Source organism: Triturus cristatus, chromosome 6 (genome assembly GCF_964204655.1).
Source record: "Triturus cristatus chromosome 6, aTriCri1.1, whole genome shotgun sequence".
NCBI classification, from domain to species: Eukaryota; Metazoa; Chordata; class Amphibia; order Caudata; family Salamandridae; genus Triturus; species Triturus cristatus.
Window position 1 is genome coordinate 1,561,038,252 of NC_140589.1, and position 72,089 is coordinate 1,561,110,340.

The window sequence follows — 72,089 nt, forward strand, 5'->3', positions numbered from 1 at the left end:
ACTTACTTAAGATTAATCCTGACACAACTGAGGTCCTAGCCATGAAGGATGACCACAACCCCTGGAACTCCCTCTACTGGCTTCAGGAGCTGGGCGACACTCCAGTCCCGGTCCCAGTGGTTAAAAGTCTGGGAATCAAAGTGGATGCCAAACTTACATTGGCCAATCAAGTTTCCACAGTATTTGGTACCTGTGTGGGCCTACTCAGGCTACTAAGGAGACTCTCCCCTATCCACTCTTTCTCCACCATGAGAACTGTTGTGTCTGCCATGGTCCTGACCCGCCTTGACTATGCCAATTCACTTTACATTGGACTACCTGACTCCCTAGTGGGAAAACTCCAGATAGCTATGAATGACGCCGCCAGGCTCATCTTTACACTACCTAGGCACACGCGAGCCTCGCCTCTCCTGCAACGCCTCCATTGGCTGCCCATAAAACAAAGGGCCAAATTTAAAGGCCTATGTATCGTTCATAAAGCAATCTACGGCCAAGCCCCTACATACATCAAACAACGACTTGCGAAATACATGCCAGGGCGCTTATTTAGGTCCTCCACAGGGAGCCGCCTACATTGCCCACGCTTCAACTATGTCACCAAAGGAGGGAGAGCTTTCTCCTCCCTCCTTCCCACTCTTTGGAACGGGCTGCCAAGCCAACTCCACGCGGAAAGCCACCTTCTTCCCTTCAGAAAACAACTAAAAACCATTCTGTTCACAGAAGCCTGTGTGTAACTGTCACTGTACTGCCTGGATCCATCGCTACTCTTCTTGCAGTGCTTAGAGACCTTCCGGTATTAAGCGCTCAACAAATCCAAATTAACATAACATAACATAACAGTGATGTCACTGACCATGTCATGAATGATGTAATATGTGACATCATCAGCAGTGCATTGCTGGGGCGCAAGTTATAGTTAGCTGAACTAACTATAACAGTGGAATTTCACTGGTTTTGAATGAGTGAAATGTCCAACTAACTATAACGTCCCTGAAACCTATGGTTTTTTCAGTGAATTTATATATAAATATATATAAATCTAAATATATATATAAAATTATAATATATTTAACAATAATATTTTATTTCAAACATTTAAATAATTATATAAACTAAAAGGAATGACTTAGTTAAAAATATTTAAACATTACATTTAATAAATTAATTAACGTTCATTTTTCGAATGTTAATTTTAAAATGTTTGTGGAAAAAACTTTAAATTGTTTTACTTAGAAAATTATGTCACTGTAAATATATATGTTTAATAATTTTTTTGAAATTGGTTTTATATTTTTTATTGTTCATTGTTTATTATGATTTTATTTTTCATTTTATGGTTCAAAGCTTAAGAATGTTAGTAAATATTTTTTTTTAATTATTAACTATTTATATTGATAACAACATTCTTTCATATGTTAACGTTTAAATATGAAGATTCAGGTTGTAGTTTTGGTAAGTGTATTTTTTAGGTAAATTTGAGGGTTTTTTTATAGATGAAAAATTATGTGTGTATGGCGTAATGACTGTGTATACAACATTTTTAGCTTGTAGCACCTTGCATAACTTTATTTAGGGTTGTAGTGTAAATAGTCATTTTCATCCCCTTTGTGTTCAACACCATACCAAGATTGGCTTAGATTAGTGTGGGAATAGTAAATGTCACACCTTTACTGTCCAACACCTTCTCCAAATTGGTATAGATTAGGGGTGGGCGGAATTTGCGAAATTCACTTTCGCAAACTTTCGCGAAAATGTTGAAAATCTCCGAAAACACGCCGGAAATATCGCAAAGACGCAGAAGTTTTTTTCCCGCCTGTTCGCTGTATTTTTTGCATGATCGCCGCTCGCCAACTTACCCATGCGGTTGCTCACGGGCGCGGCCATTTTGTTTTCACTTGTCCCGCCCGCTCGCGTTCGATATGACGTGCCCGCGTCCTCACGCTCTCGCTCGCGGTGGAGAATTACGTGTTCGAGATCTCAATCATCTCATACTCTCGCGGTGCATGATCGCGAGAAGAAAGACGTGATCGCGCGACAAATGACATGATAGCACGACAAATGACGTTAATGCGGGAGCGAACTGTCACGAGACAGCGCAAATGGCTACCAACAATCCAACATCTCGTGGAGAACGCGACCGGATCGGGAAAACTTGTCGGCGAACGCGGGGATTCAGGTAAGGCGATCGCGCGCATGCGAGAATGTATTTTTTTACAGCGCGAGCAAGAAAAAAATTACCGGTAAGATGCGGATTGTGGAAATTTTGACATTTTCGCGCTTACCGCGGAACGCGAAAATGTCAAATTATCGCAATTTCCACGAGCGGAACGGAAATTTAGCCCAGGCCTAGTATAGATTAGAGCGGCACTAGTAAATGTCATCCCTTCAGCATCCAACACCTTTACCAAAACAATTTGGGGTCTATCAGGACGGCAGGCGGTGGGACCACTGCAGTGCTGCTGTGTGGAAAAATGCATTTTACCGCCCGCGAGCAGCGGAACCCACGCCTGCCATATTAGTATGGGCAAAAATAGCCTATTTCCTATCCGCCGTGGTGCGACGCGAACCACCATCAAAGTGCGCCTGTCACCGCGGCGGTGGGAGCCAATGGAGACTCGCCGCCGTGCGGAATGACGTCCGCCCCGCTCCACAAATTAGGATGCCCCAAACAACCAGCTGCACCGCATGCGGAGCAACCGCCCAACCAGAGACGGCGTAAGCTCGACAGCGGAGTGCGAAACCAGAGTCCCAGTCCACACCACCCGGTCCCGACCGCCATGGATCCAGCTCCACATGTTTTTCCGGTGCTGCACCTGCTACATCACCAGCAACTCATGGACCGCCGCGGACGCCGCTGCAGGTACGCAATAACACAACCACAACACACAACACATGGGCTGACACAGGGTCCAAATCCACTTCAGACACCTTGGTGGGGACACGAACACATCCACAAGTGCACCCAAACATGACCCACCTGCCACCAAGTCACCCCTCCACATCCTGGACACACATCTTCCACGACCATGCAGCATTGTCCCGGTCACGTCACCGCAGTGGTGAAGACAAGGGAATACATGTGCACAATGGAGAAGGCAGGGCCAGTGCCAGGCATGGGCAGGGCACAAAGAGCACAGGGCCACACCTCCACCCACCACACACTAGCACAACCCAGAAGGCACATGCCATGTGCCCCTCCTGTGCACTCCCATGCACAACAACAAGCCAGGTGAATCTACACCCTGCACTACACAACAAACAACCAGGAAGACAACCACTGCAGGAGTGGCTGCAGAGGAACACACAGCACAGTAGCACAGGGCCAGGGAAACACACACACCACAACCCCATCACACTCAGGGCAATAAAAATGAGTACAAGCACCAAACGAACAAACACACATACAAGGAACAAACATCCTACTGGACACACAGCCTGCCAAGTCACACAGACATACCCCTTACTAACATACAGACACATACACACACCACATGCCAACAACAATGGAGCACAACAAATAGGAAAGCCAAAGTGGGGTGCACCCTCAGACCATCAAAGCACATATGGCTGGTACAGTTAGTGAAATCAAACCACAGACATCTCAGTGCAACACTACAGGGAGGTAGCAAGGCAAACCAGGTATAGGCACAAGGATGAAAGGAAGGCCCTGAAGTCAAACTGTAAACAGCCACACATGTATACAACTACTTCACAGGAGTACACCAGCAGCACAACACACAGGGCCCATTGACACACTCCATGACTGCCAAACACCAGTAGGAATCTACACACATATCCCCCTCACACCAGCGGCACACAACACCAGTGTCAAACACACTGAAGGCTGGCAATACTTGCCAGCCAATACACAGACAAACAATCACACACCCTGGGGGTAGCAACAAACATCACACACACACACAGGGATGCCAGAACAAATGTCTGCACAAAAACAACAGACAAACACATAACCCAACAGAAACACACACAGAACTACAACAAGAAGCAACATGCCCTGTGCAGCTAAACTGTGAAAAGGCAATGGGAGCACAGACACAACAGGAGTCCACAACCACATCACTCAGGAACAATGCACAGACAACATACCACAACACAGACAAGAAGTGCACCATCACAGAACAACACAGCCACATCAAACAAACAACAGATGCACAGGCAAAAATATCACATAGCAAACACAGCAGGACATCAGGGAATGCACACTAGGCAATGACAAGGCAACATACACACACATCACTGCATGCACAACAAGCAGTGTGTGCACACCAAGCATACCAGCCACACACAGACATGAGTGACATAACATGAACCCACAGAACACCAATCAGCACAGCACAAAGACAACAGCACACCCAGGAAGTGAAGCAGTACCACGGCCAACACACATACATCCAACACAACACCAACAGATGCACAAGTCCGGGACAGAAAGGTGGAAACAACTTGACCAGAGGACTGGGCAGCACACACAGTTGAACTGCATATGAGCAACCAGGACTGCCAAACAGCACAGGAACATCACATATAACCCATTGGGCCAAAGAACTGCACCACAAAGCACAGTGTCACAAATGAAGTGATGGGGAGGCACACACACATGTAAAGCAAGGGGACAGCTGACAGCAAAGTGAAGTGTACTGCATGTCAGTAGGGGACATGGCAGGATTGTACCATACACAAATAGAGGTAGTGCAGACTCGCAATGGGTAGGCATCTGAAGCTCAGATAAGGGATGGTATGACAACACACACAATATGCCTTACTGGGGGCAAAAAGGTACCATGTGACAGCAATGCATGAGAAAACACAACCACGATGGCAGTGTGGAGCAGCAGGTCTGCACAGTCTCCACAAACAGTAACAAGACACATAGATGATCAACAAAACACAACACTGACTTGCCAGTCACACACTCTGCATACTCACAAGTGACAAAAACAGCAAGTAGGAGTCAGCCAGAACTGAAAGGACACACCAACACACTGCACAGTGCACAACATACAACTCACACATGTGCATACAACCACATCCACAGGGCTGAACAAGCAAAACAACAGGCATACAACTCCTGGGTGACACATGTGTGTAGTTGACAATGCAGGGGCATGCACACATAAACACTCCAGACAAACTCACCCCTTTCACACTGCACACTTCTTGACCACCCAACTGCACACATTGACAGTAACCCATGGGACAAGGATGACTGGCCATCACAAGATGACCACACACATACACCACTGGGCACACATAAAGGAAGAATATACATACATGATGACCCTGGCCAGCCTACCTGCAATCCTGTGTATAGAATCCCTGTTAGAAATGGGGGTCTCTGGTTGGCAGTGGATGGCCACTGTCCAAGCAGGGACCCTTCTTTCTAAGTCAGAGTGAAGGGCTGCACCCCTTTGACAACCCCTGCTCCACCCTGTGGTAACGTAGCATGAGCAGTTAGGCTAATCTCAGAGGCAGTGTGTTAAGCTTCTATGACCATACACAGTAATATAGTGAGGAACACTACAAAGGGACACAAAACAGGTAGTTATCAAAAATAGTTATCTTTATATATAGGCTTATCACAAGACCAAATAACGAGGAAGCCACAATGCTGTACCAAAAATAATACTCTCTTGATGCTGCAAAAATAGTTCAAATGGGGAATGGAAAGTTCAGTTCAAGGCAGTGGTCTCTGCGACCCTTTTACTCACAGTTCCTGGATGTTGGTGTCAATAATCCACAAAATGCTGCTACGGCGTGATAGTGATGTTTTTCCTCACGCTCTTGGTCGCGGCGGCTCACAAACGGACCTTAGCGATGGTTTCGAGGCCCGCAAACGTGCGGGGCGATGATCAGGTCAGCGAGCACTCAGCGGCAGCAGCGTGATGGATTTTTGAGCACTCTTCGGCTGCGGCGGCTTGCAAACATGCGGTAGCAATGATTTCGAGGCCCGCGAACATGCAGGGCGATGATGTGGTCAGCGAGCACTCAGCGGCAGCCGTGCGGTGGATTTCTTGACGCTCATCGGCTGCGGCGGCTCGCAAACGGGCGATAGCGATGATTTCGACAACTACTACAGGCCAATCCAGGGAACAGCACACAGCACAAGGACAGTCCTCTCCTGCAGTTTTCCTTCTGTTCCACGGACAGAGGTTGGTCTTGAGATCCAGAGGCAATACCCATTGTAGGGGTTTCAGCCCAGCCCTGGAGCACTTTGTTTACCAGCCTGCATCCTTCCTTTCAGAAAGAGGGGGTCTGCCATCAGACGCACAGTGGGAGGTGGGGCCAGCATTCACCTTGCCAGGCACAGCCCTATTCAGGTCTAGGAGCTACCCCTCCCCATACTCCAATGCAGATCTCTCTATTCAACCCAGGTCTGACTCAGCCTGCCCTGACCCTCCAAAACCAGACAGCCAATACACATAACAGCAGAACACACTGGAAGGCTTAGGCAAGAAAATACCTTCTTTCTAAAAGTGGTATTTTCAAACACAGAATATACAAATAAACTTCACTAAAAGATGTGTTTTAATATTCTGAGCTCAGGCATACTACAATTGTTTTTCTACCATGTTCTATGGGTCAGTTAGGATTATAGAATGTAATAGCCAAACCTCCCATTCTGGCCTATGGAGAACAGGTAGCCTTACAGTAGTGAAAAACGAAATTGGGTGTAATTCACTACCAGGACATGCTACACACATCAGAGCATGTCCTACCTTACACATACAATGCACCCTACCATAGGGGTGGCTTACATGATGCCAAGGGAAGGTTCAGGGGCTGGGAAGTGGGTGCACTTCACAGCCAAGATGGCAGTTCTAGGCTGCACACAGACACTGCAGTGGCAGGTCTGAGACACACTTTACAAGCTGCTTCTGTGGGTGGCGCAATCCAGCGCTGCAGGCCCACCAGCAGCATTTGGTTTACCAGCCCTGGGCACACACAGGCCACATTACTAGGGACTAACAGGTAGACCAAAAAGTGCCAATCAGGGATACATCAAGTCATCTTTACGCAGGGAGCATCCGCACTGCGGCACTGAATGGCAGTGGTGCAGCACCCAGAGCATCTATCACCAGAAAAAACAGAGGAGGCACAGAGAAAAAATGAAAGGGAGACTCACGCCAATGGTGTTAGGTCTAACAATCCCACTCTGTGCCAGCAGTGCCCCCCAACCTGGCATGTGTACAATATAGCCAACATGAACAAATTAAGAAAATGACAATTGCTTTCCATTTAAAATGGATACCATTGCCCCCAGAAGTATCTGGGTCAGGAAGAACTGAAGTCCCTGTCACCCCTGTAACAAATAGAGTAAGTGAGCCAAGACATTGGCCATGTTGAAGTGGCAGACAGACCACGCGGCACAGTAAACCATAATTACACAGCAAAATAATTGTATTCAATAAGGACACTGACAAAACAGACAACAGGAGCAACTGTCTTTATTCACATATTGCACAGATAGGCACCATGAGAAGAGAAGAGCAAGGCACAACATGCAGAGTATGTCCATGAGAAGCTGCACAGGCAAGGGCAAAATAGCAGTGAACAACAAGGCCAGTGGCCAGGGCAAAGTGCAGAGTATGTCCATGAGAAGCTGCATAGGCAAGGGCAAAACAGCAGTGAACAACAAGGCCAGTGGGCAGGGCAAAGTGCAGAGTATGTCCATGAGAAGCTGCACAGGGAATACTTGAACACAGCAAAGAGCAACAAGGCCAGTAGGCAGGACAAAGTGCAGAGTATGTCCATGAGAAGCTGCACAGGCAAGGGCAAAACAGGAAGGCCAGTGGGCAGTCCAGGGTGCAGAATATGTCCATGAGAAGCTGCACAGGTAAGGGGCACACACAGTGAACAACAAGGCCAGTGGCCAGGGCAAAGTGCGGAGTAGGTCCATGAAAAGCCGCACAGGGAATACTTGAACACAGCAAAGAGCAACAAGGCCAATGGGCAGGGCAAAGTGCAGAGTATGTCCATGAGAAGCTGCACAGACAAAGCCAAAACAGCAAGGGCAGTGGCCAGTCCAGAATGCAGAGTATGTCCATGAGAAGCTGCACAGGCAAGGGCAAAACAGCAGTGAACAACAAGGCCAGTGGCCAGGGCAAAGTGCAGCGTATGTCCATGAGAAGCTGCACAGGGAATACTTGAACACAGCAAAGAGCAACAAGGCCAGTGGCAAAAAAGAAGTGCAGAGTATGTCCACGAGAGGCTGCACAGGGAATGTGTGCGACTGTCCCTTTCCATGCTCAGCGTCACAGTCGGGGGTAACAATGTGCAGTACAGGCCCACCTGTGTGAGAGACAGGTGTGTGAGGATGACTACCACTCAGACTTGGCTGTCAGGTGGACTGGGAGCTGTATGTGTCTTGGGGACTGTCGGGGAACTTGACTGGGGAGAGAGCGACCCAACTGAGGTAGAGCTATCAGTGGCTTGGCAAGCCAGAGGGCTGCTTGGACCAGGTGGTGTAGTGGCACGTGGAGGCGGAGTCATGCAGACCTGAGACACAGTGTGGGTGGGAGATTGTGGAGGGGTGCCTTTTCACTTCTTGGGGTTTCTAAATGGCTTGCCTGACTTTGGATCAATGGGAAGTGGTGTGGACACAACAGGCACACTCAACACCAAGGCTGCAGCAGGTGCAGACGCTGGCACTCCCTCTGGGGACGTGCTGGATCCAGCGGAACGCTTCGCCTAGCTTCGCCTTTGCCCCTCCATCCCCTGTTTACCAGTTGTTACCCCTACAGTGCCCTCCTCCCCCTGCTTCACTGGGCTTGGAATGGGAGTCGAGGTGGTGGGTAAATCTGCCTTGGAGCCCTTCTTAGGTGTACCTTTGCCGTGCACCACCTTCTCAGTGGGCACAGAAACTGTATGCTTCTCTTTGCGAGATGCTTTAAAGAGGACTCTTTTCTCGAAAGGCAGCCAGTGTAGAGAGTCCAGGGCTTTTGTCATAGAAGCATGGCTAGGAAGATTGAGGACAAGGCGTGCCGCTGCTTTTTGGATGCGTTGGAGGTGCAACATGCAGGCATTTGGCACCCCTAGATAGAGCACATTCCTGTAGTCAAGTTGTGAGGTTACCAGAGTGTGAACTAATGTTTTCCTGGCAGCTACAGGGAGAAAGTCAAGGTTTTTTTTCAGCATCTTCAAGGTGCTAAAACATCTCCCTGACACTTTCCTGGCTTGGGATTTCAAAGAGAGTTTGGGGTCGAGCCATACTCCCAGGTTTTTGACCTCGGCTTTGGGCTCAGGGATAGGCCCTAGTGTTTGAGGCCACCAGGCTGTATCCCAGATGGAAGGTGATTTCCCAATAACCATGACCTCCGTCTTGCTACCATTCAATTTAAGGCAGTTGTTGGACATCCAGGAGGCCAAGTCATTGAGACAGAAAGAGAATTGTAGCTCAGATTCACCCGAATCTTGTGCCAGGGTCACCACAAGCTGAGTGTTGTCAGCGTACGACACCATGGAGATCTAGTAGTTGTCCATGATCCTGGCCAGGGGTCCAATATATAGATTAAAAAGGGTGGGACTCAGAACAGATCACTGTGGGACCCTTGGTGAAGTGGTAGGGTTTTGGAGCGGTGGGGGTTTTGTACAATTTGGAAACTGAGATCTTCAAGGAAGGACCGCATCCTCTGTAGCGCTACCCCCTTCAGACCGCACACCTTTAAGCGTTGGATGAGGAGCTTGTGGGATACCGTGTCGAAGGCAGCACTTAGGTCTAGCAGAACCAAGGCCACTGTCTGACCAGCATCCGCTCATCTCCGTAGGGTCTCTCTTGCAAAAAGGGAAGCGGATTCGGTTGAGAAGGATGCTCTAAAGCCAGACTGTGTCGGATGAAAGAGGTTGAGGGTATTAATATGCTCCACCAATTGCTTGTTCACAACCTTTTCAGTGAGTTTAGATATGTAGGGGAACAGAGAAATGGGACGTAGGGTCTCCAGTAGCTCGGGGTAGGCTGAGGGCTTTTTCTTTATATGTATAACAATCGCGTTTCCATGCCATCGGAACCTCTCCACATGTAAAGGATTTGTCTATTAGTTCATGTATTTTGGGCATTATAAGTTCAATGCCCTCCTTTAATCTGTTTGGTGCCGCTTGGTCATCAGGAGAGCTTGATTTGATTTGTAGAGCCATTTCCTTGAGCACCAGTGCGGGTGGGGTGAGGAACTCGTGCAGGGGTGTCAAGACAATCTCATTAGATTCCTCATTAGAGTCACTGAGGCCTTTGCAGGCATCCTCAGAGAAGGAGTTATATGTAGTGGATACTTTTTGGAGAAAGCAGTCTGCAATTACGTTGCACTGCTCTTCAGAGCTACTAGGTGTCATGAGTGTTCTTTCCAGGGACGAGAGTTCTTTCGGCGTGGCGTACAGTTTCTTAGAGGAATTCTCTGCCATGTACATGGAGCGCCTCTTTTTGAGGAGGGAGTGGTATTTGTTCTTTGCTGCTTTGTAAGCTTCTTTTGAGTCTTTGTAGAAAGCTATTCTCCAAGTTCGTTCTAGGCACTTGCATCCCTGTTTGGCTATTCTGAGCTCATCGTTAAACCAAGGTGCGGATTTAGACCCACGATTAGGGGGCTTGTAGTCCAGGGAGCTGCTCCGTCTAGTGCCTCTGTTATCCACTTATTTATTGACGTGTTCACCAGATTGACATCGTTGTTCAGCAGAGGAGTTTTTTTTAAGCGCATTAGAAAAACTCTCATGGTTGAACTTGAGCCAGTTTCTGCGCGGACGGGTCAATGTTTTTCACCAAGGGTTGTTTGGGTGGAGGTACACAAAATTAGGTGATGATCGGACCACGGAACAGGACTGTTTCACCGTCAGCCCGAGTGATTAGAGAATATGGGGTCTAGCAGGTAGCCTGCACGGTGTGTTGGTGCCAGGGACTTAAGAACAAGCTGTATACCGGCAAGTTCTTTGCATAGAAATTGTGCCTCAGTTTTGAGGTGGTCTTCCACATTGAGATTAACATCTCCCAGGACTATGAGATTGCTATATTTAAGAGTCAGCTGGGTCGCTAGATCCATCAGAATCGCTATGAAGTCATTGAGTGGCTCAGGCGGGCAATAGATTAGGAGACCATGTGTTTTGGTCTCATTACCTTTTCTTAGGCTAAACAAAGCTGCCTCAGAATTACCAATTTGAGCTTTTTCGAGCGTACAATTGAGGGATAAGTGGAAAATTATAGCTATTCCCCCTCCAGGTTTTTTTGTACGGTCTTGTCTGAGCATAGCGTAGTTGTTAGGGAGCGCCTCAAGTATATCAGGGGCTGAGTCTTCACTGAGCCAGGTTTCTGTGAGGAACATGGCCACAGGTTGGTAGTCAGTGAGGTCATCGTGAATTTCTGTTTTATGTTTAACCAGGGATCTGCAGTTTATAAGGGAGAGTTTTATCTGGGCTTGCTGGGGTGTAGTATTGAGTGGGTTGAAACTGAAACTGAAAGGGCAGCTGGAACAGTGTGTGGTCCCTACCCCTGTCTGTAATTGATGGAAGCAGGCTTCAGCCGGTGGCTTATCCAAAGACTGTAGGACGCTGCTAGAATAAAGCAGGTGCTGTGCCGGTTCGAAACGGGCATAGTGGTTGGCCCCAGGCCCCGAACGGCCATGGACAAGGGCAGACGGGCTAGGTGCGCCGGCGGCGTGCAGGCTGCACACGTCCGCTCACACATGCCACTTAAGTAATGTGGCTCTGTCAGCTGATCACGCAGGCCGAGAGAGTCGCGTCCCTCTGCTCAATCGGTATTCACCGTGGCGGACCGGGGATCATAAAAGCACAGCAGGTGAGGATACTGAGAGTAAAAAGTTAAGAAAGCCTGGGAAAGCGTAGCAGCAATAGTTTAAAAAAAATATTTCTAAAAGCACACAAAGTGCAGCTAGTTTAAAAGCAGGTAAAAACACAGTTTATGAGCAGAAATTACAGGAGTTAAAAACCGGCTAAAACAAACTAATTCAGAGCGCACAAAGATTTCTTACATTCGTTTAGAGGCTTCTGGTTGGGGGCTCCTGAGAGCTAGTGCTTGCCTTACTTATATTCTGCAACATCTCCACTATATTTATTTCTGTCACATTTGGAGGACTGGTTGTGTTCTCATACATGAATTACAACATCAATTTTTGGAGTGACCCTCCCACAGCAAGCATTAGAATAATATTTGTTACATTTCCAATTCACATTTTAAGTCAATGCACTTTCTAGGTTGTAGGTGTAATCCATGTAAGTAAGTAAGTTAAATATTTTTAAAGCACACATATCTCGAGGAATCTTAGCGCTGAAAGAAATGCTGCCACTATTCAGGAAAAAAGAGTTAGATGGTCTTAGGAGTAAAAAGCCAAGTTTTGAGCGATCTCCTTAAAAAGAGAGCCTATTCCGTTGAGAACTGAGGGAGGAATGCAGGGTATTCCAAAGTTTGCCCACCAAGTTAGAGAGGCTTCTGCCACCTCACTTAGCCTTTTTCACCCTCAAAATAATGACCAGCTGAGCGTTAGAAGATCTCAAATCACGTTGAGGGACAGACCAGACAAAAGATTTCTGGAAGCCCTGATTCCCGAGTCTGTGTAATGCCTTAAATACCATACACAATGCCTTAAATTTGATCCTCTCTTTGAACGGGCAACCAATGAAAGTCCTTGATGCTGTTTGATATGGAGCTGAATGTGGGGATTTTCGACAGCAATCGAGCTGCAGCCTTCTACAGAGACTGACGTTTTGATTGTAGTCGCTCATCTATTCCTAGATAGAGAGCATTGCAGTAATCTATATTGGAAAGAATCGAAGCAACTATTACCAGTTTTTGCACAGCCCTTTGAATGAAAGGGAACTTCTTTTTTAAGATCTTTAAAAAATAAAAACATGAATATGTGATATCGTTGATCTGCTCAGAAAGACAGAGCTGGTTATCGAACAAAGTACCAAGATTTTTCACTTTAATGACTGGAGCTTGACATAGTCTGGAATCGTCAGGATACCAAGAGTAGTTCAAGAACGACATAGATGTTGAATAATGTAGGGGATAAAGAAGATCCTTAAGGCACCATACATGGGAGGGAAAACGAATTAGAGGTGTACCCTCTGAAAAAAAGAGAGTAAAGTTAGGGCAACACCTTTTATTCCTACCGTCTCTATCCAGTTGACTAACATCTAATGATTAACCGTCTCAAACTCAGCCGAGGAGTCAAGTAGGTTAAGAGTGGCTCTCCCTCCATTATCTGCCTGCATGCAAGTCTCCTCAGTGGCCATGACCAATGCAGATTATGTGGAGTGCTGTGGTTGAAAGGCATGTTGGGATGGATCGAAAAGATCGTTAGACTCCAGAAACGCCATCAGATCTTCATTCATGGTGATGTCATCAGTGATGTCATTTGAGATGTCATCAGTGTGAGAAGTTGGCCTGGTATATGCTGTTCACTAGTTAAAGTGGACACCTTGCACCAGTACAATTCAACTCTTATGGTAGTAGGTTTAAGACAACCTTTAAAGAAAGCTATCCTAGTGGTAGCTGTGGAGAGCAGCCTTCAGGCTAAGTCTTTAGAGGAATGTAAAGCAGCTTGTTTTACCTTATAATCTCTTGAAATACCAAATGAAAGGACACCACACAGGTACATATATCAAATATATATATGTATTTATTACTAAACAACTCTCTTCTAATCTCTTTATGAGATTAGAAGTCAGGAACATATGCACAAATCAACGTTTCACAATAAGTTAAGCACAAATATGGCTGAGGCCCTAGGGGCATACCAGACCATATACTAAAAAAGAGACTTAGGAACAACGACCTGCACAGGGACAAGGCCTAGGGCCTTCAGAAGCGCTGGGGCCTCACGAAACCACCCAAGTTAAGTAAGTAAAGGACCCACAGGAGACGCATGCAGTGTGTTAACTCAACCGCAAATCCCTATTGACTTCAATGGAGCAAGTCGCGATTGGAAATTAAGAGTTTAAGGATACTTCGGGAGAGTCTACAAGCAAGTCACTTACAGGGTAAGTAGTTCTAGAGCCAACACCCATGGGAGCACCGTAGTGCTGGAGTTACCTCACCCAGGGAAGCCGGGTGCATAGCTGTCTTTTGGTGTCGGTCGCAGCATTGTTTTCAATGTGAGCCAATGAAGACTTGCTGCTTGTGAAGACAGAAGAAGTGTCCGGTGGAATCCAAAGCTGGATTCAGAAGAAGGAAGACCTGAAAGCAGAGGGGACAGTGTTCAAAGTCACTGGGCAGTGACTCAGGGCAAGGAAGATGGATGCCCACAGTTGTCGGGTGATTTCAGGTGATCCATGGGTGTCTTGACTCTTCAGCCACGAGGTCCAGGAGGCGTCGACGATAACCAGGAGCTGGATTCGATGTGTCCCACAAAGTCTGCAGCTTACTGCGGTGTCGGTGACCATATTGGAGCCAACAAGCTTTGGTAACAGCAAGTCCCGTGGAAAGGACAACAAGTCAGCGCTACAGACCAGCAAGGTCTGAGGGACGCACCCAGCAAGGGTAAGTCAGGGCAGGCCGGGAGCAACCAGGGGAGCCCATTGAAACTGTAGAAAAGTCTCCAGGGGACCCACAAGCCAACAGGCAAGGGATTGCGAAGACGCCTCAGGAGGATCCACTCAACAGGGGCCCACGGTCACTCGGGACGGGGTAGGCCTCTGATCTTTGGAGGGATTCCTGCTAGAGGCTTGGACCATACATGGCCCAAAGCACAGGTTCATAGAACGTCGTGAAGGGGTTGCACTCAAAAATAGTTCACGGTACCCAGGGATTGCGGTTCCTCGTCACTCGTGGGGTCCACTTGCCTCAGCGTCGCTGGGGACTCACGATGGCCTTGGAGAAGTCAGGAAATCCTCTTCCTGGGCTGCAGGGACTTCGGGCTCCGGCGGGAGCGATGGAGTTTGCGACCATAGTTTGTAGTTTTTGGTGCCTGCCAAGCAGGGGAGTCACTCCTTGACTCCAAGGGAGATTCTTGCGTCTTACAGAGGTAGTGAAACATCGAAGATCCGGGATTCGGCTTCAGAGCATCGTCCAGGGGTATCTAGTTTGCAATGGCAAGGGTTCCCTAACTTATACTGAAAGGAAGGGAGGGACTAGCTCTATGATCCCACCTATGGGAGGGTCTGGGGAGTGGGTGGCTACATCCACTTCCCTTTGTCCAGTTTCGTGCCAGAGCAGCGGCAGGTAGCCCCTGAGCTTGTTTGAACTGGTGTATGCACAGAGGAGGCTACTGCTCCCCCAGTGCAGGACTTCAAAGCATTCTAGGAGTGCACCCACCCAGCCCCAATACACTAAACCCTGTCTGGGAGGTGGTCACACCTCCCTGTGACAGGATACCTATTGTTGGGCCTCCTCCACTGCGAGTTTTGGTCATCAGAAGGAGGGCAGCCCAGTGTCTGTTACTGGTGGCATCCATTTTGTGATGCCAGGGCTCTTCAGGATTCTACCGTGTTTCCACAGTAGGTACATGCCTATCCCTCTAGAAGGGTGGGAGCATACTCCCACACCAGTTACTGGTATGGGGGCATGATTCCAAAGCGTTTGACACCAAAGACAACTTTTTTTGATGCAGCCATTCCAAAGTTAGCATTTACCACGAGGTTATAATGCACTTAAGAGTATATGGTTTGACCACTTTCACAAACAGCCCCAGTGAATGGATTCTGAGAGCTACAGAGGGGCTCTGATCAAGCATAGGCACCCCCTCACATGGAAACCAAGCACCCTGCTCTCAGGATTGATAGGGCCTGCCTTAGGGGTGACTGATAGGTTTAAATGTGTGTGCAGGAGAGATATAGTGAGCCTATATCTCAGTGAGGAGTGCTAGCACCACCTCACCCAGGCTGCAGTAGCAGGCCTGTGGTGTCAGATTTAGTCTGCTTCCCAGGGGTGGAATAATACATACTTCAGCCCCTGGTAGGCCTGTGAAGTCCCTATGCCCTTGGTACCTAAGGTACCATATACTAGGGACTCATAAGGCACCACAGTATCCAATCACTAGTGCACCTAATATGCACTCCATGTTATTAGAGAGAACAGAGAAGCTGGGGCCCTGATTAGCAGGGTCCCAGCCAGACTATAGCCAGAAACCAGTGTAAAAATCAGAAAAAAAGTAGGGGCAACATAAGAGGCAGATCCTACTCTCCTTCCATCAGTGGTGTCATGAGTGATGTCACTGACCATGTCATGAGTGATGTAATGTGTGACATCATCAGCAGTGCCTTATGGGGGCGTGAGTTATAGTTACCTCAACTTACTATAACGGCCAAATTTCTCTGGTTTTGTACGAGTAAAATGTCAAACTAACTATAACGTCCCTGAAACCTGTGTTTTTTTCAGTGAATTTCTAAGGTTTTTAAAATGCTTATTTCTAACTATAACGTACCTGAAACCTATAGTTTTGTCATAAATTTCAAAGGTTTTTTAAATGCTAATTTCTAACTATAACTTCCATGAAACCTATGGTTTTTTCAGTGAATTTCAAAGGTTTTTTAAATGCTAATTTCAACCTATAACATCCCTGAAACCTATGATTTTTTCAGTGAATTTCTATGTTTTTTTAAAATGCTAATTTCTAACTATGACTACATAGGTAGGACATAAGCAGAAAGAGGAAGAAAGACGCAGAAAGAAGCAAGAGAAATGCGAAAAGAAGCAATAGAAGTCCAGAAAGATGAAGAAAGGTACAGAAAGAAGTAAGATATATGCAGGAAGATCCAACAGAGGTGCAGAAAGAGGCCTTGCTGCAAAGTCATCCTGTGCCCCTGAAGTACCGGGTTTTTAGAACCCAGCGGTGCAGGGGAACACACCCTAAGACTTCGGATTCTTCCTGTTTCAGACCCACAGAAACACAGAGTCTTCTAGGTGAATTCAAAGAACGTCTTTATTGGCTGCAGACCAATCACAGATATCCGAGAAGTACAACACGATGTATGTTCTCAGGAGACTGCTCCTGAACCAAAAACCAGTCTTTACTTATATACACAAAATTACGCTTTGGGGGCAACACCGCCCCTGTTTTACAAGTGGTCATTCACATATTTTAGTTTCAAAGGAACAGCAGAGTCATAATGACAATCCCACATTTCAGTTCATTAAGCATGCAGTTATTGCACCCAGCGAGGCTCAGAACCCTCATCAGATAACAGCAGACCTCAATAAAAAGGGCACGTCCTGCTCGTAAAACAAGCCATAAAGTAGGAAACAGAGTCAGGTGTGAAAACAGCTTAGTCAGGGATCGTGTGCGAACAGGGGCTTTATGATGGGTCGAGCCCTGATGCTAATCACATTAGTCCGCGAGAAAGGAACCGGCCGGACAGGATTGACCTCGGGCAGCGGAGTCGGCTTGCACAGGTCAGAGAGAAGTCAAAGAAGGTGTACGTGTCCGTTAGGCCTAGGCATGGCCTTAGTGTGCAGCCTATGTGAGGGCAACCACAAAATGGTTACTACTGTAAAATGGAACCCATGGATACAATATGTAGTATCATATACACGGAGAATCCATCAGTGGAACATGACAAAAACACTCATACATATCGCGTTGCTCATTTGCGGTTCGCTGATACCAAACTTGGCATGGTGGGACCATTCCACCTACACGGTTCCGATTTTTACAGTACCACAGACCCTCCTTTTGCCCTTACATAGGCAAGAACTATACTAATCTGAGTACAAGTCTACATTCATGAAGTCATGGAAATGTTGCTGTAGCATCATCCTATTGCTTAGCCCGTCCTTCGATATAGGTTTCCTTACACATGATGTAACACAGAGGCTACACATTACAGGGGCACACTGTATACATAAACAGAACAGGAAAAGAATGGCTAAGATCATTCCAATGACTATTAAAATCTTCCATCCCCAAGCTGATATCAGTCCCCAGAACCACCCCATCAGTGACCAATCTCCTTTATCTACGTGAATGGATTCGGAAATCTTATGTAGTTTGAAAATGGCCTGGTAGACTGTCGGAGCGTTATCCGGTATGAAAATACAACAGCTTGATTGGATGACCTTGCATACCCCACCACGGTCTGCAAGTATGACGTCTAGAACCATACGGTTCTGCAACGTCATCAGGCGATCCGCTTGAAGCTCAGCTGTCAAGTTACCAAGGGCACCGGCCGTTACATTAACAGTGGATTCAACTACACGGGTCAGTTGTCTTAGGTTCCGACTATTGACCATTGGTCCCCAAAACGGCAGGAAACCCAGGAAAAAGTATCTCGCTTCCTGACCAGCAGTATCTTCCTTACTAACAACGCCTCTCACAACTCTGGTCTTGTGATAATCAGAGGCGGCAGTAAATGTTGGCGGTAGCAAATTCGCAACATAGCATGTGCCCGAGAAATCAGGGGGCAACCATGTATATGCTCGATCATTGCAGACAAAGTATGTGCCCATGGCAGCCAAAAACGCAGGGGAGAACTGTGATGGAAAAGTGTATGTTTCAGTACAGTTACTCTTCCCTAGTTGAGCTCTTGGATTCTGACCAGTGCCTTGTAGACAGAACCGACCTATGTGGGGTACGACCCAAATCGGAGATGAACTTTTGCGCTGTTTTTCGCCCAAACTGATGCTATACCCAGTCGCGTTCCAACCTACATAAGCTCGCAACTCATCCTTGGGAATAGATGTATATGCATCGATATCTCTACTCATATCTGCAACTCCTTTCATCAAGGCTTTATTATTTGAGTTAGGTCTAATGGAACGCGGTGGTCGCTGGGAGTAGGTTTCAAGCGCAAAAAGAAACATGGTCTGGAATGCCCATGACGAACCATTATAGCTAAACGGTAATACTAGATATGGGATACCCTTATTAATGGTGTGCGGCATCAAACCACACACCCAGCAGTTTGTTGTATTCATAACTAGTTGGTGCTGGTGCAGGAGTTGAATGAACGAATTGTTTACAAATTCAGCACGTCTAGCTTGTTCGTGTTCTGGCAGAGGGTGGAAAGAGTGTTGGGAAACAGTAGGAAGAGGTGTGGGCTGTACAGTGGGTGCAAATGACACTTGGAAAGACAATAATACACAACCTACAGAAAACATCATTATGCTAGAGAGCACAAACAGATATAATACTACAAAACATTTGCTATTCATTATTTTACATATTCTGCTCTTGACATTCATTTCCTCGGTGGGTCTCTTCATCCTGAAAAACTCCATCCTCTAATCGTGCTGCTCGCGGTGGATGAGTATCTTCTGCTAAGAAGTACACCTGTCAGTCCAGGGAATGCCCTAGACCAACCAGAACCGTCGACCTAGCGTCTTCGGCTTGTACCCCAAAGTCTTGGCACCGCGACCCTGCAGCTGAACCCGGATGGTCGTTCAAAAAACAAAAAGTCAAAAAGGTTTTTCAGGTGATAGAGCTGCACTTTTGAAGATATCAAAGAAAAATCATTTTTATTTGTCCATAGTTCTTGGCCTCAAATTATACCTATTTCTGCCAGGTACTGTCTGGTCTTGAAACAAGAGTTCAGGCTCTGTGGTGTCCAATCGAATTGATGGCGATGTGGCTTCTTGCAGAATGTCGTCACTTTCTCGCTCTGTATTTGTCCCCTTTACACGTGCATCGCTAAAAGGCACAAAACGAGGCACAGTCTCAGCCTCGGAGTCAGCGATCCCCTCCTGGGCCCACCGGTCATACGGTAGGGGTAAAGGGATCCTTTTACAGTGTATGCCGTGAATCCAATTCTTTTTCCCTTTCACTCGAACTGCTGATCTTGTCGATAGCAGGACTAGGTGGGGGCCGATCCAACGGGGCTCATCATTCTTTGTACGTTGAACATTTTTAACTAGCACCCACGTTCCAGGATTAATAGGGTGTCCTGGAGCTTCAGAGGCCTGGGGCAGAGTATCGTGAACCTGTTGGTGTAAGACACGCAATTTAGCCGTCAATTCATACAGGTAATCAAGCAGTACTGGATATTCGATTTCACTGAACTTAGTCGGCCTTGGCACTCCCCATACATTGGCCGGACGGCCAAACACTATCTCATATGGACTAAGTCCCACTCGCGAATGTACAGTCATTCTTGTTGATAGGAGTGCTAAGGGCAGAGCGTCAGGCCATTTAAGACCGGAGCTCACCTGAATTTTGGCCAACTTAATCTTCAAGGTGCCATTGTAGCACTCTACTAGTCCAGCTGATTGGGGTTGATTTGCAGCGTGAAACTTCTGCTTAATGCCTAGTCCCTCACACACATCTTTCATCACTCGACCCACAAATTCACTCCCGTTATCACTCCATACCATCCTTGGCATTCCGAACCTAGGGAAAAATTCTTTGACTAGGGCTTTAGCTGTGGATAAGGCAGTATTGTATTTTAGGGGATATGCTTCTATCCATTTTGAAAAAGCACAAACAACAACCAGCACATATTTCAAATTGTTGCATCTTTCCATGTGGATGAAGTCTAGTTGCAGAACTTCAAAAGGATATGATGGAGGCGCAAAATGACCAGGTGGAGTTGGGGTTCCCCTACCAGGATTGTATTTCAGACACACCATGCAATTTTTGACTACATTCTCTGCACATTTCGGGATTCCAGCATTCTGCCATACTGGAGCCAACACCTTACAAATCCCTTTCACACTGATATGTGCCATTTCATGTGCCATCGTAACCACTGGAAGCACATACGCATCAGGTAACAACCAACGCCGGTGTTCTGACAAATCAATCCAACAACCGTTTTCATCTAATTTACCCTTACTCTCTTTCCACATACTTAATTCTTTCTCTGTGGCTTCAGCTTGAAGGGACTTCACACTCTCTACCGTGTCTTCACACATTCCAACATCACCAACCCATCTTGCGGGGCCTGCAACATACATTCGGGTTGTCACATCTTTTGCTGTTTCTTTCGCGGTCTCGTCAGCAAATGCATTACCACGCCCAACATCATCGGTAACCTTCTTGTGTGCACTGCATTTCACAATCGCAACTTGTAACGGTAAGGTCAGTGACTCAAGGAGATCATTCACTAACTGACCATTCTGAATCTTAGCTCCATGCGAAGTCAGGAAACCACGTTCTTTCCACAAACGCCCAAAACTATGGGCCACACCAAAAGCGTCCTGACTGTCAGTATATATGTTCACTCTCATTCCCTTCGACAACACGCATGCTCTTGTGAGTGCAATTAATTCTGCTGCTTGAGCCGAATTATGTGGTATGCGTGCAGTTTCAACAATTGTGTGCAGAGTCGTGACAGCATACGCAGCAGTCGTATCACCATTCGGAAGCTTGAAGCATGAACCATCCACCCATAAGGTACCATCACATTCAACCAGGGGAGTATCTTTAAGATTCACTCTCCCTTTTGTTTCTTCTTCTGTTCTGAACAAACAATCATGCTGTTCAACCTCGTCTGTGTCTGCCGGAATTGGCAATAATGTGGCTGGATTCAACGTATTGCACCTCTTTATGTGCACATGACTCGCTAGCAGCGTCAACTCGTAATTTGACAATCGAGCATTAGTTAAATGCTGTGTCTTGGTCCTGTTTAACAATGTGTCCACTGCATGAGGAACCATTACAATCAATGTGTTATTCATCACTAGTCCAGCAGACTGTCGAATAGATGCAGCTGCTGCTGCTGTAGCTCTTAAACAACTTGGCAATGCCCTCACTACAGGGTCCAAAGTCGATGAAAAATACGCGCATGGGCGCGGTCTGTCTCCAAAGGGCTGGGTCAGTACTGACAATGCACAACCGTCCCTTTCATAAACATACAGGGTAAAAGGCTTACTGTAGTCGGGGGGTACCCAACACAGGAGCTGAACATAATGCCTCTCGTAATTCCACAAAACTTTTCTGACACTCCTCAGACCATGGGACAGGATTTGGTATATCTTTATATGTTAATGCTAGCAATGGTTTTGCCAATAAAGAAAAACTCGGGATCCAGTGCCTACAATATGAAGTGAGGCCCAGGAAAGCACGCACTTCTCTCTTTGTCTTTGGCACGCTTAATTGTGCAATGGCTTGGATTCTTTCTGGGGTCAGCTTTCTTCCCTCCTTCGAGAAGAGATGACCTAAATAGGTCACTTCTTGTCGACAGCATTGCAGCTTAGAGAGAGACACTTTGTGATGAAAGGCAGACAAATGACGCAACAATGACGATGTAGCTTGTTTACAAATCTCCTCAGTATCTGCGGCGATTAGTAAATCGTCAACATACTGGATAAGGGTAGCACCTTTAGGTAAAACAAGGGCATCAAGCTGCGCTTTTAAAGCCTGACTGTATATTGATGGGCTTTCACAGTAGCCCTGTGGAGCGCGTTTAAAACGGAAGCTTCGACCTCCTAAACAAAAGCCAAAAATATCTCTGCTCTCCTCTGCAATCGGGATACTAAAGAAAGCATTCTTTAAATCAATTACTGAGAACCAAGTAGCGGAAGCTGGGATCATAGTCAACAAGGCAGTTATATCGGGGACGACTGGAAACTGTGGCACAACTACCTTATTGACCTCTCTAAGATCGATCACAAATCTGTAAACAGGTGGCTGCGAAGGGTCAGTACGTTTCAAAACAGGCAGAACCGGACTATTACAAACGTTGCCTCTTGTCTCTTCAATGACATCCTTCTCAATTAAATCATAGATGATTGCTAACAACGCTTTTTCACCTTCCTTAGAGATCTTGTACTGGGGAATGCGGGGCAATTTAACATTGGCTTTTAAAGTGACAACATAAGGCGGTATTTCCAAAAGGCCCACATCATTAGGGCCAGTGGCCCAAAGGGCATCAGGAAGAGACGACAATTCAGCTGGTAGTTCAGTTTTTGCCAAATACATGGGAGAAATCACTTCCTTACCCAGCGTAAGTTGTACTCCTGAGGGAGAACAATATAATGTCGCATGTAATCTCTTCAACAGGTCCAATCCTAACAAGTTTTCATTACATCCTGTCGTTAGGATGAGGGGTGCTTTCAGCTAACAAGGTCCAACAGAAAGGGCCATAGGACTTGAGATCGGGTTCCTAACCGGGGCGCCAGAAAAACCTACGGAAACATTCATTTCGCCAGACAAAGGCGCGCCAGGGAGTTTGGAGCGCATAATAGAACTCTTTGCAGCACCAGTGTCCAGCAGAAAAGGCTCTGTTATACCCGCTGTAGTCACCTTAACATACGGTCCGCTCTGGTCCACTGGCACTGAAACAACTCCCTCTCTCTGTCTACGGCTGCCCTAGTAATCATTCCCTTCCGTATTATCATCTTTTGCATAGTAGTCATTATTATAGTACTGCGCTGTCTTGCCAGTCGCATTGGCTTGCTGATCAAAACTATTCATCGTATTTTGAGGCGGAAGAGGACGCGCGTTCTGGGGGACATTTCCACGCCCTCTACCTCTTGGGGCTTGCTGGCCACCTCTACCCCTTGCGCCATAAGCATTATTTGTGTGCTGCAACAATCTAAGACAATTATTTTTAAAATGACCTTCCTCCTTGCAGTATGAACACTGATTGGGACCGATAGGGACACGTGGTTGATAATACCCATACATTTGCTGATTATTCTGGAACTGTTGGGGTTGCTGATAGATACCCTGTGTTTGCCTATAATTATTCTGACCTGCACGTGGCGGATAAGCCTGCTGTAAAAGAACCTTCGTTTTCAACTCTTTCGTTTTCTTGTCTGTTCTATCCTTCTCATCTTTGTCCCTATTTTCATAATTCTGTGCAGTAGCCAGTATTTGCGCTGAAGAGGAAACGGCCCAAGAACTCTCCGAATATTTCAATTTCTTACACAACTCTGGAAGCAAATTATGCACAAATTTATCAACAAATAACCATTGGCCCCCTTCTGTACTCATGTCCTGACCACTGTGGTCAATAAATGTTTCTTCAAACCTAGTGAAGAAATCGGACACTGTTTCATCTTTCTTCTGTTTACACGTATTGCGGGCATTAAAGTTTTCATATAATTAATTATTCTACCAGGGAGTTCTGCTACCACGGGCTCAGGCTTGGCACCACCAACCTGTCTATTGTCCACATTAATGATATTAGCCCATGTGTCACCTAGTTCTGCAGCATGATCTGTATTACGAATCAATCCCCACAAAGGCTGTGGAACAACATTTCCGAACAACATATCTATGTCTGCCAGGTTCATGACACATGATTCTGCAGTCTGCGATAACTCCTTATAATATCCTGCAGGGTTCTTACGGGGGTCAGGAAATGTCTGTTTAAGGGCTAATACTTCAGATCATTTCCAGGGAACATGTACCCAAACACGCTGAAAATGTGGCAGAACAGGTGGATTAGCATTCGCATCACCAGGTCTCCAAACTGGAGGAACCTCACGCATCGGGTATTGTCGCGCTTTTACTTATTTCCCTTCAGGGAATTCCTGTTCAAACAATGATTGCTGACAATCCCCATTCCTGAAAGACAGCAGTGTCGCAACTGCTTTCTCAACATCAGAACCCACAATCGTGCCTTTTCCAAATTCAAACCTTACTCGACACAACTCTTGCGGGCTTAAGTCTAAACCATTATCTTCCAATTCCTCACATAGAATTTCACACATTTTCTCAAAAACGTACCGTTGTTGTGGCGCTTCCCACTCATGAAAAACATTAATAACAGATTCTACATCATATCTAGAAGGATAAACAATCCATCTACGTGCCATGCGGTCCAGCTCTTCTTTCTCTCTAGAACCAGGTATTTGACTACGTAACTGCTTACGTTGTAGACCAGGGGTCGTACTAGATGACCCAAAGAGAGGCGAGATAAGACTAGTGACTGCACTAGCTATTCGTTGACGTGCAGAAGGAGAAGTCGAGGCAAGGACCGGGGGAAAAACAGAGGGAAGGAAAATGGGTGCAGATACAGACACAGGGGTAGCAGTAGGTAGCAGTAGGTAGGGCACCAAGAGATGCAGCTGATGTGCTAGGAAAAGTTGTAAGGGGCGCAGAAGTGGTAGGTTGCAAAATCGGCGGCCCTTGGGAAGGCTGTGCTACCAGGACAGGAGCCGGCTGAGGAGGAGCTGGCGGCTGCGGGAAAGCTTGCTGCGCATTAGCTGGAGGCTGCACATTTATGGGTTGTGGAGGTGCTGTAGAATTTTGCGCATAAGGGGGTGGCGAACTTAGCAAATGCAACATCAGGGAATCTTTCTCTTTCTCTTTCGACTCATCTTGTTGAAGGGGTGGCAAAACTGGGTAACATTTATCAATGACTAGTTTGCGTTGCATATGCAACTGCTCATCCATTCGGTCCTCTTCATTATCCTTAAACTGCAAAGCTGCTTGCATGATCGACATACCTCTCTCTCTTTTATGTTTCTTTGCTAATTTAATTTCTTTTTGTTTGGCTTCCTTTCGCCATAGGCGGAAGGAATCAAACATCGCCGGCCGGGCTTTCTTCTTGAACAATTTAACTTCTAAATTATCTAGGATCTCTGTATCGAAACTACCATTTTGGGGCCATTTTAAAACACCTTCCTTTCTGGTGTATCGGACCCATACTTCATTATACGTAATGGGGCCCACGCCATGTTTCACATACAGCTCATAAGTTGGAGTTCCAATTGGAGGAACCGGACACGAATCCTCCAATCGGGAGTCCCTTTTACAACCAAAACAAAACAAATTTCCAAATATACTAGAACCAGGCATCTTTGCTCACTAGTCTAGTTTCAAACTTCAAAGGATTATCAAATACGATAGTCTCGTGAATACACGAGTCCTCTTGCTTTGGCACTTGCAAGACCCAAATCAAAGCGATCCCGAAGGATACCAAAATCCCGAAGGATACCAAACAAACTGGGAGACGCTCCACTTATACTTAACTGAGGTATCGATGACTTCACCAGAAGACTATCTCAATTGTTTCGCTCTACAAAATCGTCAAGGGTCCAAAACAGGGCGATTAATCAGGGCAGCAGTCCTTCGTAGCCGTCGGGACGCGGAGAACCTCGCAGAAAAGACTTTCGGACCACGTCGACATGCAGGGGTCGATGAAGTGGCGGCCTTCCTCCGGAATTTCCACACGAAGCTCCTCACGAACCTCTGGCTTGGACCGGTACCACTGAAATCGCCCCACGTTGGGCGCCAACTGAAGTACCGGGTTTTTAGAACCCAGCGGTGCAGGGGAACACACCCTAAGACTTCGGATTCTTCCTGTTTCAGACCCACAGAAACACAGAGTCTTCTAGGTGAATTCAAAGAACGTCTTTATTGGCTGCAGACCAATCACAGATATCCGAGAAGTACAACACGATGTATGTTCTCAGGAGACTGCTCCTGAACCAAAAACCAGTCTTTACTTATATACACAAAATTACGCTTTGGGGGCAACACCGCCCCTGTTTTACAAGTGGTCATTCACATATTTTAGTTTCAAAGGAACAGCAGAGTCATAATGACAATCCCACATTTCAGTTCATTAAGCATGCAGTTATTGCACCCAGCGAGGCTCAGAACCCTCATCAGATAACAGCAGACCTCAATAAAAAGGGCACGTCCTGCTCGTAAAACAAGCCATAAAGTAGGAAACAGAGTCAGGTGTGAAAACAGCTTAGTCAGGGATCGTGTGCGAACAGGGGCTTTATGATGGGTCGAGCCCTGATGCTAATCACATTAGGCCGCGAGAAAGGAACCGGCCGGACAGGATTGACCTCAGGCAGCGGAGTCGGCTTGCACAGATCAGAGAGAAGTCAAAGAAGGTGTACGTGTCCTTTAGGCCTAGGCATGGCCTTAGTGTGCAGCCTATGTGAGGGCAAACACAAAATGGTTACTACTGTAAAATGGAACCCATGGATACAATATGTAGTATCATGTACACGGTGAATCCATCAGTGGAACATGACGAAAACACTCATACATATCGCGTTGCTCATTTGCGGTTCGCTGATACCAAACTTGGCATGGTGGGACCATTCTACCTACACGGTTCCGATTTTTACAGTACCACACCCCCAACTTTTTGCTGACGGGTAATGGTGATAACTGACTCTGTCTAACCAGGCCTGGAGCCTGTGCTATGCAAAAAGACACATAGAATACAGTGAAAAAACCTACATACCCTAGGGTACACTATGGGTTGGGGTACCCATGTGATTGGCATGACCTACCCTGTAAGGCTCTATTACATAATAGGGCAGGGGGATTAAAACTACCTCTAAGTCAGAGGTGCAAAAAGAAGCAAGAGAAGTGCAGAAAGAAGCAACAGAGGTGCTTAAAGAGGTAAGAGGGGTGCAGAAAGAGGCAAGAGAAGTGCAGAAAAATACAACAGATGTGTCGAAAGAGGCAAGAGAGGTGCAGAAACAGGCAATAAAGGTGCTTAAAGAGTGAACAGGGGTGCAGAAAGAGGTAAGAGGGATACATAAATTTGCAAGAGAGTTGCAGAAAGAAACTAGAGCAGTGCAGAAAGAAGCAAGAGAGGTGGAGAAATAGAGAAGAGTGTTGCAGAAGGAGGCATGAGGGATGCAGAAATTTGCAAAAGAGGTGCAGAAAGAAGCAAGAACAGTGCAGAAAGAACTAACAGGTGCAAAGAGAGGCAAGAGGGGTGCAGAAAGAGGTAGGTGAGATGCACAAATTGGCAAGAGAGGTACATAAATAGGCAGAGGGGGGCCGAAAGAAGGAGGAGAAGTGCAGAAAAAAGCAACAGAGGTGCTTAAGAGGCACAGAGGACGCTCAAAGAGGTAAGAGAAGTACAGAAAGAAGTAACAGAGGTACAGAAAGAAGCAAGAGACATGCAGAAACAGGCAGAAAAGGTGCTGAAAGAGGGAACAAGGGTACAAAAAGAGGCAGGGGAGGTGCAAAAAGAGGGAATAGGGGTGCAGAAAGAGGCAAGAGGGGTGCAGAAAGAAGCAAGTGAGGTGCAGAAAGAGGCAACAGAGGTGCAGAAAGACGCAAGAGAAGTGCAGAAACAAGCAAGAGAATTGCCGAAATAAGCAACAGAGGTGTAGAAAGAAGCAAGAGAAGTGCAGAAAGAGGCAAGTGAGGTGCAGAAAGAAGCAAGAGCAGTGCAGAAAGAACCAACAGAGGTGTGAAAAGAGGCAAGGGGTACATAAAGAGGTAGGAGAGGTTCAGAAAGTGGCAAGAATGGTACAGAAAGAGGCAGGAGGGATACAAAAAGAAGGAAGAGAAGTAAAGAAAGAGGCAAGAGAATTGCTGGAAGAAGCAACAGAGGTATGGAAAGAAGCAGGAGAAGTGCAGAAAGAGGCAAGTGAGGTACAGAAAGAGGCATGAGAGGTGCAGGAAATGGCAATAGAACAGCAAAAAGAGACAAGAGGGATGCAAAAAAGGGAAGAAGGGTGCAGAAAGAAGCACAAGAAGTGCAAAAAGAAGCAAGAGAAGTACAGAAAGAAGCAAGAGAGGTGCAGAAAGAGGGAAAACAACAGGGGTGCAGAAAGAGACAACAGGGGTGCAGAAAGAAGCAACAAAGGTGCAGAAACAGGCAATAGAAGTGTTGAAAGAGGCACGAAGGGAGCACAAGAGGCAAGAGAAGTACAGAAAGAAGCAACAGAGGTACAGAAAGAAGCAAGAGAGGTGCAGAAACAGGCAGGAAAGATGCAGAAAGAGGGAACAACGGTGCAAAAAGAGGCAAGTGAGGTGAAGAAAGAGGGAAGAGGGGTACAGAAAGAGGCAAGAGGGGTGCAGAAAGAAGCAAGTGAGGTGTAGAAAGAGGCAACAGAGGTACAGAAAGATGCAAGAGAAGTGCAGAAACAAGCAAGAGAAGTGCAGAAAGAGGCAAGAGAATTGCTGGAAGAAGGAACCGAGGTGTACAACGAAGCAAGCGGGGTACAGAAAGAAGCAAGTGAAGTGCAGAAAGAAGCAAGAGCAGTGCAGAAAGAACCAACAGAGGTGCGAAAAGAGGCAAGAGGGGTGCAGAAAGAGGTAGGAGAGGTTCACAAAGAGGCAAGAAAGGTACAGAAAGAGGCAGGAGGGGTACAGAAAGAAGGAAGAGAAGTACTGAGAGAGGCTAGAGAATTGCTGAAAGAAGCAACAGAGGTATAGAAAGAAGCAAGAGAAGTGCAGAAAGAGGCAATTAAGGTGCATAAAGAAGCAAGAGCAGTCCAGAAAGAACCAACAGAGGTGCAAAAAGAGGCAAGAGGGTTGCAGCAAAAAGTAGGAGAGGTGCACAAAGAATCAACACATGAACAGAAAGAGGCAGGAGGGTACAGAAAGAAGGAACAGAAGTGCAGAAAGAAGCAACAGGTGCTGAAAGAGGCATGAAGGATGCAGAAAGACAAGAGAAGTGCAGAAAGAAGCAACAGGGGTACAGAAAGAGGCAAGAGGGGTGCAGAAACAGGCAGGGAAGGTACAGAAAGAGAGAACAGGGGAGCAGAAAGACACAAGAAATATGCAGAAAGAGAAAATAGGGGTGCAAAAATAGGCAAGAGGGGTGCAGAAAGAAGCAAGTGAGTTACAGAAAGAGGCAGCAGAGGTCAGAAAGACACAAGAGAGGTGCAGAAAGAAGCAAGAGAAGCGCAGAAAGAGGCAAGAGAATTTCTGAAAGAAGCAAGAGAGGTGTGGAAATAAGCAAGAGAGGTGCAGAAAGAAGCAAGAGTAAGTGCAGAAAGCAGCAAGAGAGGTGCAGAAAGAGGGAAGACAAGTATAGAAAGAGACAACAGGGGTGCAGAAAGAGACAACAGGGATGTAGATAGAAGTAAGTGAGGTACAGGAAGAGGCAATAGAAGTGCAGAAAGAGGCAAGTGAGGTGCTGAAGGAGGCAAGAGAACTGCAGAAAGAGAAATGAGAGTTGCAGAAACAGGCAAAATGGGTGCAGAAAGAACCAACAGAGGTGCAACAATAGGAAAAAGGGGTGCAGAAAAAGGTAGGAGAGGTGCACAAAGAGGCAAGACAAGTACCGAAAGATGCAAGAGGTGTGCAGAAATAGGCAAGGGAAGTGCAGAAAGACACAGCAGAGTTGCACAAAGAGGCAATAGAGGTGCAGAAATAGGCAAGAGAGGTACAGAAAGAAGAGAATGGGGTTCAGAAAGAGGCAAGTGAAGAAAGTGGCAAGTGAGGTGTAGAAATAGAGAAAAGAGAGGTATAGAAAGAGGCAAGATAAGTGTAGAAAGAGGCAAGAGAAGTGCAGAAAGAGGCAAGAGAGGTACAGAAAGAGGCTTGAGATGTGCAGAAGCGGCAAGAGAAGTGCAGAAAGAGGCAAGAGAGTTACAGAAGGAAGAGAGTGAGGTGAAGAAAGAGGCAAGTGAGGTGCAGAAAGAGGCAAGAGAGGTACAGAAAGAAGCATGGGAAGTGCAGAAATAGGCAAGAGAAATGCACAAAGAGGTAAGAGAGGAGCAGAAAGAGGCAAGAGAGGTATATAAATAAGCAAGAGAAGTACAGAGAGAGGCAAGTGAGGTACAGAAAGAGGTAAGAGAGGTGCAGAAAGAGGCAAGAGAAGTACAGAAAGAGGCAAGTGAAATGCAGAAAAAAGACAGTGAGGTCCACAAAGAGGCAAGAGAGGCACTATTAGTACCAATTTAACACCCACATTTAGCAATAAGTGACACGTGACCATTCCAGCTTTGCAAAGGGCCTTCCACCACGCTGTAACATGTGGAGCTGCATTTTTTGGGAACATTTGAGCCGTTTGAGCTAGAAACAAGGCTTTTTTTGTTCAAATCTGCAGATTAGGCATCAGATGATAGAATATTTGGCAAATGCGGAAAATGTTTAATTATGGGGAAATTTGTGCAGCCGAACAGTCACATAATTACAGTGGCCCTGCTCATACCTCCGACTAGGTCCAGAAGTGCTCCTCAGTGGTTCCTTTTTTTTGTGTCTCATTGAGTTTATAGTAGAGCTTCTATGGAAACGTGAGGTTACTTGACAACACAGACTACAATACCACATAATTACTCTCCAAAACACATAATCCCACTCCACATAATTCCTATACACTAAATACCACATACTTTCTATTCACATATTTTCACTGCACAACATACCACATAATTCCACTACACACAATGTACATCCACTCTACACCAAAAAACATCAGTATACAACTTTTACATTTACAACTCCAATAGCTCTAACTCTTGCAAATGCGAAACCTATTACATTGCAAATGCTTCTTTAACTAGTAGTCGCGTTTGCAGAGTGGTGGAGAAAGGGTGCTGGGCCTCTGACCAGCGCTCAGGAATTCTGCTCCATAGGACTTACAGGAGGTACCAGGAGGGCTTCTTGGCCCCCAAAGTCCCTCAGGAGTAAAGTGGACTTCATCCCCCATCCCACAGTCTGCCAGGAGGCGCGTTTGCAGAGTAGTGGAGAAAGGGGGTGTGGCCTCCATGGACTTTTAAGCAATCCTACTATGTAGGACTTACTGGAGGTAACAAGAGGGGTAGTGGGCCCCCAAGGACATCCTTGTGGGCCAACTACCCCTCCTATTACCTCCAGTAAGTACCACGCAGCAGGATTGTTAGGTTCTCATAACAGGCCATGCCCCCTTTGCCCACCACTCTGCAAACACGCTCCCTGGTGCGATCTTGGATGGGCATTGAAGTCCACTGTGCTGCTGGGGGTCCTTGGGGCCAACTAGCCTAATTTAAGTCCCACACAGTGGGATTGCTGAGAGGTGGACTCAGGCCATGCCCCCTTTCTTCACTATTCTGCAAATGCACCTCCGGGCGCACTCTTGGTTGGGGGATGACGTCCCCGTTCCTCATGAGGGTCCCTGGGGGCCAACTAGCCCTCCTGTTACCTCCAGTATGCCCCATATAGCTGGTTTGCTGAGTGTGCTCAAAGACCACACCCCCCTTTTACATCACTCTGCGAACATGGCTCCTGGCACACTGCTGCTCGGGGAATGTAGTCCACTTATGTCCTGAGGTACTCAGGACACATGAGGACCTCATCGCCCCACCAGCAGTGCACCAAGAGGCACGTTTACGGAGAGGTGTAAAAAGGGGCGTGGCCTCAGATCACCTCTCAGCAATCCCGCTGTGTGGGGCTTACTGGAGGTACCTGGTGGGCTAGTTGGCCCCCATGACCCTCAGGAATGAAGAGGACTTAATCCCCAAAATCAGAACGCACCAGGGGGCGCATTTGCAAAGTGGTGCAGGGAGGGGGCGGGGCCTCCAGCGAGATGCTGGCTTTTCTTTTTTTAAATATACTTTTAGGAGGGGGGCTGTGTGGCCCCCCTTTCTTTAAGTATTTTTTGGGCCCTAGGGACCTCATCCCCCAGGCCCGGGGCAATTTGTTTTTAATGAAAAAACATGAAGGGGGCTGCGAGGCCTTCCTCCCTTGAGCCACTATTGGCCCCGGGAACCCCATCATTGGGGCCTGGCCAGCCTTTTTAAAAAAAAGAAGATTTAGAGGGAGGAACCGCGTGGCCCCCCTCCTGGGCCACTTCTTATTTATTTTTCACATTTATAGAGCGCACTGTTACCCGGAGGTGTCCTGGCGCTGATTGCCAAAGTGTGAAGGCCGAGAGATTACTGTGTGAAGAGCCACGTCTTAAGCGCTCTCCTGAAAGACAGGAGGTCGGGGAGTTGTCTGAGGTTCTGTGGCAGTGCATTCCATGCCTTTCCGGCACCCAAGGAGAGGCTCCTACCTCCCCATCGAGCCTTCCTAACTCTGGGGACAACTACCAGGCTCTGCTCAGCTGACCTCAACAATCTCGTCGGTCTGTGCCATTGGAAAAGTTGGGTCATGCACTGGGGCCCTAAGCCATGCAAAGCTTTAAATGTTACGCATAGTGACTTGAAAGTAATTCTTTTGCTAACCGGTAGCCAATGTGGCTTCGCCAAATCCCGCGATACCGAGGCAAATTTGGGTGTGCCTGTAATCAGACGAGCTGCTGCATTTTGCAGAGTTTGGAGCCTATTGAGGAGCCCCTTTTGGGCATTCAGCAGTAGGCTGTTGCAATAGTCCAGACGGACAACACCAATCCTGTCACCACTGTCTTCTTGTGCTCGTTGGCAAGAAACGGCAGCACTTTCCGGATGGTTTTTAGAACGAAATGGGTAGCCGAGGTGAGTTCATTGATATGAGGCCTAAAGGACAGTGAATCGTCCATTAGTACGCCCAGGTTTCTAACCTTGGAGACCGGAGCTGGGGGGGGCCCATTTCCTCCGGCCACCAACGTGGAGACCAGAAGTTGTCTCTGGATCCAAAGAGTAGCACCTCAGTTTTAGCTGTATTTAATTTAAGGCAATTTTCCGCCATCCAGTTACTGACTTCCCGCATACAGCCTCTGAACCTTTCTGCCGTACTGTCTGTTTCCCCCGGTAGCAGTGATACCACTATCTGAGTGTCATCTGCGTGCGATGTTAAATTGAAACCAAAGGATCGAATAATTGGTGCCAGGGTAGAGACATAAACGTTGAAAAGAGTAGGGCTCAAGGAGGACCCCTGGGGGACTCCACAGGGGAGCACGAATGGGTCTGATTCAAAATCACCTAGTTCCACCTTCTGCGTCCAGCCGGAAAGGAAGGCGTGAAGGATTTTAAGCGCCTTTCCTAGAATCCCGCAAGCCCTTAGCCGGTCCACAAGTATCTTATGGTGGACCGTATCAAAGGCCGCTGACAAATCCAGCAGGATCAAGGCGGCTCTGCCCCCTGTATCCATCACAGTTCTTACATCTTCTGCTGATCTAATCAAAGCCGATTCAGTGCTGTGCCCTGCCCTGAAACCATGTTGAGATGTATCCAGGCTATGGCCTGCCCCCAAGAAGGCACTCAACTGAGTGTTCAGGATGCCTTCGAAGACTTTTGCCGGCAGGGGCAACCTGGCGATAGGCCGAAAATTGCACAGGTCCGTTACATCTAGTTTTGGTTTCTTCAATAGTGGTAGAATGGAGGTTTGTTTCCAGCGCAGAGGAAATTCCCCGCAGTCCAGCATCGCGTTGAACAGCGGGGTGAGTCCTGCGGCCATGGCCGACGCGGCTAGTTTGGCTACGCTAGCCGGACAGGGGTCATTAGGGGAGCCAGATTTTATCCGTTGTAATCTGTTCTCGACCTCCTCCTCTCTAATGGGAAGGAAATTAAGTAACCTCGCGAGGTTCCTATCTACCTCCAGGTTTGTTTCAGGAGAGGCAAGCTTGACTTGGGAGTCAAGTGCCAGAAAGATGTTTTCTACCTTTTCATGGAAGAATTTTGCCAGATCTTCGCATAATTTGCGACTGGGTGGTATCTCTGCTGGTTTAGGGGCAGTCAGGGATGATACTGTGCGAAATAATTCCTTGGAGGAGTTACTGGCATCCTTAATGCGTTTCGTATAATGCTCCTGTTTGGCCTCTTGGATCGCGAGTTTATACCTTTTCAACTCTGCGTTGAGACTCTTTCTATCCTCCTCTTTGTAGTTTTTTCGCCAGAGTCTTTCCAGCTTTTTGCAGAGCATTTTATGGTCCCTGATTTGTTCTGAGAACCAGGGAGCAGAGGGGCTAGAGCGTGTGGAATGATATGTTTTGGGGGGGGGCTAGGTTGAAGCATGCAGCCTCTAGCCAGTTCGTATATAAGGTGGCTGCATCTTCCACATTAACTGGGTAAGGCCCCATGGAGGATCTAAGAAGGTTCTCTAGAGCCTCTCCTTCTATATTTTTCCACTTCCTGATCGTTCTGGGAGGATTCTTGACCTTATTTAATCTGGGAGGCGGATCCAGCCTAATTTCAAATAGAACTGCCGAGTGGTCAGACCAGGAGACCGGCCGAACTGCGGTAACTTCTAAATTGGGGAGACTGGAAAAAATCCCATCAAGCGTGTGTCCTGCTCTGTGGGTCGGGCCGTTGACCCTTTGGTTTAGCTCGACCCCGTGCATCAGATCTATGAGATCTTCTGGCCCTGGGGACCCCATCCCCCGGGACCAGCCCTCAAGTTGGGGATCGTGGGTGGAGCCCCAATGCCCCCATCATCCCTGCTGGCTCCCCACCTCCTGTGGGAGCTGGCATTACTTTTGGGCAAGGGGGGCTGCTGATATGCAGCTCCCCTTGCCCAAAAACAATTCTGCTTTGCTTCTCGAAAGCAAGAGCAGGTTTCCTGCTCTCGCTTCAAAGAAGCAAAGCAGTGGGCACCCCGGGACATTGCAGGATGGGGCCCTGGGGTGGTGGCGGTCCCCAGGGCCATTGAGGACTCCTGGAGGGGGGCACATGGCCCCCCTCAATCATGATTGAAGCCCCGCAGAGGTGGTGGTCCCCAAGGCTGGGGGTCCGCAACAGACCCTCGCACTTCATTTAAAGTTTTCCCCTGGGAGGTGGTGGTCCCTGGGGCAGTGTGTGGAGGGGCAAGAGCCCCCCCACACTTTGTTGAATAATATTTAGGCCCTGGGGAGGTGGCGGTCCCCGAGGCTTGGGGGGCCTGTGAGGCCCCCCACCTATAATTTAACAAAGCCCCGGGGAGGTGGTGGTCCCTGGGGCCACCCCTTATTACACAAGCCCCGGGGAGGTGGCAGTCCCCGAGGCTGCAGGAGCCCCCGCTAATTATTTGGGCATTGCCCCGGGACCTGGCCCACTCAGGGGCTTAACTAAAACGAAGCGCGGGAGCCCGTGCTTCCTTTTTTTTAAAAATGTCTCTGCCGGATTAGCACATCCAGTGTGAATTCAGACGATTTTGTTGTAAAAAATGCTTTTTTAGGCCCTAAAGGTCCTTGTGGGACCCCCTGAGCAGGCCAAGGGGTGAGGATGTTTCTACCCTGCCTCCTTTTCTTGTTTTTTATTTTAAAAAATTACTGTTTTCTTGTGACCCGGTTACAGAGTCACAAGATGGCTGCCAACACTTCCTGGTTTGGAGTGTTGGCAGCCAATCAGAATGAAGCTCGTGCCAGGGAGGGTTGGCGAATCCTCCTCGGTGCTCAGATATCAATATTTTTATTTTTTGAATTTCTCAGGAACTACTGAATCTAATTACACCATTTAAAAAAGGGCACGTTGTGCACCCAGCGCTACCTTTTTGCCAAATTTTGTGTTATTCCATTCAGCAGGTCGGGCTGTAGCCTGTTCCAAAAATCCTATGGAAATTAATATGGAGAAAACGTGTTTTGGAAACTCCCTTTTTTCATTGCCCCAGCTTGACGAATCACCTCAAAACATTCAAGACAGAAGCTGACCTGAGTGAACCATTAGTTTGGAAAATTTTGCAAAGATTCGTCCAATGGCGCGAAATATATTGGCAAAAGAAAAAACGCTTTTTGAATAGAAACAAGATCCTAACTATAACTAGTAGGTAATATATATATATATATATATATATATATATATATACATATATATATATACATATATTCACAGAAAAAAACATAGGTTTCAGGCACGTTATAGTTAGTTGGACATTTCACTCGTACAAAACTAGAGAAATTCCCCCGTTATAGTTAGTTCTACTAACTATAACTCGCACCCCTGCAATACACTGCTGATGATGTCACATATTACATCATTTATGACATGGTCAGTGACATCACTGATGACATCACTGATGACATCATCCAGTGACTGTGTGTTTCTATGAAGTTTTAATATGTTTTTATATATATGCCAAGGTTTATTGAAGAATGAGTGGGTGTATAAGTGTCTGGATGGAGAATTTAGTAGGTGCGTGACTGAGTGTATAAGTGGGTGATTAAAGGTGTCTTACTGAATGCATGGGTTAGTGAATAAACTGTGTGAATGTCTGTATCAGTCTGTCTGTTGTTGTGGAAGCTGCTGCATGGGTTGGTGAGTAGCTACATCAATGTCTTTATGGTTATTTATTGGTTGTATGAATATCTGTATGGGTGCCTGAGTGTTTGTGTGGGTGGGTGGGGGTATGTGAGTTTGTGCATAGATGTGTGAGTGGTTGATTCACTGTGTGAATGGGTTCAAGAGTGCATGTGGAAACAGCTGTATGGGTAGGTAAGTGTGTGTATATGTGTGTTGGTGAGTGAATGGATATCTCAATCGTACATGTCCAAGTAACTATATATGTAAAAGGCAGTGTATGTGAAAGATGAAGTATATAAATGACTATATATGAGAGTCAGTGATTGTGAGAGTGGCTGTATGGATGAGTGTGTACTTGTATCAGTGATTGTAGAAGAGAGTATTTATGCATTAGTTTCTGTTTGAATAAGTGATGTGGTGTGTGTATAACAGTATAGGTCAGTAAATGGAAGTGTGATTGATTCTTAGCATAACTGATTAGGTGTGTGGTTAACTCTGGATGAGTGGTGGTGTGTGAGTGTCTGTATAGGTGTTTGAGTGCTTATGATAGTGTTGTATTGATGAGTCACTGCATGTATGAATGATTGTATGGGTGAATGAGTGGATATGTTTGGAAACCTAGGAATCAGTGAGTGCGTATGTAGTAACTAGTATTGGTGTGTCGATTGTTTCGAAAATGTTAGTCTGTATTTTACAGTGGGCGTATCAAAGGTTATATTAGAGTGTGAGGATGTGCATCAGATTATCAGTGAATGATGTCATCAGTGATGTCATTTCAGATGTCATCAGTGATGTCACTGACCATGTCATGAATGATGTAATATGTGACGTCATCAGCAGTGTATTGCAGGGGCGCGAGTTATAGTTAGCTGAACTAACTATAACGGGGGAATTTCTCTGGCTTTGTACGAGTGAAATGTCCAACTAACTATAACGTGCCTGAAACCTATGTTTTTTTCTGTGACTTTCGAAGGTTTTTTAAATGCTAATTTCGAATTATAATGTTCATTAAACCTATGTTTTTTTCAATCATTTTGATTTTTTGTGTGATATTTTGTGACTTTAATATTTAAAAAATAGTTTTTGTAATTTTTTTTTTGTTTGGTATTAAAATAATATAATATCTTCTGTTTTCTTAAATATTAATATAAATATATATTTTTTGGGGAGAAAAAAGTGGAGTCGCGCACCCATCGTGTAGCTATCTCGGTGGGTGTGCGGATTCAAACTGCCATAGTGGTAAAGTCGTGAACGATGCGCGTTTCAGCCAGCCCACTCCACTTACGCTTACAGGGAGAGAACTACAATGCCACATGTACCAGGTCTTCCCTGTAGAGATCTCCGGATCACAGGTCTAGTTGTCAGCATGCCACAGCCACTCCCTCAAGGCTGCTTTACACCCACACCACACCCATGCAGCAGAGGCGTCACAGGACATGTGACCCTACCAATTTAAAGGGCTGGGCGCATGTGCTCGACACCATTTACACTCTCTATCTGGGTGTATCCATGTGCTTAATATGTTGGTGGCAGCCGAGGCAGTTTCCCCAACATGGGCCTCCCGTAACGTTGCGATGACTTGAGGTACACAGAGTTGGTGGCAGCCGAAGTACTCTGCCGGACACTGGCCTCCTACCACATGACGATAACTTGAGGTGCACAGAGTTGGTGGCAGCTGAGGCATTTTGGCCTACACGAGCCTCCCACCATGTGGCAATGACTTGAGCTGCACTGAGCTAATGCCACCAGAGCTGAGCGGGTGTACAGCCTGCGATGATGCGTGGCCTCGATACGCTATCCTGGCAATCAAGACCCGATTTCAATTGTGAGCTCGGCTGGACCGCATGTATGCCAAAGGCAGCTGGCTGTACAGACATGACTCCTCGGCGCGGTGCGGCAGGATGTGCTGGGGGCCTGTGCTGCGGAATCCAACAATGGCTGAGGAGGTTGTTCCGGCACGTGGTGGGCCCTCTAGGAGACACGCCGGTGGTGACAGGTGAGCCTTGAGGTCTGGGTGCGCAGGGTTGGGCAGTGATCGCTGGGCGTCGGACTGGTTTGGGGACCTGGGCTGGGATGCTTGCGAAAGATGTAGAAATCATGCACACTGCCTGAGAAGTTTGCAAAGACATTAGTGTAGAGGCCCCGGTGGTCCAATTTTGCCTGCACATTGTTGGAATGCGTGTGGTTTCTGTTGTGGTGATTTTTTGCAGTGTTGGCAGGGGGCACAAGTAGTACATGTGTGCAGTCAGTTGCTCCCAACACATGCAGGAAGGCTGCTATGGCGTGGTTCCCTTGCTTGGTCTCCAGCTATTTCTGCGTAGTGTAGGTAAAGTGAACATGCAGGTGTATCAAGCTGAATCGAACCCTGATGCTTACAGGTTTGATAAATCCTGCATAATGAGACCATAACAGAAGTTTGTGTAGTTGTAACATTCTTTTTCTTTCCTATGAAGGTTATGACCGCACAAGCTTCTGTTACGGTCATTTTGTGCAGGATTGATCATACCTGTCAACATTCCGGTTTGCCCAAGTACAATACATTGTACCATAATACGTTTGTGACCATACTAACGCTTGACCATTGTCTTTATTTATCCAACAGGTTTCTGAATACGGAGTTTTGGGATTTCCAGGTCGATCTAAAGTTATTTCGATCCACAAATTGATGTTCCCCATTGGCAATGTCACTCGTTGTTTGATGTTTTTGTATTGTTAATTTATGTTTTTCTAATAAAGTACTGTTTTTCCACAACTGTTGACTACTAGATTTCATGACCAGGCACCCCCCCATTTCAGTCACCACAATCTTGGATTGGGAGCACAGAGGCGTCAAACAACGGCTGAGGTCGGGTTTAGTTGTGCAGGAATACTACGAATTGGGACGAGTGAGTGGTGCGGATGCAGGGGCCCTACGTTGCTTTTGTAGACATGCATCCAAGACGTGTGAGGAAGTTTAATAGAGCCGGCTGTAAGACTCCTCTGACTCTCGCAGTTGTTAGTTGAAAGATACCAGATGCCAACAGGAGCAGCACAGCCAGCAGCTTTATTTGCTTAATGATGTTGATTGTCCGCTGTGTTGGTACCGTGAGCCTGTGGGCAATGTGGCAGTGTGCACCAACTTGAGAATGGGCGATAATTCTTTTGCCACTTTTGCTGCACTAAACTGCCGATAACTCAGCGATAAGTCCCAACTGTTGGGTCATAGGGCGATTCTAAAACGAGCCCTTGTGTTTATTAGGACTTTGTTGTAGCTACATGCGAATCACAAGAAAAAAGATGAAAAAACAAGAAAAGTGGTCAGGGTAACAACACCTAGGCGTGCTCAGGGGATCCCACAAAAAACCCAAGGGCAAAAAAAGCAGCTGGGTGCACGAATCTGGACGTAAAATATAAAAAACCGATAGTATGTATTCTCAAGAATTTATCGCTGAATTATTGGCACTTTACCGCAGCAAAAGATTTTTCATCCCATTCTCAACTTAGTGAAAACTGCTGATATCGCCAGTTTTCCAGCAAAAGATTGCGTAAAAAAAACATTGCCATCAATGAGAGCGACAACTAACGCTAATGATATGCAGAATAGGCGTTCCCGTGCAAACAAAAACCATGAAAACACCACTTCCCGATATTTTCAACAACCAGCGAAATCTGCGATGCGATCCAAAAACAGGCGATAAGCCGCGTTAGCAGTAGGAATTTAACATCTGCCTTTTACTGGTGTAAAGCAGGAACGACTACCTACAGTATGAAAGGGAGCCCAGCCGAGAACCAAATCTGAAGACCAACACATGTCATAGAGCTACTGACCATGCAGCTCCGACACCCAAGAAGGCCACAACACCCACCGCCACCACCCCCAGGACCTCCCCCTCGCACCCCCCCTACTACCACCGAGGCAGCGCAGAACAGCAGACTTTCCCAAAACGACATGACCCCTCAGCCACACAATAGCTGAATGTTGGGAGACGTGGGAACCAAGTATGTGTGAAGGAGGCAAGTCACACATCAATAACAATGCACACAATGCCAAGTGTAGCAGAAATGTGCTGGACAGACCTCACTATGCAGAGCACAGACCTCGCCATGTGTACATATACCGCTGGTGCTTGTACTGTTGGGGACAGTGGACGCAACCATGTTACCTCAGGCAGTGGGGAAGATCTCGGTCATGTAGCTGTGTCGTCCCCCCAGTAAGGGGAACCAGAAGCGGAGTGGGCTGCTTCAACGTACACCACTCCAGTGAAGGAGCCTGAATAAATAGGCTGGGGCTCTGGGCGTGGTTCACTTCTGGGAAGGCCAACGCGTCTGCCAGAGCGGCAGCCCTCACCCTGCCACAAGGCCCCCGCTGTGACCACTGGCCTCCTCGACACAGGCCCCCTGCAAACCCAGCGGCACAGCACCGCAGAGTTATGTCTGTACAGACTACTGCCTTTGATGTACACTACGGACAGCAGGGCCCACAATTCAGATCAATTCGCGATTGCAGATGATGCAGTCCAGTAGGCAACAGACATTGCTCCCAGTGTGGCCTGCCCGGACCACGCATCATTACTGGCTGCGCAAACGCTGAGTGCTTCAGGTGCCACTAACTCTGTGCAGCTCAAGTCAACGTCACGTAATTGTGAGCTCTTGCGGACCGCTGCCTCCGGCCTACACTGTGGTCAGCAGGACTCACAATTAAAATTGAGTGTTGATACATTAATTTCAGAGTCCAGTAGGCAACTAACTATAATGTCCCTGAAACCTACACATTTCAACAATGTATTCCATACATCTTTCATCTTTTGTTCTATACACCTACACTGTGCTCAGCAGAGCTCACAAATTACATTGAGACATGATTTATTAATTGCAGAGAGAATTGTACTCTATGGCCTCAGATTTTGTCAAGAGGAAGTGACAAAAAGCATTCCTCGATGTCTGCACTGACTACTGCCTTCAATTTACCATGCGGACAGCAGGGCTCACAATTCAGATCAAGTCGGGATTGCAGATGACGCAGTCCAGTAGTCAAGAGACATTGCTCCCAGTGCGGCCTGCACGCACCATGCATCATCGCAGGCTGCGCACACGCTGAATGCTTCTGATGCCCCTACCTCAGTGCACCAAAACTCATGGACCCTTTATGACAGAATCCTTTGTGTATGATTTCAGATCTGGTGCCCCAACCTCAGTGCACCACAAGTCATGGACCCTTTACGATAGAATGTTTTGTGTGTTATTTCACATCTAGAGCCCCTACCTTAGTGCAGAACAAGTCATGGACCCTTTATGGTTGAATCTCTGTGTGTGATCCGATGATTACTGTTGTACTTGTTGCCAGCACCAACCATTCCCTGAGGGCTGGCTTACATTCACCCCACATGCATCCAGCACAGACGTCACTGGACATGTGACCCTGGTAATAAAAACGGGGCCGAGCGTGCCCGTACCCGGTTCCAGTATCTTTTTAACTGTACGCATACATACGTTATAGTGCGCGCTGGGAGCGCGCACCCAGTACGTATGCGTACGTACGTACGCATGCGTGCGTGCGTCGTACGCGCTCCACGCGGTTCACTTCCGCATACGCTTAAATTACGCGCAATAACGTTCGCATATACGCGTGTTCAACGTATGCGCGTTACGTATGCGCATATGACGTATGCACATGCGGTCCTACGCGTTCGCGCATGCGTAATCACAAGGTGCGCGCTTGGAGCTTGCGCAGTGCGCGCACCTCGGGTTATATGCTTAATAAAACAACACTTCTTATTGGTTATCATTACTTTCAGTTTCTGATTGTTTCAACACCACACCCAATCCCCTCATGGCAAGTCATGTGATCATGAATCATCACTTTTGATTGGTTTGAAGTACTTTCAGTTCCAGATTCTTCCCAAACCACACCTACTCCTCTCATTATTAGTTCTGATTCCTTTGGAGAAGGAGCTATTCTGTTGTTGAGAGACAATGGCTGAACAGCAACCATCTTCAGACAGTGACCAGGACACTCTTGAGAGGCAGAGGAGCAGGAAGCAGAAAGACAGCTTTATATGGCAGTTTTTCACTTTTCCAGAGGGACAAAAACAGGTAAATGCACCTAAAGTTACTTGTGTACTTTGTCAAAAAGTCTTGTCACGTGGGAATCCTAACAAGAAGTATTCTTTTAGCATTCACACTATGTTGAGGCATGTTGACAAAATGCATCCAGTGACTTTTTGTCGAGCTTCTGGAGCAAACCCTCCACCTGCTCAACCGACGACATCTGCAGCAGCTCAGCCGAGCACATCTTCGGCAGCTCAGGCGAGCACTTCTTCTGCAGTGGTGCCTTTGCCTTCTTCCACACCTCTTTTTGGACCACCTTGTTTTGCGAGGTTGTCCACACGCTGCACTGATTGCGGTCGACTTATTTCTGTGTGTGAGACCAGTCTTGATCTCATTCAGAGAAAATTTGATGCGCATGAGTGCAGTAGGCCTGCGCGCACCCAAGGATGTTTTTTAAATGTTTTTTTTTTTTTTTAAATTTAATGTACAAAAAGAGGTGAAGAAATGGAAGCATGAAAAGGGAGGATTGAGAAATACAAATATTTTTCACTTATTTTTTTTTAAAAATAAATTATTTTGAAAAAACATTTTTTTAGTATTTTGCAAGGGAACAGAATTTATTTTTTTAGTTTTTCTTTCTAGTTCTGCAAAAAAAGAAAAAAAGTATTAATATTCAATCATACATTACAAAAAGCATTACATGTTTTTACATATTTTACAAAGCAATTTTTTGCCCTTGTTTTGCTGTTTTTAGAATTTTTTAATTTTTACTTAAAATAGTGAAAACAATTGTATTCATCATTTAACAGCGGGCAAAAAAAAAACAATCTGAAAGATTGTTTAAAAAAAAACCAAAAACTATCCTCGCTAAAATATACCTTGTTAGAAATATTACATATATATTACAAGTACTTTTCTAGATGAATAAAACTTTTCTAGATAAAAAGTCTTTAAACCTTGTCGCAAAAGCACACATGCCAAAATAATTTCTGTCAAAGGAGTCCACAATTGTTTTTATTACTTTTCCTTTAGGCCAAATAGTAATTTCAAAATCCTTTTTAAGTGATATCTTCAATTATAATTCTTTAAAATTACAAAAAATGCTTTCTTCAGATGCAGTTTTTAGTTTTCAAAATTTAGGTTTCAGAAAAATTTAATAAGAATTGGGTAAATCATAAGGCAAGCGTTGCTTGAAAATCAATTGGGAATCATTACACAGTGTCCAGCCTTTTTCACATTTAAGATAAACTGTGTAATGTCCAGAAGTTACAGTAGGTCCTTCATGAAAAATTATTGCAACTGTAACAAAAGTTTTTCCAGAAATTGATAATTGTTGTCCTGTAAACTTCTTTATTAAAGTATCCAATTTTGAACCATCAGCTCTACAACGTTGCATCATTAAAATTACATACTGACCATATTTCTGTAAAAATAACGTGGAAAACATGTCAGATTTACATTCAGAACATTCCATGTTGTGATTGGCATCTTTAACTAATTTACTAAAAGTCACTGATTTACTTTGTGGTAATGGTAAAAATATGAACCTTTCTGAATCAACATTACTACTACATGTGTTCATACAGTTTTCACAGCAATGTTCCCATTTGTAAGAGACACCAAATAAGTTTTCTACTTCTACTCCTTCATCTTCAAGTACACTCAAAATATATATTAAGAATTCCTGTGCGTCTTGCTGGACATTTTCTTTAAACTGTGTAGAACCACAACATACATCTAAAAGATTTCTAACATCAGTAGCACTTTCTATTTCAGTTTTATCATTACTCAGCTTCTCATAAAGGAGACTCAGCAGAGAACACAATCTTTTTCCATGATTTACTATTATCTGTTCTAGCAACTTTTCAAGATAAAATACAACATTCAGCACTACATTTGCATAGCAGTTGACACCAGAGCTATTTTCAAAATGGCAACCAACAACCTCTTCAACACTGTCCTTTTTCTTTTTCCTTGCTATCACATCACTGTCCTTTTTTTTTTTGTTCTGTTCATCCACATTACAGATATTTTCAAATCTCCTTTTCCGAGAAACAACATGTTTTTCAATCACAGGATACTGACCTAAATGAGGAGCATAGGTTCTTCTTAATCTATTATACTCCTTTAAACAGTTTGTATCAGCACTAACTTTTGAGTCATCAAAGTCTATCATAAATAAACCAGATAATGTTTTCACTCGTGACAAAGCAACATATGCCATACCTTCTTTGAACACAGTAGAACCAATGTTTACAAAAGCACTATCTACAGTCAATCCTTGAGACTTGTGAATAGTTACAGCATATGCTAGAGAAAATGGAAACTGCTTCCTACGTACATATAAGTCTTTCACAAGCATGAAACGAACTGAACAACGACAAATGTCTTTAACTTCTTCTATCTGATCAAATTTTATTTTTAAACATTCAATTCCTTCTTTTTTCTGATAATTAATAAAACCCACAACTCTTCCCATAGCTCCATTCACTAAACCTTTTTCTACATCCAAATTTCTCCTTAAAATCACTCGACAATTCATGCAAACATATAGATTTTTTTCTAATCCAGCTGTTTTGGAAATGTTCTTCTCTAGTGAATCCAATTTTTTTTTCAGTTTGCCTGTTAATGTAAAAGTAATTCTTTCATGCTGAATTTTGTCCTCTGCTTCCATTTTCTTAATCTCTTCCTTTTCCAATTTCAAAAGTTTCTCATTGAATATTGAGCACTCACGTAGTGTTGGCATTAAGCAGATTACAGTATTTTTTTCAGCAATGTTCTTGTATATTTTCTCTGCCACTATTTCTTCATTTGGAAATAAATGATGTAGCATCCTACTCTGTAATGCTTTTTTGCCAACTTCTGTGAGTAGTCCAATTCTGATATCTTTCAGAATACTTGCATAATCTTCGTCGTTTGCTTGTCTCATATTGGTAGTGAGTTCTTTGTACTCAAAGAACGAACAAATATTTGCATTACCAATGCTTCCTAATGACTTCTTCGTGTCTTCATGTGTGACAGTATTAAACACGGGTTGTCCTTTAACTGGAGTGAGCTGTAAAAGATCTCCAAAAACTATGACGTGTTTACCTCCAAATAACACGTCATAGTCTCTCTTTAGAATTTGTTGCATTCTTAAATGCACAAAGGCAAGCATTAAGTTTGAAACCATGCTCACCTCATCAATAATGAGAACTTGCATCTTCTTCAACACTCTTGAAACTTCGAAGCATGCTTCTCCAGTTAGCTTGTGGTATTCTATTTTGTTCTCATGCTCCACTGGTAACATTAGCAAGCGATGTAAGGTAATTCCTTTTATGTTATAGGCTGCTAACCCAGTTGGAGCAGTTACCACACAAGACAAATTTGAAGCTGTTTTTTGCTGTAAGTAGCTTCTGATGACTTTTATTAAGAAACTTTTACCAGTTCCAGCTTGTCCACTCACATACATCCTGATTGGTTCAAATGATGTGCATGAGCACTGTTTTTTTTCATGTAGTAATCCATGATCAATTTTTGTGGTGACTTCTTCATAAATTTGTTTTTGTTCTTCATTCAGTTGTTGTTCCAGATTTAGTAAGTCGATTGAATCTTCCTTTGCTTGATTCATAGCCGTTTCTACTTCAGTCATGGCTACTGCAGCTTCATTTTCTACTATTGGTTGTCCCAGGGGATCTTGAATAAGTGTTCCTGAACTTTGGCTGTCTTGAGAACTGTCTCTAGCTACTTCAGCTGCAATTTTTGCTTCCTGTTCATTTTCTTCATTTAACATTTGGACATAAGTTGTGAAAGTACTGCATTCAATGCTGTCTTTGCTAGCGTTGAAGGAATCTTCATAACTCTGGAATTCTCCAAGTAGTTCGTCCTCTGAACGCCATGGTTTAAACAGCTGCAAAAGTGCCAAGTAGTAAAATTCCTTTTTGTCAGTAGTGTCGCAACTCAGCTTCCTGTGATTTATCAAACTTCCTTTTGTTTGCTTCACTAAACATCCTTCCTCACCAATGACTTTATATTTTCCATTGTTGATGTCTTCTGTGGCTTTCCGTGAAAAAATGTAGTTCTGCAGCACATCATAGAGACACATGTTCTCAAGATGATGACTTCTTTTTGGGTAATATGTGTCCAACATGTTTGTTTTCAAAATATCTGTACTTTCTGGGTCATTCTCGGCCAAATATTCAATTTCTCCAACAGATTTCAGTACCCGATTTCTCATTCCTGCAAGGCCTAAGCTTACCCAAATTATTCTTCTGGATTTCGAGTAAAGACTTGCAGATGATAACCTATCTGAGCATTCGTAGGATCCAATTTCTCGATGCGATAACATCTTTAAACTGAAACTGTGCAGCTTCTTACTGACAGTCTTCTCGTGAGAAATCTCTTCCCACATTTCCTTCAATTCTGTTTTCTCAGATTTAGTGATGTAAGATGTGACATACCGAGCAACAGCAATAGAATTGTCTGCCACATACTGAATATCCATGTTAGCATTCCACATGGATAAAATGACTGGGTTGAAGTCATTTATAAATTTTGACTCTTCTTTTCTTCTTAGGTTGTATGTATTTTTGGGAGATTTTCTGGTTATAGTATGTCGCACAGCTGACATAAAACATGTTGACTCTTCCTTTTGAAAGAACAGGTCTAGGAAATCCAAATCGACACTTTGTGTAGAATTTATCTTTGGTCTTGTACTTCCGTCGACAGTATTTTTCACACCGATGACTTTGGAAACGTAAAACTTGTTCTTTTAACTTTTTCTCTTCTGTGCTATTAGGTATAGCACATGTTGCATATTCTTCAATGAAAGATAACACTGCTTCATCAGCATCTGTTCCAAATTTTGGGTCATCCTTGATCCACAACAGCATATGAATATGAGGAGCACCTCTTGCCTGGTACTCTTTTCTCCAAAAGAAATCCACTACTTCTCCAAGAGGTGGATTTTTTTTATTGCAGATGAAGGACATCATAGCCTCAAATCTATGATTGAAATATCTGCAAACATTAACCGGATCCAATGAGCACAGTTCTCCTGCTGTCTTGTATTCAATGTTTTTAATGTTTGAATTTGCCTCTCATAGAAAATCCAATAAATCATCCCAAGCATACTCGGCACAGCTTAGGGTTACAAACCATGTAGGAGTTCCTAAATTCCGTAACATGCATTTTAATTCACCATGGCGTCGGTACCAATATTCATTTGTCCCACGCTGACAAGCCATCAGATTGATCAGTTGTGTTTCCAAATGATCATCTCGGTGCTGCACTTTCTCCATAAAATCCTTAGCAGACACATTATGTAGATGTACTCCACTTTTTAAAATGTGATTTACTGCGTAAGATAATGCAGACAAGTCGCTTTCAAATAAAAGATGAAACAAATAAGGAATACTTTAACGAAATCTTGAATCTTCAGCATATAGTCTTGTAGTCCGATACTCAGAAGCTGGAATCTGTTCTGGGCGTTCATCGTATCGTCCACCTTTTCCTGTAGGAAACAGCTGAGGAAAACATCGAGCTTCTAAGCTCTTCTCCCATACACTCACAGGAGTTCCTTTTGCTTTCTTCATCTGAAACAGATCAATAGTGTCTCCCATAACTTCTTTTGAATGAAGAGGATGTATGGTAAAATGTTCATAAATTTCTTCTTCCTTTGACTTGTCCACTTTTTCAATTTGTCCAGTTGGTGTTTCTGTGTCTTCTTGTAAATCTTCTTCTTCTTCATCTATATAAATTGATTCATACCATTTATTATTCCTTTTCAAATATAAATTTGCTCTTTGTACTTTCCGTACATCTACCAGCTCCTGCCAAATCTTCTTATTCTTTGTAGGTACACCATTAACCAGAATAACTAATGGTTCAGTTTCCTTAGTATCTGTATCAATAGTTTCCATATTTTTTTTCAAATCCAAGGGCAAATACACCACTCTTCCTTTTAAACCTCTCAGTAAATCTGAAGGAGGTAATTTACCAGTTTTGGGCTCCATACGTACTATGGTCTGGAATGGATGAACACATTGAATGAGTATAGACTCATATGTATTTAAATCAGAAAGTTCGGCAGGAATAGCATCCAATTCTAAATTATTATGTACAGCTCTGGTTGGCATTCTATTTTCTTTTAACTTGTTATAACAGTATTTACAAATACGCTGATCTTCACCCAATTCAAAACAATTTTCCAGAAATATATATGTTGCAAAATCCTTCCACTTATAATTATCTTCATTTTCACTTTTTTTATACAGATCAACATTCCTTGTTTGAATTTTATAATGGCTTCTGCGGCAACAAATACAAGTAATATTTGGTCTTTCATTAGAGATGATAGTAAATTTTGTCATTTCTTCCTCAAAATTTTTAGTAATAATGAGTTCTACATTCTGTTCCTCATTTTCCTCATTAACTGTGTCCTTTTCTGCACTTTCTTGTTCTGGACCAAAGTAACAAAACTGAATCTCATCAGTAACCTTCACTACATCTGATACAGATCCACGGAACAGAGCATTATTCAACTCATTCAACTTTACTGCTGGACTTTTAGCAAAATATAATGTTCTCACAAACTTTCTCATTTCAGTATGATGAACAGCCAGCATCCTAAAATGATGAAAAACACTTTTACACACTTTTCTAGATAGACAAGCCAGAGAATGTCCTTGCAAACCAGTATTCTCTCTCACTCTGCATGGATCTAGTGTTTGAAACACCTTCATCTTCTGTTTTACACTCTTTTTACTATATTCTCTTAGAAAGTCACGTAATTTATCAATAGATTCCTGATGCACAGTACAAATACAACTACAGTTCCAAGTGTACACTGGGGCTTTTGGACGTCTCCCCATAGCCTCAGCAGCCATTACTTCTTCCTCATTTCTTGGGACCATTTTCTCTTTTTCCATCACACAACCATCTTTAACTTCATATGCTCTACCATTGGTGTCAACTACATGCAACAAACTATTACTTTGAAGATAACTCTCTTCATTAAAAAATGGTTCAGTACTTGAACTGTGTTTCCATTCTCCCAAGAACACTTTACAAAAGTTACTTTTTTTCACTTCTCTTTTCCTTTTGCTTTGTGACTTCATTGCATTGACTAATTTATCTAATCTACGCATCCTATTCAAAATTAGAATAAAAAGTTTTCTTTTTATTTCCAAAGCCTTACTTACAATATTTTCCATAAATTTTTTTTTCTTAATAAATTTAGATTTTTTCTTATATTTTTTCACATCCTTTAGCAAATTTAACATCACTCTTCTCTGAAACATTTCTCGACGAATGTTTTTAAAATCTAGTTTTCGTGTTAAATCAGTTTTACATACTTCTGATTGTACATTAGCTTTTGTTTTTTGCTGTTGACTCTGTTGTTGCTTTGTACATAAAACACTGTTTGTTTTACATTTATTTTTGCCATTTTTTTGTTTTTTGAAGATCTTTTTTAAGAAATCTCTACTCTGCTTACCAGTAGACTTTTTCTTTTTGCCATCACCAGCTTCTCCTCCTATTTTTTTTCCCCAGTTTTGTCCAGATATACTTGTTGTTGCTTTTCTTTCCTCTTTCTTGTCCTTAAAGGCATTTTTTTATTTTTTCACTGTTGCTCAGCAATACCTGCAAGAAACTTAAAAAAAAATCTTTTTTGTAATTATAATTCATTAAAATATTTTTTAAGCTTTTCATTAATTTCAAATGTTTTACCATTTGCCTCTTATTTGTGATTTACTAATTTGTGCAGAGTGCTAACCACCACAGTTGAAAAAAAACAAGCTGTCCCTTTCCTGCAAGTGCATGTTTTACAGAACAACTGCAACACAAATTACATCTCTGGCCACAATTCCTGTGCGCACACAGCCTCATGGTGTGCTTCTAAGCAGAAAACAGAATTTGATTTGCAAATTCAAAGCACATTTACTACTATGGTAGAGCAAGTGATAATTACTGTTACAGCCTGACACATTTTCCTTGTAGATCACAGAGGCAGAAAAGAGCACGTGTCCTATCAGCTACTTCATACCATGAGCATCTGCAACCTGGGTGAGTAATTAGACTAGAGCAAAGGAAAAGAGGCCTTGATGATGTTTTTATGTGTTTGCGTTACACACTGCTATCTGAAACATCACACAGAACTGAGTACTACACATGGGAGTGTTGGAGAAGCTGCTGCGTGTGTGTCAAGAGTGTGTTTCTTGAAACTGTGTATTCTCTGGTGCAAGAGAGATGAACAAGGAGACTTCCAGAACTGCATGAAGACTGCAGGGATGTATGTAACAGTGCATGTGTGCTAAGGGATAATTTGTGTAAAGACAACAGGCTGCCCCTTTCCTGGGACTGCAATTCTTACTGAACAACAACTTCACAAATTTAATCTCTGCCCACAATTCCTGTGCGCACACAGACTCATGCCATCATTTTAGGAACATAACACAGGCTGCCCCTTTCCTGGGACTGCAATTCTTACTGAACAACAACTTCACAAATTAAATCTCTGCCCACAATTCCTGTGCGCACACAGACTCATGCCATCATTTTAGGCACATAACACAGGCTGCCCCTTTCCTGGGACTGCAATTCTTACTGAACAACAACTTCATAAATTAAATCTCTGCCCACAATTCCTGTGTGCACACAGACTCATATCGTCATTTTAGGCACATAACACAGGCTGCCCCTTTCCTGGGACTGCATTTCTTTCAGAACAACAACTTCACAAATTAAATCTCTGCCCACATTTCCTGTATACACACAGACTCATGCTATGTTTTTTGGAACAAAACAGTGTTCCTGAATAGTACCAAATTACTGTTACAGCCTGACACATTTTCCTTATCATTTACAGAGGCAGAAAACAGCACATGTCCTAACAGCTCCTTGAGACAATGACCATGTTTTACAGGGTGAGTGATTAGACTAGATCAATGAAAATGAGGCCTTGGTGACGTTGAATGTGTTTGCATTACACAGTGCTATCTGAAACATCACACAGAGCTGAGTACTACACATGAGAGTGTTGGAGAAGGTGCTGCGTGTGTGCCAAGAGTGTGTTTCTGGAGACTGTGTATTGTCTGGTGCAAGACAGATGAGCAAAGAGACTTCAAAACTGCATGAAGACTGCTGGGATGTATGTAACAGTGCATGTGTGCGAAAGGTTAGTTTCAGTTTTGTACATATGGCAACTACCTGTGCCTTTGCTATTTAGAAAGAGAAATCTACCCTGTTGGTTTCAAATGTTTTAGCTTTTGCCTCTCATTTGCGATTAATTGATTTCTGCTGAGTGCTAACCACCACATTTGAAGAAAACAAGCTGTCCCTTTCCTGCAAGTGCATGTTTTACAGAACAACTGCAACACAAATTACATCTCTGGCCACAATTCCTATATGCACACAGCCTCATAGAGTGCTTCTAAGCAGAAAACAGAATTTGATTTGCAATTTCAAAGCACATTTACTACTATGGTAGAGCAAGTGATAATTAGTGTTACAGCCTGACACATTTTCCTTGTAGATCACAGAGGCAGAAAAGAGCACATGTCCTAACAGCTCCTTGAGACCATGAGCATGTGCATTCTGGGTGAGTGACTACACTAGAGCAAAGGAAATGAGCCTTGTTGACGTTGAATGTGTTTGCATTACACAGTGCTATCTGAAACACCACACAGACCTGAGTACTACACTTGGGAGTGTGGGAGAAGCTGCTGCGTGTGTGCCAAGAGTGTGTTTCTGGAGACTGTGTATTGTCTGGTGCAAGACAGATGAGCAAAGAGACTTCCAAAACTGCATGAAGACTGCTGGGATGTATGTAACAGTGCATGTGTGCTAAGGGTTATTTTCAGTTTTGAACATATGGCAACTACCTGTGCCTTTGCTATTTTGAAAGGGAAATCTACTCTGTTGGTTTCAAATGTTTTAGCTTTTGCCTCTCATTTGCAATTAAGTGATTTCTGCTGACTGCTAACCACCACATTTGAAGAAAACAAGCTGTCCCTTTCCTGCAAGTGCATGTTTTACAAAACAACTGCAACACAAAATACATCTCTGGCCACAATTCCTATATTCACACAGACTCATGCTGTGTTGGTAGGCATAAAACACAGGCTGCCCCTTTCCTGGGTCTGCAATCCTTACAGAACAACAACTTCACAAATTAAATCTCAGACAACAATTCCTATATGCACACAGACTCATGCTGTGTTGGTAGGCACAAAACACAGGCTGCCCTTTTCCTGGGTCACCAATTCTTACAGAACTAATGCTAATTTCAAATGTGCTGCCATTTTCCTCTCTTTTCTTTCAAAGTGATTTCTGCTAAATCCTAACCATCACAATTAAAAACAAGCTGTCCTTTCCTTTCAACTGCAAGTCTTACTTTTCAACAGCAACGCAAATTAAATCTCTGTCAACAATTCTTCTCTGCACACAGACTCATGGTTTGATGGTAGGCACAAAACAGTATTCCTCATTCTTACCAGTACACATAAACTTATTGTGAAAACATACTCCATAATATCTTACAAGTTCAAAACAGTTAAATATCTCGCAAACCTCAAAATGTAAAACATAACTTTTGAAGAAGATTCACAATTCTAATTTTTATCTCAAAAATCACCACATACATCCCCTCTCAAACTCATAACTCACCTTTTAAAATAGTTAGTTGAGAAAGAAATGTGCCACTCAAACAGCAGACTATCAGAGTCAGAATATCAGAGCTCCACACCTCTCTCCAGAACCAGTAAATGGCAATATTTCCCTCTCTTTTTTCACACATATACATGTTAATTTCAAATCTCAGTGCTTCCCACTTTTTTTCAAATGAAATCACACATTTCTATTGGTTGAAAACTTCAACCCCTTTCCAAATGTACCCTTCCCCCAACTTGTCTCCTGCCTGCTACCATAGCAACAGGTCATGGAACACTGCTGTGAGGAGAGAGGTCAGAACTTCAGCAGACAATGTTTCATATCCAAAGAGCAAGAGTGCTTGACTTTTCAAACCTAACAGCAAATCCATAGTAATGTTCTTTGGTAACACATTTTTCAGAACCAATACAAAACATGCTTTTTTAAAATTTAAACATACAGCCTAGTTTTTAGTGTAGAATGGTTTGAAACAGCCAATGAGTTCTTTTTATAAAAAAAATTATGTGTGCCTCCATTTTTCAACTGTCTTTCATTTCATATTGCCTTTCTACTGAAAGACACCTCCTGAGTGCATCCAGATCTCCTTGGAAGATGTTCACAGTGTGGATTGTAGGTCACAGCTCTGTCTTCTGGAGTGAAAAATTTGCAGAAAAAAGAGGTATGGTGAGAGACCTTGCTTTGCCAAATGTAGACATTAAATGGATTGGTCAGAGAGGGTTAAAGTGGCACCAATTAATGCCTTTGGTGAAAACCTTTCTATATCTCCCACAGCCTAACCTTATTATTGTGCACTGTGGTGGAAATGACCTAGGCACTTTAACTGGGGTAGGTCTGGAAATGCTTATTAAGGACACCTTTGTGCAATTGATGTCGCTTTTTCCACAAACTGCCTTTGTATATTCTAACATATGCCAAAGGCAAAAGTGGAACTGGTCCAACCAATTTTGTCCGCAGATTGACAAAGCAAGGAAGCACGTCAACAAATCTATTTCTGCTTTCCTCAGAGACTATGGTATGGGTTCTATATACCACAACAACTTGCGTTACAACATGCAAGACATTTATAGAGGAGATAGTGTACACTTCACTGATCAAGGCAACAGAGTCTTCCTCTTGAACTTTAGACTCTGCATCGGTACTTACTTGTAGGTACCAAAAAACACACAATAAACACAAGGGCTCTTTTTAGAGCCACCTTATAGCTTTTCACTTAATTGCAAATTTTTATAATTTTTTTGTTTTTAAAAAATTTTCGGCGATATTTTTTTTCAAAATATAAATCTTTTTTTTTGCCCTACAAGGTCCTACTGTGACCCCCCTACAATGCCTAGTGGGTCAATATCTCCCCACTCTGCCCCCTTTTCACGTTCTCCCCCTTTGTTTATCACCCCCTCTTTATGCGAGAGACAAAATGGCGGCCGCCGATTCCTGATTTCCACCGATTCGAATGTTTACTGACATCTAACAACCAATCAGAAGTGCGCTCGCGCACGGCAGGGTGCGCGCACAGGACTTGCTCAGTGCGCGCACGCTGCGCGCGTACAGATATATATATTGATTTAAATGCTAATTTCTCAGGAAATACTGAACAGATTTACACCAAACCTGCAAAAGGCACTTCATGGACCTTACGGCCACCTCTCTGCCAAATTTCACATAATTCTGTTCAGCCGTTCGGGCTGTAGCTGCGACTAAAGTCCCTATGGAAAAATGCATGGGGAAAACGCGTTTTGGGACGCCCCTTTTTTCTCGGCCCCCACTTGACGAATCACCCTGAAACTATCAGGGTAGGAGCTGAGCGGAGCGCCCCATTAGTTTTGAAAATTTCGCGAGGATTCGCCAACCGGCGCCAAAGTTATTCAAAATAGAATTTTGAGATTTCCTATGGAAACACGGTCCTAACTATAACTACCTACTGGCGACCGCCAGTAGATAATATATATATATATATATATATATATGAACAAGGCTCATGGGAGCCGAAACGTCAAGACGACACTGCAAATAAAATAAAAGCAGCACTTAACTGAAGGTCCGTGTCCGCTTTGTCTTTGGAGTCGAGGCATTTTCACTTAAAAAACCATTGGTTTCACACATGTTATAGTTAGCTGGACATTTCACTCGTAAAAAAACATTGAAATTCCCCCGTTATAGTTAGTTCAGATAACTATAACTCGCACGACCGCCACTCTATCACAAGGATGATGTCATCAGTGATGTCATGAGTGATGTCACTGACCATGTCATGAGTTATGTAATATGTGACGTCATCAGCAGTGCATTGCGGGCGCATGAGTTATAGTTATCTGAACTAACTATAACGGGGAAATTTCATTGGTTTTTTATGAGTGAAATATCCACCTAACTATAACATGTGTGAAACCTATGGTTTTTTAAGTGAATATATATATATATATATATGTTAAGGCAATCCTACTGCCAGCAAGAAGAGGCAGGTAAGAATAAGGCTTATTTATTTAACTTCAGGTCTCCCGCGACCCCGCATTAAAAGAGAGACGCATTTCGCCTGCGCAGCAGGCTTTGTCAATCTACTTGGCGCCATGAAATTCAAAGATTATATAGCCCTGCCTCCTCAGTAAGGCATATGTAAACATAGAAATTGGACTGCGCAATGAAAAAACATGCCTATTAAGACAATCTTGTTATGGCAAATATATATAAAATGCAAAATGCAATAAAGTATAATAAATGTAACTCACAACATAGTGCCCAACCAGTTTGATCCACCAAAGATAGAACATACACAACTAAGGAAGACAGCACAGTAAAAGTATACATCTATTCTCTGCCTTGAGGACGGGCATAACGTAATACTAAGCAAAAGTGCTATGATGTTTGTACACTTGATGGCGCCAAAGCTCTCGGCCAAACCGAAACTGAATCGGAAAAATACAAATGAAAAATACATTATATATAAAACATGGAACGTGCTAAAAATAATGTTCACGCTAAATAGCAGACATCACATCGCCACATTATTTAAACGAGCACAGTCCCCCCCAATTATAGTTATGGAATACAAAAAAGACATCAATTGTATTCACAGATTAATCTGCAGGCACATCCTACAACGAAACACACAAATAAAAGAGATATTGGGCTAGTAATAAATCCGCGGGGCTCTAATTGCATATACTCAATGCACTAATGACCAATACATATAAATATATATTACCTACTGGCAGTCGCCAGTAGGTAGTTATAGTTAGGACCTATTTTCCATAGGAAATCCGCAACATTCTATTTGGAATAACGTTGGCGTCGATTGATGAATCTTCGCGAAAGTTTCCAAACTTTTAGCCAGCTCCGGTCTGCTCCTATCCTAAACATTTCACGGTGATTCGTCGAACGGAGGCCGAGAAAAAAGGGGGGTCCCAAAACGCGTTTTCACCATGCATTTTCCCATAGGACCTGTTGACGCAGCTACAGCCCGAAGTGCTGAACGGAATTACACCAAATTTGGCAAAGAGGTAGTCCTCAGTTCAGAATTGTGCCTTTTGCTTAAATGGTGTAAATCCGTTCAGTAGTTCCTGAGAAAATCAAAAGTAAAATCACATAAATATCTGGGCGGAGCCTAACCACACATCTCATCGTGAGATCTGATTGGCTGTCAGCACTTCATCCAAGAAGTGTTGGCAGCCATCTTGGGACCAATATACATGATAGCACCTCATTAAAGCATTGCAGTTAATAGAAGGTTTTAAGACTTTAGTTACATTCTAAATCATTTGTTGATGGTACCATACTCATTTTAGGAATTGTGGTGTGTTCTAAGGTGATTTTACCATGTGAAAAAGCCTTCTGCTGTGATATCATGAATCATGTTTGAGAGAAAACTATTTTCTCATACTTTCCCACAGAGGTTTGGAAGGTGATCTATAAGCTAACCTGAGAGCATATTTTCTGTAAATTCACATTATCTTTCGCAGTCATGTGAGAATGAAGTCTGACATTCTCAGTAAAACATGTACATCCAACAAGGGCAGAGACTGTCAGTTGATTCCTTTGTGTTCTACTGCAGCTTCCCAGAGTGTTCTAAAGAACAACTAGAGCGCTAACAGTCCTACTTATGACAAACGTATGGCACACCTGAAGCCATCTTGGTTGGAATAAATTGGTAATTCTTAAAACATTTCATTTAAAAAGGAACAAAATGAGGGGGTTCATTTTGCCATAGAAAGTATGATTAGTGCTGCAGAAAGAAAAATTAGGGCACATTTTGACTTCTCAAATCCTCTTCTATTTCTTTAAAAAATTCTGACATGCAGACTGAAACATGCACTTTGAATACCAGCAGCAGACTTCCCTGGTGAACAGTAGCTTTACTACAGTGATCTAATAAGCAACTAGAGTGCTAACATTCTGAATTCATGGTAAATGTGTGACACATCTGAATGCCTTCTTGATGGAATCAAAGTAAAAACTGAAAGTATTTCCTACTGAGGAGACTGTAGTAAATGAGGAAATTAGGAAACATCATAACAAATAAGTCTCCCAAAATGGCCACCAAAGACAAAAGAGCCCAAATGTAGCCCAAATATCACCCAGATGTAGCCCAAGTATAGCCCAATGACAGAATGTCCCAGAGTGTTCTTAAGAACAACTAGAGCGCTTACTGTCTTACTTATGATAAAAGTATGGCACACCTGAAGCCATCTTGATTGGAATAAACTGGTAACACTTAAAACATTTAATTTAAAAAGGAACACAATGAGGGGGTTCATTTTGCCATAGAAATTATGATTAGTGCTGAAGATAGAAAAATTAGGGCACATTTTGAGTGACTTCTCAAATCCTCTTCTATTTCATTAAAAAATTCTGATATGCAGACTGAAACATGCACTTTTAATACCAGCAGCAGACTTCCGTGGTGAGCAGTAGCTTTACTACAATGATCCAATGAGCAACTAGAGTGCTAACATTCAGAATGTATGGCAAATGTGTGACATATCTGAATACCTTCTTGATGGAATCAAAGTAAAAAACTGAAAGCATTTCCTACTGAGGAGACTGCAGTAAATGAGGAAATTAGGAAACTACATAACAAAAAAATCTCCCAAGATGGCCACCAGCGACAAAAGAGCCCAAATGCAGCACAAATATCACCCAGATGTAGCCCACATGTAGCCCAATGACAGAAGTGTGCATTTATTTTTTGTATATTTGCAGCTTTATATAGTGCAGACTTGTCAGGTATTGGAGTGCTTTACATGAGCATTGGTTACATCACACAAGATCAAATTCATTTTGGTTGTAGACATGGGGAGATTAAGTGATTTGACCAGAATCACAGAATGTTGAGCTGAAGCAGAAACTCCAACCTGGTTCCCCTGTTGCAAAGTCTGCAGCTCTGCAAGTAACACCACATCCTCTTCCCTAGGTGCAACATTTAATCAAGTCGTCAACTGGATAAAAAAACATAAAGATTACAAATAATTTAAAAGTTCTTTGTCGCTATTTGAAAACTCAGAAAACATATCCTCATTTTAGTTTTTTAGAGCACTAACCATAATTTTGATGCAAATAAGACCCTCTCATATATGTAATTTCTAAAGGAAATACTCTAGGTATTACAGTTTTGATTACATCAAGATGACGTCAGGCGTTCCACACTTTTGTAATAAATATAGAATGTTAGCAATCTAGTTGTTCATTGGGATACTGTTGAGAGGCAGAGGCCAGGGGCACAGACTCTGAAAATTGAAGGCAGGTAGGAGAGTGCAGAGGCAACAATTTTACCACACTGGGCAGGCAGGAAGGGCAGTGACAGCACAACAGACTATGGAGGGCAGTGGGAAGGGGGGCAGGGGCAACAAACCAACAATACAGGACTGGCAAAAGAGGCTGTGGCAATATAATAGACCATTGTGGGCAGACGGAAGAGGCAGTGGTAGTACAACCATACATGCCAACAGACCCATTTCAGACAGCAAACGTCCAATGTTTTTAAGCTCAAATGGACTTTATTTGATCTGTCTCCTGTCTACAATCTCTTCTTTTTCAATGTAACTCGAAGGGGAAAATCAAAACCCCAGTTTTTTTCCAAAATCTGCCTCTTACCAAGTTCCAAATGTTCCCAAGTATGGTACATTGGATCATGGTAGGCAGGAGGAATTGGGGTAGGGACAAGGACTTGGATAACAGAGGACAGGAGGGACATGGAGAGGTGCACCAAACTGACCCTACAGGGCAGGCATCAGGGTTTGCAACAGCACAATACACCACACAGTGCATGCGGGACGGGAGTGCAGCACAACAATCCATAGAAATCAATAGGGAGGGGACAGGACCATGCACATGGACAACAGAGAACAGAGCGGAAAGAGGCAATGGTAGCTAGCTGACCATAATGGACAGACAGGAGAGAAAGCTGCAGCATAACAGACCATAAAGGGCAGGAGGGACGGATCAGGGGCATTACAATGGAACAGACAAGCCAGGAGGGAGGGAATAGGGGTCTGAATCAGTGTTGTCATGAGTGATGTCACTGACCATGTCATGAGTGATGTAATATGTGACATCATCAGCAGTGCATTGCGGGCGCGCGAGTTATAGTTAGCTGAACTAACTATAACGGGGGAATTTCAATGGTTTTGTACGAGTGAAAAGTCCAGCTAACTATAACGCCCCTGAAACCTATGTTTTTTTCAGTGAATTTCTAAGGTTTTTTAAATGCTAATTCCTAACTATAACGTGCCTGAAACCTATGGTTTTTTCAGTGAATTTCAAAGGTTTTTTAAATGCTAATTTCTAACTATGCCTACAGAGATAGGACATGTGAAGAAAGAAGAAAAAACGCACAAAAAGAAATGCAGAAAGAAGCAGCAGAAGTCCTCAAAGACGAAGAAAAGTGCAGGAAGAAGAATAACGTGCAGAAAGAACAAACAGAAGAGCAGAAAGAAGCCTTGTTGCAAAATCATCCTGTACCCTCAACTTTTTCAGACGGATACTGGTGGTAACTGAGTCTGACTAACCAGTCCTAGAGCCAGTGCTACGTTAAAAGACACTCAAAATACAGTGAAATCACCTATATACACTAGGGAACACTGTGCGTTGGGGTCCCCCTGTGATTAGCATGACCTACTCTGTAAACCCCTAGTATATAATGGGGCAGGGGATTAAAACTACCTCTTAAAACGCGCCACAGGGCGTGTTTGCACACATCACCTCAGGCCCCGTCCCCTCCCTTCCCCACTGTGTAAACACCCCCTGTGGCCATTTTAAGTTGGGAGATTAAGTCCCCTTGAATCCTGAGGGTCCCTAGGGTCCAACTAGACCACTAGGTACCTCCAGTAAGTGCCACAGAGCTGCGTTGCAGAGAGATGTAAAAAGGGGCACGGCCTAGACCACCTCTCTGCAACGCAGTGCAGTGGCGCTTACTGGAAGCACCTGGTGGGCTAGTTGGCCCCCAGGGTCCCTCAGGATTGAAGGGGAATTATTTCCCCAACTTAAAACGCGCCACAGGGCGTGTTTTCACACGTTAACTCAGGCCCCGTCCCCTCCCTTCACCACTGTGTAAACACACCCTGTGGACGTTTTTAGTTGGGAGATTAAGTTCCTTTGAATCCTGAGGGTCCCTAGGATCCAACTAGCCCACTAGGTACCTCCAGTAAGCGCCACAGAGCTGCGTTGCAGAGAGGTGTAAAAAATGGCACGGCCTGGACCACCTCTCTGCAACGCAGCTCAGTGGCGCTTACTGGAAGCACCTGGTGGGCTAGTTAGCCCCCAGGGGCCCTCAGGATTGAAGGGGAATTATTTCCCCAACTTAAAACGCGCCATAGGGCGTGTTTGCACACATCACCTCAGGCCCCGTCCCCTCCCTTCCCCACTGTGTAAACACGCCCTGTGGCCGTTTTTTAAGTTGGGAGATTAAGTCCCCTTGAATCCTGAGGGTCCCTAGGGGCAAAATAGCCCACTAGGTATGTCCAGTAAGCGCCATTGCAGAGAGGTGAAAAAAGGGGCACGGCCTGCACCACCTTTCTTCAACGCAGAGCAGTGGCGCTTACTGGAAGCACCTGGTGGGCTAGTTGGCCTCCAGGGTCCCTCAGGATTGAAAAGGAATTATTTCCCCAACTTAAAATGTGCCACAGGGCATGTTTGCACACGTCACCTCAGGCCCCGTCCCCACCCTTCACCACTGTGTAAACGCGCCCTGTGGCCGTTCTAAGTTGAGAGATTAAGTTCCCTTGAATCCTAAGTGTCCCTAGGGTCAAACTAGCCCACTAGGTACCTCCAGTAAGCACCACAGAGCTGCGTTGCATAGAGGTGTAAAAAGGGGCGTGGCCTCAGAACACCTGTCTGCAACGCAGCTCCTTGGAGCATACTGGAGATACCTGTTGGGCTAGTTGGCCCTCAGCGACCCTCAGTATTGAAGGGGAATTAATTCCCCAACTTACAACTGGCCAGGGGGCACCTTTGCAAAGTGCTGCAATGGGGGCGCGTGGCCTCCGGCGCGATGCCGGTCTTTTATTTATTTGATTTTTTTAAGAAGGAGGGCTGTGTGGCCCCTCTTCTTTTTCTAACTTATTGGCCCTGGGGACCCCATCCCCCAGGGCCTGCACTCCCAAGGCCTTAACCGGCCCCGGGGACCCCAACCCCCGGGTCATAGCCTTTTTAAAAAAAAATCTTTAGGAGAGGGGCTGCTTTGCCCCCCTCCTCAGTCCACTTATGGCCCCGGGGACCCCATCCCCCGTGGCCGGCCTTTGTTTTTTATTATTTAAAAAATATATATATTTATAGAAACACCTAGGACATGCTGGACAAACCGTATGTACCTATCACCATGACGATTTGCGTGATATTCATTAAAAGGCGACTATGCATACAATGAATCCACATGGAATGTATTTACACCGCTAGTGAAGCTCTGACGTGTCTGACGCCCTACCGTGCCTAATCCCGGCGCACCCGCCGGTGGGTGCTCTCCAAGTAGACACCCTTGTCGTTTATTGATACAAACATGGGTAGCTATTGACGGGCACATTTAATACACACTCACACCAAGCCATTCAAAGGGGATTCGACAAAAATTCGACCAAACTATGCAAGAAACCCCCCTCACGGTTAATAAAACACACATCCACCGCCGGATGTGTAATACTTTTTATTTTACTCTCTGGAAAGGAGACGAACCTCACTTGAGAGTCACAGCATGCTCCTGACAGAGCCCAATGCTGTGTCTACACCCACCAGTGCCCACCGAGTGCCACACACCTCTGTGTTGTATCCCACCAGCTAGTGCATATTCTATGACACTCTCTAGCCCATGTGCACTGTAACACCACCCCGTGAATATGTCATGCCACACTTCCCTTTGCACGGGCTATATTGCCCCATCTAACGTGCCTTCCTCGATGCATATGTTATAACGCACAGCGCTATGCCATGCATATTACAATCTGGGATCCATATCTTTGTCACAGTGCATATGCAACGTTACACTCCCCAGCACATATTTTATATTACAACTTTAGAGACTAGTTAGGTTACACAACACTGCCCTGTGCATATTACACTCCAAGGCGCATATCGCATAGCACACGCTAGTGCCTGTGCTATCTCGCGCTCTCCAATGAATCTGTCATTGCGTACAATGTATTGCATATTATATTTCACGCCCGGTTCATCTTATATCACACTTTTTGGTGCATAGTTTATACCATATACTATATCTAGTTTTCATTTTCAATCGTGCTCTCAGGACTATGTTCTATATAACACTGCGTCCACCTACTCTTTTCACAGGCATTACATTTTGCGATGGGGGGTGGAGGGTCAGGGGGTATTTCTGCCACGTGAGCCCGGAGTCAGTCACAAACGTCCTCTTCTTCCTGAATAAAAGTAAGATTATGCTGCATACTTGTTCATATTTTAAGTAGTTCGCACAGACACACATTTTAAAAACAATAAAGTTCCTAATACCCACCTTCTCTGAACAGTTAGCTTGCTGCCCCATCCACCTCCTCCCTATCGTCTGTTGTCTGAATCCATGTACTATCTTCCTCCCTCCTGCCATGCATGGTCTGATGTGCTGCCACTGCCCTCCATTTAGCTTGATGTACCAGTCCACTCCTCCTGCCCTCCATTGCCCAATTCTATGGCCCATCATTGACCTCCTGCTTAGCCTCTGTGCTTAGCTTGCTGCCCCTATTCTCCTTCCCCCTGCCCTCCCATGTCTTTGTGCATGCCCCTGCTCCATCCTTTTTGCCCACCATGTTCCATGGACCTGCCACTCCTATCTACTCTGAGTGTTCTGTTGAGCTGCCACTCCCCACCCACCTGCCTAGCATTGTCAGATGACTGTAACCTGTCCCTGCCACCTCCACCCTGCCTGTCCACATGCCATGCCCCTATCCCCTTCCTCCTCTCCTCCATGGTTCATTTTACTGCCACACCCTTCTGCCCTCCCTGGTCTGTTGTGCTGCAACTGCTCCTCCTGCCTGCCCCACGTGGTCTGTTGTGAGGCCCCTTCCCCTGAACTCTCTTGTCTGTGCCCAGGTCCTGACCCTCCCTTCTATCCTCCATGGTCCTTTGTGCATGCCCCTGCACCCTCCTTCTTGCCCATCATAGCCATTGTGCTGCCAATAACCCTCCCGCTTGCCACGCATGGTCTTCTGTGCTGCCATGCCCCCTCCCACCTTCTCTGTGTAGTCAGCTAGCTGCTCCTGACCCCCTCCCACCTTCCCTCCATGGTCTGTGTGTATGTCATCATAGTCTCACTGTTGCTCTCCATGGTGTTTCTTGTTTCTAGTGCCCATCCTGCCTGACCTCCATGGTCATCTTGCTGCTCCTGCCCTGCCCTCTTGCCCCCAGCCCTCTGTTTCCATGTGCAGACCCCTATTCCCTCCATCCTGGCTTGTCTGTTCCATTGTAATGCCCCTGATCCGTCCCTCCTTACCTTTATGGTCTGTTATGCTGCAGATTTCTCTCCTGTCTGTCCATTATGGTCAGCTAGCTACCATTGCCTCTTTCCCCTCTGTTCTCTGTTGTCCATGTGCATGGTCCTGTCCCCTCCCTATTCCTTTTTATGGATTGTTGTGCTGCACTCCCGTCCCGCATGCCCTGTGTGGTGTATTGTGCTGCTGCAAACCCTGATGCCTGCCCTGTAGGGTCAGTTTGGTGCACCTCTCCATGTCCCTCCTGTCCTCTGTTATCCGAGTCCATGTCCTTACCCCAATTCCTCCTGCCTACCATGATCCAATGTACCATACTTGCAAACATTTTGAACTTGGTAAGAGGGAGATTTTGACAAAAAACTGGGGTATTGATTTTCCCCTTTGAGTTAAATTGAAAAAGAGGAGATTGTAGACAGGAGACAGATCAAATAAAGCCCATTTGAGCTTAAAAACTTTGGACGTTTCCTGGCTGAAACGGGTCTGTTGGCATGTATGGTTGTACTACCACTGCCTCTTCCTTCTGCCCACAATGGTCTATTATATTGCCACAGCCTCTCTTGCCAGTCCTGTATTGTTGGTTTGTTGCCCCTGCCCCCCTTTCCACTGCCCTCCATAGTCTGTTGTGCTGCCACTGCCCTTCCTGCCTGCCCAGTGTGGTCACATTGTTGCCTCTGCACTCTCCTACCTGCCTTCAATTTTCAGAGTCCGTGCCCCTGGCCTCTGCCTCTCAACAGTATCCCAATGAACAACTAGCTTGCTAACATTCTATATTCATTACAAAAGTGTGGAACGCCTGAAGTCATCTTGATGTAATCAAAACTGTAATACCTAGAGCATTTCCTTTAGAAATTACATATATGAGAGGGTCTTATTTGCATCAAAATTATGGTTAGTGCTCTAAAAAACTAAAATGAGGACATATTTTCTGAGTTTTCAAATAGCGACAAAGAACTTTTAAATTATTTACAAATAATTTAAAAGTTCTTTGTCGCTTCTTTATGTTTTTTTATCCAGTTGACCACTTGATTAAATGTTGCACCTAGGGGAGAGGATGTGGTGTTACTTCCAGAGCTGCAGACTTTGCAACTGGGGAACCAGGTTGGAGTTTCTGCTTCAGCTCAACATTCTGTGATTCTGGTCAAATCACTTAATCTCCCCATGTCTACAATCAAAATGAATTTGATCTTGTGTGATGTAACCAATGCTCGTGTAAAGCACTCCAATACCTGACAAGTCTGCACTATATAAAACTGCAAATACACAAAAAATAAGTGTTTTGCACACTTCTGTCTGTGGAAATGTGGATTTTCCTGATCAGTTATGTCCCCTATCTTGGACCCCAACGGTTCTATATGCATGTTACAAGTACATGTATGTTCCCTCCAGTTCCAGTTTCTAAGACGCAAACATATGTGTGTCTACCGTCGACATGTTCTCTGTCAGATCCGCCATCTATGGGCTGGATATTCGATTCCTAGGTATGAAAGGCCACCGACTTTATATGGCTAAGTTACCACATTTTTACAGTTCAGGCAAGTAGGCCTGATTCTGTCCTCAAAGCCTTTCCCTGCTCTCTGTCTTTGACAGCTTCAGCTTGAGCTCGCATCTGTATCCATGAACTTTGTCCTACTCCCTGTGCAGCTAACAGTGCCTGCCTCGGCCAGTTTTCGCATGCCTGCCAAGAAGCTGTATTTCACCTTCGAATTATCTATTTTACTCTTCAGCCGATGCATTCCTGCCTAGTAGTTTAAGTAAACATTCTTCCAGTTACCAAGCAAAAGGCCCGGCTTCTCTGCCCTCATGCAAGTAATTCATAGCCCTGTCACCATGGAATATTCCCATCCCCTCGCATTCAGTGTAGACACTTAGACGCTTGTACACACACACACAGTCAGTATAGAATAGATTCTGTCCGAGAGTCCTTCCTTGTGGATAACATAGTTCTCTAAACATAGGATGTTAGATATGATTTGGGATTAGGTTGACTTGACCCCTCAGACTTCTCGTCTCCACATGTAGAGCCAAATGTCAAGTCCCCTTCACCCCCTAGTTGCACGTCAATTACACGTCATGCTGCCGCGCGCGCATCTATGCCAAGTATTATCTTATAGATCCACCTATGTCTGATAATCCTAACCAATCATGTTTCTTTTATTCCTTATTACGCCTAGTTTCAATTACGTACCTGATATGTCACTTTTCTTATCAAATGTTACGCCTTCTACATTCGTTTCATTGTAATGCACTTATTATAAAAATGCATGTCTGTCAACAAAATATTGTACTTCACTTCCTGAACCCTCGTGGTGACGGAACCTGAAGGCCGCCACTCGAGTCGGCCATTTTGAATGGAATAAAGCCCATTAGAAAACCTCTTATACCACGGATTCTGCCTCTTGTTATTTTGAGCTATTTTACTTTATTTTAAGATTCCGCATGAAATTCAGTCCGGTAATATTTATTTTATTTACCACATAATGGCGCCCGAACAGGGACACTTTCTCATCTCACGCGCCGGCGGTGCGTTGCAGGCCCGGTCTCCTGCCACAGCTGGACGGACCATAAACGCGTACCAGCAGGATTTCCTGTAAGCTCCCTCCGGTCAAGCGGGGGCGACTGAGGCTGCGATCAACCCAGACGAGGCGGTGAGAAGTGCGAAGTATCCCGACCAGAGCCTAGCTGAGAGAGCAAGATCCGAGGTATACAGAGGCCCACCAGGTTTTCCGAAAGCCCGATGTCCAGAGGGTCCGCTGTCCGCAGTTATCGAGTCCCGTCCATTCTCTGAGGCCTTCCGTTTCAAGGAGCTACTCGGTGAGTACCATCGCCGGGGAGGCGTGTTGACGTGCACATAGGTTGTGCCGGTCAAGACGGATTTGGGTACACAAATCCGGTCTGCACTGTTTAGCAGTGTATATGTACTGTTTAGCAGTATATCAAGTATTCCGAAGAATTCAGTTATTGTCAAGAATTCAGCGTGGTGATTAGTTAGGCAGACTGTCATCATTGTCGACCATTATTAAATGTTTAATGTTTAATGTTTAAAGTATTTAGAAATGTCTTGCATATTGTGGTATGAATGACTGTTCATTGTTCACTGTTCATTATTGTGTTTCTCTCGTATTAAGTAAATTCAAGAGTAAGTATCAGATCAGTTGTCAATATGCCGCTCTTCTCGAAGTTAAGACAGATTACTACCAGAAAAGGGGTGCTTGAAGAAGCAGTTCCTATTCCTCCTAGAGACACTCCAGGACATTTCATGTACCATAAACATGGCTTAGATGCCATATTGTTTCTTGATCTATGGGTAGATTATACCAAGGGATTACCAGAAAGTCAAAGGTGGCCCGCAGCGGGAACCTGGGATGCAGAGTGCATCATGAAAGTGGAGGAAGAGTTATGGAAAAGAAAGGTCAGACAGTCACAGAAAGACGCTGTCGAGTTATGGCGTAAAGAATCTCATAGACGAACAGAAAAAGCACGTAGACAAGAAGAGAGGAGTAAAGAAAGTTCAAATAAAGTTCAAGAAAATCTATTAATTGAGGAAGGTATCCGAGTGAAATCAGAACAAATAAATAGACAAAGAAATGCTCTTATGAATGGTATGTATCCCCTTCTAGCCGAAGGACTACCTAAGGCTGCTCCAGAGATGCCAAAAGACTTGCCACCCCCATTATTTCCAATTAAGGTACATCCAAAGGGGCTTCCCAGAACCGCAGAAGATGTTTTTCTTTCCTCATATCTAGATGACGCAGCTCCCGAGTATGCTAACGCCGCACCACATAGACCATCTGGCAGAGGGGTTCAACGTCAGGATCAGGTATCTGTCCCCGTGCAACAGCAAGTTCCGACACAAGCGTCGGCAAGCACATCCGTTTCCGCATCTGTCTCCGCAGTCGACTCTACAGGGGTATCAACACCCATAGTTGCTGTGTCACGTTCAACGAACCCATTCACACCCGACGCCCCAGATGGGGCCACGGGAGGTGCTAGCAGTACTTTTACACCACCTAGAATAAATAAACTTGTTTTTCAAGGGTCAGCACATTCACGTACACCTAAGTTCGTAAGTGAACGTACGCTTAAGGAACTCCTTGTTAATTGTAGATATGACCCGGTGGTCGGTAAAGAGGACGAAATGGTCCTGGCATCATTACGTATCAGGCGAGCCGCAGAGTATTTAGCGAGGTTACCAGGGATGATTACGCATCTAGATAACATATATCATTTTGTTCAAACAGGACGAGATCCAGGATGTATTAACAGAGCTATGGAATTCCAGAAAGTAGAGATACAGGGGGAACTGTTACGTTTCCTCATAAACTGTGTAATCAGAAATCAAGATCGTCCGGGGGTAGACCCGAATGCAATGCTTACTCTGACAAGATGGAGTCAGAATATATCAGAAGGGAGACACGATAAGCAAAATTGTATAATAGCCATGTGCCGAAAAATCCGTAAAGAAATAGAACGTATTCATGAAGAGAGATTGGGAACAGACGAGTTTGAGCAAGATGAAGTGTCCGAATCAGGGAATTCCGCAGGACAGCCAGAGACCGTAGCCTATGTAGGCAGAGGAAGATCCTGTGAAAATACTAGATGTTTTTCTGATCCCATACACTCTGTATGCCCAAATAATAGCAGAACGTATCCGACCCCTATAATAAATCTGAAGTCTCCTGAACATTTGTTTCAAGCCGCAGATAAAATACTACGAGAACGAAGGGGTTACCACCTCCTCGATTCCATGGATGAGCAAGAATTAGCCAGATCAGCCGTTCACTGGATTGACAGTCCTGAAAAATACGGTGATGAGACCGTAGCACACACGTTTTTTAATCTCAGTACAGATGAACAACGCTTAGCTGGAATCTATATGATTCAGCAACTCCTCATATTATATAAGAGCCAACATGCTGACCCTGGTCCTTTACCTGATATATTAACGGAACTAATCACGTACAGATGGAGAGGTTCTAGTAACAAGCTAATTAAAGAGATATTAGTGTCACGTAAGCAGTATGTCCTTTTTGTAAGTCCGGATTCTCTCTCGCTGCCCCACAGAGAAAGAACGCCGTACTATATGGATAGACAAAATCCTTTACGGGAAGTGCACCCAATAAAAGGCGAAGACAATGAGTTTCACCGAGTATTTGTTTACACACCCATATCAAAAATGGAATTATTAGAAATGAAAAAAGTAGTACCTAGCCATGATAAAGACCCAGCGGGTTTCCACCGAGAAATTAAAGATATGTTACTGATGGGAGAGTACACCTTTCCTGATATTATGACGATATTAAAGGTGCTTTTGCCTGCTGGCATTTATGAAAAACTGAAAGAAAAAGAGTGGGAAGTGGGAGACCAAAAGATAGACTGGACAGCATTAGCAGAGGAAGAAAGGGGCCGAACTGCAGGTTCAGGGCTCGGGGATAAAGTTAAACTGTTACCAGGTTTACTAGTACAGGTACTGCCACGTTTATTAACTACAAAAAAGGAAGATTGGGGTGCAATCACAGCCTGTAAACAAAAGCAAGATGAAGACACAAGCGATTATTATGCTCGATTTGAAAAATGTTTTGGTATAAATAGTGGTATAAAAGCAAGTAGTGATTCATATCCACATTTATTTGTGACGAAATTAGTGGAAAATGCATTACCTCCAGTAAAGAATAGAATATTGAAATTCGAGAGTACCTGGCAAAGTAACACTCCGTCGCAAATGCTACAAATGTTACAGTATCATCACAATAGAATTAGGGATGAACAAGAACACGAGCATAGACGCATGAAGGATACAAAAATGAAAATGCTAGTTTCTCAGACAGTACCAGCAGATGGTCACAAAAAGGGTGTGACACATTCTGGTGATTCTGCAGTTCCTGTAAAAGGAACCTGCAATTACTGTAAACAACTAGGCCATTATGTACATGATTGTCCAGTCCTGAAACGTAATATAGCTACAGGTATTTCAAAAGAGAGACCACGATTAGTTAGACAAGATCAGAATGAACAAGGAGCTATGCAGCATGGACAGTCCATGCCAGTTCAGCAACAGTCCATGCCAGCCTCACAGCAACCCATACAGTTTGTGCCAGCTGCACCACCGTTGCCCGCTACTGCCACACAAACCACAACACGACAAATGTATCAGACTGCACAGTATGAATACCCTGAATATCAGCGCTACGCATGAACCAGCCTAGAGAGGGAAGTTGACTTACCGCTTATCGAGATTCCTGTAGATCAAGAAGGACCTTATGTACATAGTGAATTATTAGGTCAAGATAGAAAATTCTTACTCGATACAGGGGCAAGTCGAACAACTATAAAACGAAGTGAAGTTCCAGGGGCACCCCTCTCAGGCTCTCAAAATGTTTCCCTTGGTTTTTCGGGAAAACCTATTGTTAATGAAGTATCACAGCCTCTACCACTTACGATAGGACCTTTGACACGAACTACAGATTTATTGCTCACTAAATCATGCCCAGAAAATCTGTTAGGAATTAAAACTCTGAAAGCACTAGGAGCCATAATATGTTGTTCTCCGGAAGGAGTAAGGTTGTTTTTGCGTGATTTTAAAGGTCACTATGTGTCTAGAGACATGGATCCCCGACTACAGACTTTACCAGTACATCTATGGGCACAAGGCCCTACGGATGTTGGCTGCATGAACATTACACCCTATCGAGTCACACTGAAAGCAGGAGTGGTACTACCACGAATGCGACAATACAAGTTACCGCATGATGCTGTAGTGGCTTTGCTGAAAATCATTGACGAGCTAATTGCCCAGGGAGTAGTTGTAGAAACAGACTCCAATGTATGTAATTCACCGATAATTCCGATTCTTAAACGAACTGATCCTACTGCCCCACCAGTGTACCGATTGGTTATTGATTTGCGTGAACTAAACAAGTGTATTGTACCACAATTCCCTGTGGTCCCTGATATATCATCATTGTTGACAGCAATTGATTCCGAAGCAACATTTTTTACTGTAATCGATCTCAAGAATGCCTTTTTCAGCGTCCCAATAGATCCGGAAAGCCAATACTTGTTCGGATTCAGTTTAAATGGGCGCAGCTTTAAATTCTCACGCGCTCCCCAAGGATTCACAGAAAGCCCCAGCATCTACAGTCAAGCACTGAAACGAGAACTTGACAGTATCCACATGCCAGTCAATACAGCACTGCTTCAATATGTCGATGATCTGCTGATCACCGCGAGAAGCGAGCCAGAATGTGAAAAAGCTTCTCTGACAGTTTTACATTTCCTAGCCGACAAGGGGCACAAGGTGTCCCCTTCTAAGCTGCAATTCTGTGTTCAGCGAGTTATTTATCTTGGTCACTCGCTGTCCAAGGAGGGAAGGCAGCTTACACCAGATCGCATCCAGTTAATTGCTAACATGTCAATACCCCAGACACAGAAGGAGGTGCGGGCTTTCATAGGCCTCACTTCATATTGTAGGCAGTGGATCCCTCAGTACGCATTTCTAGCAAAACCACTCATTCAGTTAACCACACAGGAGGCAGCCACATCGACTGTTCTCCCTTGGACTCAGGAACATACACAAGCTTTTGAAAGCCTAAAGGAAGCTTTATGTCAAGCACCTGTTTTAGCAACACCATGTTATAGCAAACATTTTACACTCTTTGTTACAGAACGCGAAGGTACTGCCTTGTCAGTACTCACTCAGGATCAAGCAGGATCACGTAAGCCATGTGCTTATTTTTCCAGTACATTAGATCCCGTAGCTCAGGCTTTGCCTGCATGCCTGAAATCAGTGGCAGCGACAGCTTTAGCAATAAGACAAAGCGATGCCATAGTTTTAGGACACCCATTGACAGTACAAGTACCACATGCAGTAGAGGTTCTTGTGAACCGAACACAAA